The sequence below is a fragment of the Macaca nemestrina genome, chromosome 6 (genome assembly GCF_043159975.1).
Source record: "Macaca nemestrina isolate mMacNem1 chromosome 6, mMacNem.hap1, whole genome shotgun sequence".
Taxonomy (NCBI): Eukaryota; Metazoa; Chordata; class Mammalia; order Primates; family Cercopithecidae; genus Macaca; species Macaca nemestrina.
Window position 1 is genome coordinate 23,419,135 of NC_092130.1, and position 72,089 is coordinate 23,491,223.

Here is a 72,089-nt window from a genome sequence, read left to right on the forward strand (position 1 = left end):
ACTACTCTGAGACTGCCATACCATAAGGAAGCCCAAGTTCCCATGTAGAAAGGTCATATGGAGAGAGAGAGTTGTCATTCCAGCCCCTACCTCTTCTAGCCATTCTATTAATTTGCTAGACATGTGAGTCTAGCTAAAAATGTCATTTTGGATGATCAGTCATGTGAGTGAGAAAGTTATCTTGGACAAATAGTCCAATCTAGTTTTGAGATAGCTGCAGCTCTAGCCACTGTCACCAAGTGAGAGCTACCCAGCTGAACACTGTCATCCCAGGGAATTATGAAAAGTATATTGTTCAGGCACTAGGTTTTGGGGTGGTTTGTGATGCAGTGAAACAGTTCCCCTCTAGGACTGTTCTGCAGTTTTCTTTGTGAAATTTTTCTTCCCTGGAGTTAGATGTGTTTTCTGGACCTCATTACTTTCTCTTTCCTGGTTATTTCTCCTGTTTTGCTACAGATTTCCCTTCCATAACTTCCTAGGAAAGGAAGTATGGTAAGTAAATTTTGAATCTGTGTCCAAAAAGGCCTTTATTATGCTCTTACATTTGAGAAATAGATTGTCTGGGGGTAGGATTCTAGGTTGAAAATAAATTTCTCCTCTGGATTTTCTTTTTTTTTTCGGACACAGGGTCTCTGTCTGTTTCCCAGGCTGGAGTGCAGTGGCACAATCTCAGCTCACTATAACCTCCACCTCCCGGGCTCAGGCAATCCTCCCACCTCAGCCTCTGGAGTAGTTGGGACCACAGGTGCGCATTGCCACACCCGGCCAATTTTTTATATTTTTGGTAGATACAGATTTTCTTTTCTTTTTCTTTTTTTCTTTTTCTTTCTTTTTTTTTTGGATGAAGTCTCATTCTGTCACCCAGGCTGGAGTGCAGTAGCGCGATCTCAGCTCACTGCAACATCTGCCTCCTGGGTTCAAGTGATTCTCCTGCCTCAGCCTCCCAAGTAGCTAGGATTACAGGCGTGTATCACCATACCCAGCTAATTTTTGTATTTTTAGTAGAGACTGGGTTTTGCCATGTTGCCCGGGCTTGTCTTGAACTCCTGACCCAAATGATCTGCCCGTCTCGGTCTCCCAAAGTGCTGGGATTACAGGTGTGAGCCGCCGTGCCCAGCTGATACAGGTTTTTACTATGTTGTCCAGGCTAACCTGGAGCTCCTGGACTCAAGTGATCCACTTACCTTCGCCTCTCAAAGTGCTGAGATTACAGATGTGAGCCACCACACTTGGCCTCCCCTCTGAATTTTGAAGGCATTATTTTCTAGCTTTATTGTTTGGAACACCAATGCCATTCTAATTCCGAATCCATTCAGTGTAATGTGTTGTTCTTTATCTCTAGAGTCTTTTCGTATCTTTTCTTTACGTCTGATGTTCTCATATTACATGATAATGTCTTGCTTTGTGGGGATATTTCTATTCATTGAGTTTAGTATTTGATTGACCCTCTCAATACTGAGAGTCATGTCCTTTAGTTGCGAGAGTCTTTCTTTTATTATTTCTTTAGAAATTTCCTCTCCTCTGTTTTCTTTTTTAATGTTCTGAAACAATCCTAGTCCTTTGACTTTGTAGGTGATTATACTTTCTAACAAATTTTCTTTTTTTTTTTTTTTTTTGAGACGGAGTCTCGCTGTGTCGCCCAGGCTGGAGTGCAGTGGCCAGATCTCAGCTCACTGCAAGCTCTGCCTCCCGGGTTTTTACGCCATTCTCCTGCCTCAGCCTCCCGAGTAGCCGGGACTACAGGCGCCCGCCACCTTGCCCGGCTAGTTTTTTGTATTTTTTAGTAGAGACGGGGTTTCACCGTGTTAGCCAGGATGGTCTCGAACTCCTGACCTCGTGATCCACCCGTCTCAGCCTCCCAAAGTGCTGGGATTACAGGCTTGAGCCACCGCACCCGGCAACAAATTTTCTTAACTTTATTTTTCAAACCTTCCATAAAATTCAGGGGTAGGTATAATATTTTTAATTTCTGAGAGTTCTTTTCTATTCTCTGATTTTTCATTTTTATAATGTCTGTGTTCTTTTTCATGAATGTAAAATCCTTCTGAGAAAATATTAGCTCTTTAAAATTTTTTTGAAGTTCTCTTTAGTGCTCCCTGCTATTTTTGTCTCTTTTTTATGTTAAATGCTTTCCTCAAATGTCTGATGATCCCTGGTTATCTGTTCATATCTGAAAGTGACACTAAAAACTAATTAAAAGTTCTGCATGCATGGCTGAGGCTTATGCACTGATGAACTTATTGAAGGAGGGTTGAGTGGTTTTGTTGGGGAACACTCAAAAATATAAATATCTGAAAATGTTTTATTGGGACCATTTAGTTTATCCAGAGATTAAATCCTCCAGTTTCCTGGGGATAGAATGGGGAAAGGATCCCTTGGTTCTGTGGGCATTCAGTGGGAAGATTCACTCTGAATCCCCCTTATTTTCATCCCTTCCCATGTTAGTCTGGCTTCTCTGGGTCTAGAACCTCACCTGATATTTAGATTTTTCACTGATACCTTCAGTAGAAGCAATGTTGAATGTTTGAGGTTTGTTGGCTGGTTACAATCAATTGAGGATTTTTAAAAATCTAGAATATTTGTGCATTCTTATATTTTCTCTCTGGTACTAAGTAGGAGCTAGCCACAGGTAGGCTTGGTCATATGGACACAGTACCCAAAGGGTCACAGGTCGAAGGACAATGTAGTGATTAACCATAATCTTTGGAATCAGGAAGTTCTGGGCTTCAGTGTCTTCCTAAAACTTAAAAAAAAATAAAATAAATTTTTTATTAAACATTTTTAAAAATAAAATATTAAGATGAGGTTTCACTATGTTGATCAGGCTGGTCTCAAACTTCTGGCCTCAAGCAATCCTCCCATCTTGGCCTCCCTAAGTGCTAGGATTACAGATGTGCACCACTGTGCCTGTCCTCAATTTTCTTTCTCCATTATTAGGGCAAGGAGGCCAGGGGACAGGGTGAGGGAGAACCTAGAATGGGAATGGAGGTAACTTTCGGTCTAACTGTGCTTTGGCCCCACGAGGAATCTACATGTAACACTTGCCAGTGTGGAGAGTCAATTGCATTTTGTGACAGGCTGTACAGCAGTTGGGACATCTGTGGCACGTGCACAGGTTATACAGGCATATTTGCACCAGCACATGCACGGATGCTCGTGCACATATAGGAAATCCACTATACACATGGACAAAGAAGCACAAGTATGTCCACGCCATCCCTCCACACACACACTAGTCACCAGGAGAAAAGGGCTCAGCACATTTCATCATGCATCGCCAACTGGGGGAAGCCATGTAGGACAGGAGAAAGGGAAGATTATGAGGCAAAAAGAGAAATGAAACTAAAGAGTCCCACCCTGTCAGCATTAACTGGGATATAAGAGGTTGGGCTTTGGATAGATAGACAGACTCCAGGGTCCGGTCAACCATCAAAATGTCCAAAGAACCTCTCATTCTCTGGCTGGTGATGGAGTTTTGGTGGCTTTATCTGAGTAAGTGTTCTGAAACCTTCTATGTAGAAGTTATTGGAGGACTTGCTATTGTGTGATGGATTTCCATGCACTGGTTTGGGCCTCAGTAAAGCGGAAGCTCACTTCATTTCTGCATCCCTCCCCTCTCCCTACCAGGCTTCCTTCTGTGGAGGGTCTCTGTCCTGCCTTGTTATGCAGAGGTTTATATCCAGAGACTGGTCTGGGGGTTTTAGGCTGGGGTAATTTGGGCTTGTATTAGAAATGGCAACTGAAGAAGAGACACTGAAATAAGTGGTTAGATAAATTGGGGAAAAGAGATTTCCTCTATGGGTGTTATTCATATAATCAATAAGCCAGGAGAATTTGTTCTGGTGAGAGCTGTGATAATTCTTACCATTCCCTCTGTTTTTAGAAGTGTTTGTTTGCTTTCGTTTTGTTTTGCTGGAGTGAGGCTTTATGGTAAGGTTTCTTTTCTGCACGTTGTTTTTGGGTTTTGGATGATACAAATGTACACACTCAGTTTTGGCCAGTGAAGTTCTTTGCATCCTGGTGGTATAGGGCCACGTGTTCTGGCCTGCACTGCAGCTGCATCTTGGGCACTAACTGTTGACACTGGGAATATGTCTAAATTGCTCTGGCTCTCCCATATTTGAAATGAGAGACCTGGCTTTTTAAATGACCAGTTGTCACAATCTATGCTTCTAGGACAAGATAGTATTGAACGGCCCTTGCAGTTTTACAAAAGTCCATGTTTTTCTTTTTTTAAATGGATACATAATAACTATACATGTTTATGGGCTACATGTATGTTACTTTGATATATACATACAATGTACAATGATCAAATCAGGGTAATTGGGATATTCGTTTCTTGAAACACTTAAATTTCTTTGTGCTGAGAACATTTCAAATGTTCTCTTCCAGTTATTTTGAAATACACGAGAAATTATTAATAACGATAGGCACCCCACTATGCTATCAAACACTAGGACTTATTCCTTCTATTTAATTGTACTTTTTCCCTTTTTCCACATGTTCTAACTATATTTTTGTACCCATTAACCTGCCTTTCTTCATACCCCTTCTCCCCTATCCTTTGTAGACTCCAGTGACTATCATTCTATTCTCCACTTCCATGAGATCAACTTTTTTAGCTCTCATGTATGAGTGGGAACATGCAATATTTATCTTTCTGTGCCTAGCTTATTTCACTTAATATTAATAAACTCTGTTTCCATTCATGTTGTTGCAAAAGACAGAATTTCATTCCTTTTTTGTGGCTGAATATTCTACTGTGTTTATATACCACATTTTCTTTCTTTCTTTTTTTTTTTCTTTCTTTTTTTGAGTCTGAGTCTTGCTCTGTTGCCAGGCTGGAGTGCAGTGGTGCGATCTCAGCTTTACGTCAACCTCCACCTCCCAGGTTCAAGCATCTCCTGCCTCAGCCTCCCGAGTAGCTGAGACTACAGATGCCAGCCACCATGGCTGGCTAATTTTCGTATTTTTAGTAAAGACGGGGTTTCACCATATTGGTCAGGCTGGTCTTGAACTCCTGACCTCAGACGATCACCCGCCTCGGCCTCCCAAAGTGCTGGGATTACAGGCATGAGTAACTGCACCCAGTCATATACCACATTTTCTTTATCCACTGATGGACACTTAGGTCAATTCTTTATCTTGGCTATCGTGAATAGTGCTATAATAGACATGGGAGTGCAAATATCTCTTTAATTGATTTCCTTTCTTTGGGATATATCCCCAGTAGTGGAATTGTTGGATCATATGGTAGTTCTATTTTTGGTTTTTTAAGGAATCACCATACTGTTTCCCATAATGGCTGTAGTAATTTACAGTCCCACCAACAGTGTACGACAGTTCCTCTTTCTTTGTGTCCTCACCAGCAATGGTTGCTTTTTGTCTTTTTGATAGTAGCCATTTTATCAGAAATGAAGTGATATCTCATTGTGGTTTGGATTTGCATTTCCCCAGTGATTAGCGATGTGAAACACTTTTTCTTCTACGTTTTGACTCTTTGTATGTGCAGAAACCTTTCCAACATGGTGCATGAGAAAACACCCACATTTTAGGGAAAACAAACGTATTTCCTCACCTCTCAAACTCGTATTATACTATTCTCTCTGCCTTTCTTTCCTCCATAGTGCCATGCATCCTCAGGTCCCTGCTTAAGTCAGGCTTTTCCTGGCTACCCTGTAGCTTCTGGACTAGTTTAGGTGTTTCTGCTGTGAGTTCTCATCCTCCTTGGAGTTCCTGCATCTGCAAACTTGTCACTCTATAGCAAATGCTCACTCACTTGCCTCTCTTCCCAGGTACTCTGCAGGCCCCATGAGCGGAGGCCAGGTCTGCTTTGTGGCTTGTTATATTCCAGCACCTAGTTACACGCTTGATATATTATAGACACTGAAGAAGCAATCTACAGGCCGGTTGTGGTGGCTCCTGCCTATAATCCTGGCATTTTGGGAGGCCTAGGTGGGTGGATCACCTGAGGTCAGGAATTTGTGACTAGCCTGGCCAACATGGTGAAACCCTGTCTCTACTAAAAATACAAAAATTAACCGGGTGTGTTGACATGTGCCTGTAATCCCAGCTACTCGGGAGGCTGAGGCAGGAGAATCGCTTGAATTTGAGAGGCAGGGGTTGCAGTGAGCCGAGATCGCACCACTGCACTCCAGCCTGGGTGACAGAGTGAGACTCTATCTCAAAAAGAAAAAAAAAAAGGAAGAAAAAAACAATCTACAGAATGAAAGCAGTCCCTGTCACTTCCACACTTTTATTTTGGGTTTGTTATGGGTTTGTTTGGATGTAAGAAAACTACCATTCGCCTTTTCATCAATTTTTTTTTTTTTTTTTTTTTTTTTACTGTCTTTGTCTTATCCTGGAAACTTGAGGTTTGGAGGGTTTTGTTAGGTTGAAAGTTGCAGGGGTCTATGTCTACATGTCCTGCTACTGGCAGGACACTGGTTGAGGGAGATTTTCTAATCCTGCTTGAAGGAGGCAGCACCTGGTGAGCTGTTTTTTTTTTTTAATTTTGTTTTTTCATATGTGCCTTTTCTTTTTTCTTTTGTTTTTCAAAATTTATTTATTTATTTATTTATTTTTTTTTTTGAGACAGAGTCTCACTCCAGTGCCCAAGTTGGAGTGCAGTGGTGCAATCTCGGCTCATGGCAACTTCTGCCTCCCAGGCTCAAGCAATTCTCCTGCCTCAGCCTCCTAAGTAGCTGGGATTACAGGCACCTGCCACCACACCCAGTTAATTTTTTGTATTTTTTTTAGTAGAGACAGGATTTCACCATATTTGGCCAGACTGGTCTTGAACTCCTGAACTCAAGTGATCCACCTGTATCAGTTTCCCAAAGTGCTGGGATTTCAGGTGTGAGCTACCACACTGGGCCTATATGTGCCTTTTCTAAGATAACCAACTTAAAACAGAGTGACTGCTCAGAATCACCAAGGATTGGAGCTGGATGTACTCTTAAAAGATGCCCTTCACTCTGTAGATGGTGATTTTGAGACAGACTAGGGAAGGGCCAGTGTTGTTTAAGCTCACCAGCTAAGGAAGGAACCAAGCTGGCATAAAGACCTAACCACCATTCCAGGTAGCTCCACAGAAGTGAAACTGATTTGATATCAACAATTGCTTTACTCAGGGATACTTTTATAACAGACAGGAACCATTTTTTTGTCTTATTTCTACATTCTAATGTCCTTGGTTACACACATTAATACTTTGTTAATTTCACGTGGCATTTGATACTCCTCTTTATGTGGACCTCAGAACCATTTCTGAGGTGAGTATTATCCCCTTTGCCTTGCGATAATAATGAGGTCAGGATTATCGTGGCTTTCCTCCAACAACACAAAAGCAGTAACTGGCAGAATGGGGTTTACAATGTGAGCTTAATGGCTGTTTTTCCTGCCATACTCAGTGTCTGCTTCCTTTTCTTATGTGAATTTTTAATAAGATGAGTAACACAGAAATACTCCTGGTGAAAAAATTAAAATGTTATAAAGCCGAATGCCCTTTGGACTGCTATCCCCAATTCCAATCCCTTTTCTCTGATCCTGGGGGTAATTGACACACCGAGTTTGGTGTCTATCCCACCAGACACTTTTCTGTGCATTTACTTTCAAATGTCTGAGCCCACAAAAACAAAGAAATTGGTTTATTTATTTATGTTATAAGAAGGGTTTTATATTTTATGTCTTGTTTTGAAATTTGCCCTCTTCATCATTAAATAGCTTGGAGTCTTCATGCCAATTCATTGTAGGTCTATCTCTAATGCTATTAATCTACATAGAATTCCATGGAATAAATATGCCCCAGTTTAGCCATTCCCCATATATACATTGTCCATTTCATTCACATATACATGGAGGCTGCAATAAACATTTGCAAATAAGCATCTTTGTCAACATGTGTTTTTCTAGGGTGGATAACAAACGTGAAATTGCTAAGGCATACTAGGACTCATGTATAGTGAATACTTAACAGAAACCATCAAATTTCCTCACAGTGTGGCTGTACCAATTTATACCCCCATTTCACTCTGGTTTGTCTCAGGAGGCTAAGTCCTTTCCTAAGTCCCTTCCCACAAGTGTCTTGGAACCCTGTTTACTCACACCTTGACCAATATTCAATATTATCAGTGTTCTAAGTTTTTGCCAGTCTAATGGGCAAAATTTATTGGCTGCTCCTATTTCCTTATCTATGAATTGTCTATTATGTCCTCTGCTAGTTTCTCTATTGGATCTTTTCTTTTTTCTTTCTTTCTTTTTCTCTTTTTTTTCTTTTTTTTTTTTTTTTTTTTTTTTTTTGAGATGGAGTCTTGCCCTGTTCCCCAGGCTGGAGTGAAATGGTGTGATCTCGGCTCACTGCAACCTCTGCCTCCCGGGTCCAAACGATTCTCCTGCCTCAGCCTCCTGAGTAGCTGGGATTACAGGTGCCCACCACCACACCCAGCTAATTTTTGTATTTTTAGTAGAGACGGGGTTTCACTATGTTGGCTAGGTTGGTCTTGAACTCCTGACTTCATGATCTGCCCACCTCTGCCTCCCAAAGTGCTGGGATTACAGGTGTGAGCCACCGCGCCCAGCCACATCTTTTCTGATTATCAATTAGGATGCCTCCTTTTATACTAAGGTACTTGGGAAAATAAAATGTTGACTCTCCAGTGGAATACTTCTTATACATGTTTTATTAGTTTACCAAATATTTATAGGAACAAGATCATCTATTTTTTCTTTTTACTTTCTTGAATTTGAGGCAGTCTTGCTTTGTGGCCCAGGCTGGAGTCCAGTGATACGATCATAGCTCACTGCAGCCTCAAAGTCGCGGGTTCAAGCCATCCTCCTGCCTCAGCCTCCTGAGTAGCTGGGACTGTAGGCATGTGTCACCACACTTGGCTAAGTTCATATTTTAGTAGTTATTAATTTTAGGTGCATATGTTCTATGTTGTTAACACAGCTGAGGGTGATGACAATGAACTTCTTATTTTTCTCCTGGATTCATGGGAGGCAAAACGGACTTCCCACTGCATTGACTTTTTTATTTTTATTTTTTCATTTTTTTTTAAGACAGAGTCTCGCTCTGTCACCTAGACTAGAGTGCAATGGTGCAATCTCACCTCACTGCAACCTCTGCCTCCTGAGTTCCAGCGATTCTCCTGCCTCAGCCTCCCGAGTAGCTGGGTTTACAGGCACCCACCATCATATCCAGCTAATTTTTATATTTTTGTAGATATGGGGTTTCACCATGTTGGCCAGGCCAGTCTTGAACTCCTGACCTCAGGTGATCTGCCAGACTCTGCCTCCTAAAGTGCTGGGATTACGGGCATGAGCCACTGTGCCCAACCTCCCACTTCAGTTATAATCTGTGAAACATTTCCACTGTGCAAAGTGAAGAGACTAAATTCGGGGAAGGCTGCAGGCTGGTCTGAACTGGGAATGATCTTTTATCACAAGAAAAACCGGAGGTTGCAGAGAGCCGAGATTGCACCACTATGCTTCAGCCTAGGTGACAGAATGAGACTGTCTTAAAAAAAAAAAAAAAAGCCAGCTGTGAAAAACCCCAGAAGCACATGGTCTTGCTTACCATATGGGTGACTCTTAGGGCTCAGGGCCACCTTCTCCTAGAGAGAGGAATCCCTGGATGTTACTGCCAGCAGAGTCAGGGAGGAGCACAGCACTGCTGGCCGGCCGTGCCTTCTGTAACTTAGCCAACTAAGTCAGCAAAGTTCGTGAATGGAGAATCTCACAGGAAGGTGCCTCAGAGAAAACAATGAGCAGGGACCCAGGTACCCAAGGGGCAGCAGGGTGTGGTCTCAACAATCTGAGATCTACAGGCTGCCTGGCTTTCACTTCAATCGCATTTTAGGGGAAGGAAATGGTTTAGAATAATCTCTGATGCACAATTAAACCAACGGGCTTAACATTTTTAACAGTGAAAATGTTTTGCAGATTATCAGAGGTGAAAGTAATCTTAGAGGAGCTTGTCTAGTGGTTCTCAAACACTGGATGAGTAGTCAACTACATCAGAGTGGCCTGGAGAACTTGATTCAAGTACATATGCACCAGCCTTCGCCTCAGGGATTCAGGCTCAGGTTTGGGCAATAAACTATGTATTTTTTAACAAGCTCCCTAGGTCATGCTAATGAGTAGCAGTGGTTAGGACACAATCATGCTTCATTTTAGAAAGGGAGAAACATTCCATCTCAAATAGCTGATGCAGTAAAACCCTCCAGAATTTTTTTTTATGGCACAGCTGCCATTTTAGATAATTCCTGTGGTTCCTTCTAGCTCTAAAATTAACAAAAAAATACATGATGCAAAGTGAAATAAGCAAGGCATAGAAAGACAAATGCAAGATCTCACTTATGTGCAGAATCTAAAAAAGTTAATCCCATAGATACAATAGAAAGGTGGTTACCAGAGGCTGGGGGGTGGGTGAGTGGGTGATAGGGAAAGGGAAGATATTGATTAAAAGGTACACAGTTTCAGTTAGACTGAAGGACTAAGTTTTAGTGATCTATTGCACTGCATGGTGACCACAGTAATTAATGTGTTGTATATTTCAAAACTGTTAATAAATTTTTAATGTTCTTGCCACAAAAATTTGTTAAGTTGGTAAGGTGATGGATATGTTAATTAGCTTGATTGAATCTTTCTACGATGTATATGTATATTAGAACATCACATTGTACCCTATAAATATACACAATTATTGGCTGGATGCTGTGGCTCACGCCTGTAATCCCAGCACTTTGGGAGGCCAAGGCGGGTGGATCACGAGGTCAGGAGATCGAGACCATCCTGACTAACACGGTGAAACCCCGTCTCTACTAAAAATCAAAAAATCAGCTGGGCGTGGTGGCGGGCACCTGTAGTCTCAGCTACTCGGGAGGCTGAGGCAGGAGAACAGTGTAAACCCGGGAGGCGGAGCTTGCAGTGAGCTGAGATTGTGCCACTGCACTCCAGCCTGGGTGACAGAGCGAGACTCTATCTCAAAAAAAAAAAAAAAATATATATATATATATATAGACACACACACACACACACACACGCACACACAATTATTATTTGTCCATTAAAAATAAATAAATAGTCCATGAACTCCACCTAACTTCATATTATCTAACAGCAAACAAATAGTCCAAAGCAAGTAATTTCCAATTCTAGTTATTTCCACTGAAAGGAGAGAAGGAAATGGAATACAGTTTTACAGCCTATCTTTTTCTCATAGCACTCTCTGGATTAGGAGACCCATTTGAAGCTTTTAAGTCTGATGTCCACAATATCTACTTGTGGAAAACAGCCCACCTGATTATATGAATAAGTGAAATTGAGTTACAAGGTCAGGATTTTTCATGTGAGAGTTTACTGGTTAGTGAATGGAACTCAAATTGGAGTATTTAAATTAGCAAAAAGGTCTTGCCATGGTTAGAGATTGAAGTGGTCACCTGGCACCACTTGGGGGATAGAATCATGTGGAGTTAGGAGCACAGGAGAACAGCAAGACACATCAAAACTTATGCTAAAGAACCACATAAGCCGGGCAACATGGGAAACCCTGTCTGTACAAAAAACACAAAAATTAGCCAGGAATGCTGCCATGCACCTGTGGTCCCAGCTACTCAGAAGGCTGAGGTGGGAGGATGGATTGAGTCTGGGAGGTCGAGGCTGTAGTAAGCCATGATTGCACCACTGCACTCCAGCCTGGGTGATGAAGCAAGATCCTGTATCACAAAAAAAAAAAAAAAAAAAAAAAAAAAAAAAAAGAAAAAGAGAAAAAGAAAAGAAAAGAAACATAGACTATAGGTCTCTTCATCTTCCCGGAAGCATCTATTAGCACAAAAACTGTGTAGTATATTTGAGAGATTTCAGTACTGCACGACCTAATTTTCACATGTTTCCTTTGCAGCACCAGTCACTTCAGAGACTGTTGTGACAGAAGTTTTGGGTCACCGGGTGACTTTGCCCTGTCTGTACTCTTCCTGGTCTCAGAACAGCAACAGCATGTGCTGGGGGAAAGACAAGTGCCCCTACTCTGGTTGCAACGAGGCGCTCATCCGCACTGATGGAACGAGGGTGACCTCAAGAAAGTCAGCAAAATATAGACTTCCGGGGACTATCCAGAGAGGCAATGTCTCCTTGACCATCTTGAACCCCAGGGAAGGTGACAGCGGTGTGTACTGCTGCCGCATAGAGGTGCCTGGCTGGTTCAACGATGTAAAGATAAACGTGCGCCTGAATCTGCAGAGAGGTAAGCACATGAAGGGCCTCATGTCTGCGGAAGGAGAGATTCAGTGGTTAATGGATAATGGGATCAGTGGCTGGTGGTGAAGAGGCTGGAGTTGCTTTCACGGTGAGTGGGAAGATTGAATTTGAAATAAGGTGCCGTGGCATGAAGTAGGCAAGTAAACACAAAAGCCGCCACAGAAATGAGTGGAAGGTGGAAAGGGAACTAGTGAATTACCGGGTCAATTTGAAGAGGCAGCTGCTACGTATCTAGGGGATTACCACCTTGCAGATATTTGGGTCCAGTGTTTTCAGATCTATCAATTTTTATGTGAACTCTGTTGAATTTTGCATGTTGCCAGATTTTAAAATAATAAAAAAACTGCATGAACTAAGTAAAATGTATTCAGGGGTCATCTTCAAGCAGTAAACCAACAGCGTGCCACTTCTGGCTGGGGGGGAAAGGGCGTGAGATTTGGACACAGAGCAGTTTTCAGGAGCTCTTTCTTCTGTTACTATCAGTTGCTTTGGATGAAATTTGGAATATGGTGTGACTTCAAAAATTTGAGCTGCATTGAGCCTATGGTTGAAAAATGCTAACAATAATTACCTTTAGTGCTTGTCCGGAATGGAGCTTCCCAAAGTGAGCTCTGTATTCCACCTGCGTCAGTGTCACCTGGAGGATCCTTGGGCTCTATTCCTAACTGGATGGGCACCTTGGAAGACAGGAGTCTAGACATCTATATTCTTTTTTTTTTTTTTGAGACAGAGTTTTGCTCTTGTCACCCAGGCTGGAGTGCAGTGGCACGATTTCAGCTCACTGCAAACTCTACTTCCTGGTTCAAGCGATTCTCCTGCCTCAGCCTCCTGAGTAGCTGGGATTACAGGCACCTGGCACCACACCCAGCTAATTTTGTATTTTTAGTAGAGATGAAGTTTCACCATGTTGGTCAGGCTGGTCTCGAACTCCTGACCTCAAGTGATCCACCTCCTCGGCCTCCCAAAGTGCTGGGATTACAAGCGTGAGCCACCATGCCCGGCCTATATTCTTAAGTTTTCAGGTGACTCTAACGCACTCTAAAATTTGAGACCAACTGATGTAGATGCTTCTAATTTAAGAACTTACATACATATTATTATGTCTTTCTCTTAAGGCAACATTGTGAGATAAAAGGTATTCCAATTTTGCAGAAGAGAGAAATGAGGTTTATTGAAGTTAGATGACTCCTACTCAAGTCTTCTCTTTTCAAGTTGGGTATAACCAGCTATTATTTTATAAAATACTTGACCTTAATATATTATGAGGTCATTTCCAAGTTCACTTGGAACAAATGGTGTCTTTCTGGTCCATTAGAGTCATGGAAATTTGGCATATTCTAGGGAGGATGAGATTTGTAGCATAAACGGTGGCTAATGAAGCTCAAATCAGATGTTTAGGGAGTAAGTGGTGTCAGTTTGAATGCATCTTTACTGCCTGAAAGAGACTATGTTCTCACTCTAGATTGCATACTTTGAGCTCACTTTTTTTTTTTTTTTGAGACAGAGTCTCGCTCTGTCACCCAGGCTGGAGTGCAGTGGCCGGATCTCAGCTCACTGCAAGCTCCGCCTCCCGGGTTTACGCCATTCTCCTGCCTCAGCCTCCCGAGGAGCTGGGACTACAGGCGCCTGCCACCTCGCCCGGCTATGTTTTTGTATTTTTAGTAGAGACGGGGTTTCACTGTGTTAGCCAGGATGGTCTCGATCTCCTGACCTCGTGATCCGCCTGTCTCGGCCTCCCAAAGTGCTGGGATTACAGGCTTGAGCCACCGCGCCCGGCCTTGAGCTCACTTTTGATGAACTCGTTTACACATTCATGCAATGTTTTTGGAGCACCTACTATATGCAAGACACTGTGATAGTTATCGGATTTGTAGCATAGAACAAAATAAATGTCAGATTTTCCCTCATGGTGCTTAAAGTTTAATGGGATAAATAGACTTTAAACAATAGCAATGAAATAAATGTGCAGTTATGAAATGCAATAAAGGCTGTGGAGGTAAACTATGAGAGCATGTAATAAAAAAGCCTAATAATTATTGGAGAATCTACATGGCCTCCTTGCAGAAGTAACCTTTTAGCTGAGACATGAGAGTGAAGTAGGAGTCAGCCTCGTGAAGAATAAGAATAGGAAGCAGCAGGTACAAAGGTTCGTGCAGCGGGAAAGTTGCTGATGCATTCAAAGAGCTAAAGAAACACCAGTTGGGTGGGAAAAAGTGATAGCAGGGGGTGGAGATATGAGATTGGAAAGAAAGGCAAGATGGGGTCAAATGGAGGCTTACAGCTTGCAGGCCAAGGTGCAGGACTGGGTTCTTTACCTTAAGGGCAAGGAGGACCCAGTAAAAGATTTAGGCAGGGGATGGACATAATTACATTTGACTTTTTTTTTTTTTTTGAGATGGATTGTTACTCTGTTGCCCAGGCTGGAGTGCAGTGGCACTATCTCAGCTCACTGCAACCTCTGCCTCCTGGGTTCAAGTGATTCTCCTGCCTCAGCCTCCTGAGTAGCTGGGATTACAGGTGCACGCCACCACGCCCAGCTAATTTTTGTATTTTCAGTAGAGACAGGATTTCACCATGTTGACTAGGCTGGTCTCAAACTCCTGACCTCAAGTGAGCTGCCTGCCTTGGACTCCCAAAGTGCTGGGATTACAGGTGTGAGCCACCACGCCTGGCCAACATTTTAAATTATTACTGTAGCCAATGTGTGAAGAACAGATTGGAAGGAACGGGTCAGGGTGGGGGCAGGAAACACAATTTTATTGGGGATTACAATGGTCCAGGCCAGTGGACCAGGTGAGGGCAACAGAAATGGATGGGTCCCAGATGTACTTGCATTATATTCTTTTTCCTCCATCTCCTCTTGGTGCCAGACATGTCTGTTGTTGGTTACAGCCTCGACAACCACACGCAGAACAAGAACAACGAGCCCCCCCACCACACCACACGTGACAACAACCAGAGCTGCACTTCCAACAACAGTCATGACCACACCAGATCTCACAACCGAAACACCACTTCAGACGACAACCACTGCCGTCTTCACAACAGCAAACACGTGCCCTTCACCAACCCCAAGCACCCTTCCAGAGGCAGCCACAGGTCTTCTGACTCCTGAGCCTTCTAAGGAAGGGCCCATCCTCACTGCAGGTACGCAGATGTATCTTGGGTTTCTTAGAACAGAGCTGTCTCACTGAATGAGGCAGCCCAGTGACTTGCTCTCTCTCAGTGTGTGTACATGCGTATATTAGTTTGCTAGGCCTATCAAACAAACACTGCAGACTGGATGGCTTAAACAACAGAAATTTATTTTCCCACTGCTCTGGGTTCTACAAGTCCGGGGTCAAGGTGTCAGCAGGGTTGGTTTCTTCTAAGTCCTCTCTCCTTGGCTTGCAGGTGGCTGTCTTCCTTCTGTCTGTCCTTCTGTGTCCTAATCTCTTGTAAGAATACCAGTCGTATTGGTTTAGGGTCCATTTTTATGACCTCATTTTACCTTAACTATCTCTTTGAAGGCGCTATCTCACTATACATTTGCATCCGAGGTACTGAGGGTTAGCACTTCAACATATGAATTTTGAGGGGACACAATTTACTCCTTAACAGTAGGCGTGTGTGTGTGTGTGTGCGTGTGTGTGTGTGTGTGCATGTGTGTAAGGAGGCGTTTTCACCAAACTGTTCCTTTTCTTTTTTCATGGTTTCTCTTTTCTTCTGCCTTTTCCTTTGTGTTTTTGAAAAGTCAGCATTTTGGGTTCTCCAGTTGATCTCTAAGGAGTCTTGCAAGAGACGTTTATTGAAGAACCAGGAAAGGTCACTCCTGGTCAGACTCCAGTTCCATTCTTTCAGGGGTTAAGTCTCTGCCTGAGCATTAGATATTGGTTGAGGAAAGACCTCCAGACGCTTTAAAATATCCCCTGATGGTGAGCTAGTTCTCGCCTTGTTTCTTTTTTTTTTCCCCTGGAATTCTTGACCCTGCAACTTGTACCTCTCACTGAGTGACTTGCTCCATTGCTCAGGGGGGCTTGTCAGGGCTGTCACTGTGTGTCAGACTCTGATTCTTCAGTAAGAATTAGGAAAGCAATCATGAGATAGCTTGAAGGCTTTCTTAGACATTTCAGCTGCCTCAAGAAGTCTTGGATAATTCAAATAGCTTTACAAAATTGAATTGGCTAATTCTATTATACTCTGAATAGTCACCTAAAATCCATGAACCCTGAACCAATCAATTCTTGTATGTATTTTTTTATTCCTTTGGGCTTTAAAATAAATAACTACTGTAAAACACAACATTTGTAGTTTCTATTCCTTGATTCTAAAAATTACTTGCAATCCTTGAAGAAAACTTGAAATATATAAAGAAGCACCAAGACAGCCATAAAAATACCCTGGAACATGGTGATGCGAGCCTGTAATCCCAACTACTTGGGAGGTTGAGGCAGGAGGATCCTTTGAGCCCAAGAGGTCAATTCTAGCCCGGACAACATAGTGAGACTGTCTTTAAAAAATTAGATAAATTAGAAAAAAAAAAGTGGCCGGATGCAGGGGCTCATGCCTGTAACCCCAGCACTTTGGGAGACCAAGGCAGGTGGATCACTTAAGGTCAGGGGTTCAAACCATCCCAGTCAACATGGTGAAACCCCATCCCTTACTAAAAATACAAAATTAGCCAGGTGTGGTGGCGGGTACCTGTAATCCCAGCTACTTGGGAGGCTGAAGTAGGAGAATCGCTTGAATCTCAGAGGTGGAGACTGCAGTGAGCCAAGATTGTGCCACTGCACTCCAGCCTGGGTGACAGAGCAAGATTTTGTTTCAAAAAATTAATTAATTAATTAAAAAATTAAAAAAGATACTCTCAAATCCCACCACCCACCACAAACACAGTAACACTGTTATTTTTTAGCTGCCTTTTATCCAACCTTTTTCTCTTCCAGAATCAGAACCTGTCCTCCCCAGTGACTCCTGGAGTAGCGCCAAGTCTCCTGCAGACACTGTCCTGCTGACATCCAGAGGTGTGCAGACACTCACCCTCTCTGTCCTCCCTCACCCCTTGGACTGAGGAGTAGGAAATTACTAAAAGTCTTACTGAATCAGATGACTGACAACTTCTTTGGGTCTTTTGTGCCATAAAATCCCCCTGCGGCAAATTGGCCTCAGGGCAGCCTTTGTAGTTTGTTCCTTCTTGTGGCTAAGACAGACAGACAGAGAGAGAGAGAGAGAGAGAAAAGAAGGAGGAGGAGGAGGAAGAGGAAGAGGAGGAAGAGGAGGAGGAGGAAGAGGAGGAGGAGGAAGAGGAGGAGGAGGAAGAGGAGGAGGAGGAGAGGAGGAGGAGGAGGGAGGGAAAAGGAAGGCCCTTCTTGATTGGTGCAGTTCTCCGCAGTAGCTCATGGTACATCTCTAGGATGTTTGCTTTTAGACTCTAGGCTAAGTAGCACTTAGATGTCTCATTCTAATTTCCCACATCTCTAGGATGTTTGCTTTTCGACTCTAGGCTAAGTAGCACTTAGATGTCTCATTCTAATTTCATGCACACAAATCTTCTTTGTTGAGACTGCTGAGGGGTTTACTCATTCAAAGCATTGGCTTTTTAGAGTGGAGGGAGAATCAGTCACTCTTTCATTATTTATCTTGTCATCTACCCATCAGAACTTCTTTAAGTAGTTACTGGGGCCTGGGACGGGGTATACCCTGAGATAAGACATGATTGGCATCCTTGGGGGTGCTAAAGAGGACCACTTGGGGTTGATTCCCCAGTTCTATTACTTTTTCCTGGGATCCCTGGCCTCAGTTTATTCCTAGGTTTGTTGTAGAGTTGTGTAACTTCATGCATGTAAGGACTTAGAAGAGTGCCTGGCACATTTGTAAGCACTCACATGGGAGGTGTTACCGTAATGGAGCTAATATTCTAGCAAAGGAAACCACACATCTGTAAGGTAAGTAAATCAGTGTTTGTCATAGTACAACACAGGGATATGATAGAGTGATTTCTGTGGGCGCTCTTGCTTCACTTTGCCTAAGTACAAATCCTGCCTTTTCCCTGCTTGTGTGATTTTAGCTAATCTACGTAATCTCTCTGGGTCTTAGCTTCCTCATTGGTAGAATGGGAATAACACCTATCCTGTGGCTCTTTCCAAGGATTAAATGGCAGAATCCATGTAGGTCACTTAGGACATTGTCTAGCACATCCTTTTTTTTTTTTTTTTTCAATGACAGAAGTCAGTATAGGGACAGTTGAGTACCAAAAGCAGGAAGACAAGCATTTACTTAAGTCTGTTTTCTGTTTTCCTTTGTTTTTCCAAAGAGTCCAAAGTTTGGGATCTCCCACCAACATCCCACGTGTCGATGTGGAAAACGAGTGATTCAGTGTCTTCTCCTCAGCCTGGAGGTAAGGGGGCTGTGATTTTTTATTTTATTTTATTTTACTTCATTAATTTCTCTTTCTTTCTTTGTTTCCTTTTTTTTTTTTTTTTTTTTTTTTTTGTAGAGAGGAGGTCTCACCATGTTGCCAGGCTGGTCTCAAACCTCTTGGCCTCAAGTGATCCTCCTGCCTTGGCCTCCCAAAGTGCTAGAGCCACCTGCCTGGCCTGGGGCTGTGTCTTATGAGTGGCTTGTCTTTGGATGTGGAAACAATCTGTCATCTGTCTGGTTGTCTTGGGATTCAACTATTCTGGCTCCTTTGTGGCCACGTACCACATCCTCTTGCCACCTGGGGTGAAAGCAAAACATGCTGCAAGCATCAGTTCTGGCCTCTCCTCTCCTCCGCTCATCTCCGAAGCCCCTCTGTTGAAATCTTCTTTCTTCCTTAGCAACTGCGGACCTGACACCAGGAATGATAGTAGGAAAACCACCTATTCATTTTTCAAATTTTTATTTTAAATTACACAAATATCACACTAATGCATTTTTGTTAGGGGTGCATAAAAACAGATAGAAATAAAATTCTCTTTCACTCCTTGTCCTCAATCCCAGATGCCTGCCATGAGATAATAACTGTTATTAGTTGAAGATGACCATTCTAGGTCTTTCTTCCATTTCCTTATGTGTCTACATAGATGTAGAAATGTATAGTTCAGTTTTGTGCATGTTTTTAAACAGTGTTATCATACTATATGCAGCATTCTGCATTTTGTTTTATTCACTTATTGTTATATATTGGTCCACTTTCTTCTTTAATCTATGTAGGTATGTATCATTATGTCAAATTGCTGTGTAGTATTTCATATTATGAGTACTCACAGTATTTATTTTCTATTGAGGGGCATTTAGATTGTTTCAATGTTTCCTTTTTATAAACAGTGCGGCAGTGAACATCCTAGGACGTGCGTGCCTCCCTAACCATTCATGCAAGTGTTTCTGTAGTTAGGATGGGGATCAAAAAGTAAAAATTACTGGTTAAAAGAAATGTGCACCTTTAAATCTAATAGCTTGTAGAAAAATGTTCTCAGAAAAGGCTGTGCCAATTTATTTTTCCACCCATAGAGTATCTGCTTTCCCATATCCTCCCTACACTTGATATGACCATTTGTGTAACTTTTTCAATCTTATGAGAAGAAAATGTCATCTTGTTGTTTTTTTTTTTTTGAGACAGAGCCTCACTCTGTAGCCCAAGTTAGAGTGCAGTGGCATGATCTCCGCTCATTGCAACCTCCGCCTCCTGGGCTCAAGCGATTCTCGTGCCTCAGCCTCCCGAGTAGCTGGGACTACAGGTGCATGCCACCATGCCTGACTAATTTTTTGTATTTTAGTAGAGATGGGGTTTCACCACGTTGCCCTGGGTGGTCTTGAACTTCTAAGCTCAGGCGATCCACCTGCCTCGGCCTCCCAAAGTGCTGGGGTTACAGGCATGAGCCACCTTGCCCGGCCCATCTTGTTCATTTCTTATCCTGATTAATGGAGAGTTTGAGTTCCTTTCTATATTTCTATTAGCCAGGAAACAGGTATCCTTTAATTCTGTGAAGGAAACAATGTAACATCACTCTCAAAAGTTCAGAAGAGTTCAGGCATGGTGACTCACGCCTGTAATCCCAGCTCTTTGGGAGGCTGAGGCAGGCGGATCATGAGGTCAGGAGATCGAGACCATCCTATCTAACAGGGTGAAACCCCGTCTCCACTAAAAAAAAAAAAAAAAAAAAAAAAAAGCCGGACGTGATGGCGGGCACCTGCAGTCCCAGCTACTCTACTCGGGAGGCTGAGGCAGGAGAATGGCGTGAACCTGGGAGGCGGAGCTTGCAGTGAGCCGAGATAGCGCCACTACACACCAGCCTGGGTGACAGAGTGACACTCTGTCTAAAAAAAAAGAAAAAGCTCAGAAGACAGAATTGGAGGAAATAGACAAGAGTGAATGGAAGGGGACAGGTTTTGAAGTAAGACTGTAACTCAGGATGAAATGCCAGGGGGACCTGACATTAAGACGCTTTGGCCTGCACTAACTCATACAGTGGGAAAACAGAAAATCTGGACTAGGAGTTGATAATTTAAGGGAAATGGGGTGCCAAAGATCCAAACCCTCTTTGTTTATGGGATGGGGTAAGGATAGGGGACTATTTTCTGACAAAGAAAGAGAAGGCAGTGACTAGAAAGGTGATGGAAAGTAGGGAGAGCATTCTAACACCATCATCCTTTATTCCATTTAAATCTTGAACTATTTTACATTGAATTACAAGGGAACAAGAGGTCGTGTGATTTTTACCTTCCATAAGCTTCTTGATAGTTTTCATTTCTCTCCTCCTTGACCAAATGCCAGAAGAGAGAACCCTTGCTGCTGGCCTGAAGAGGAGGTTGGTGTGAGAAGGCCAGTCAGTCTCCATGGAACATTTAGTCATTAGGGATGAAAAGCAGGGTTTATTGAGCACGTATTATGTGCTAGGTCAGTGTCAAGTTGTCTTCCTGGGCCACTTCATTTAATCCCTCTTTAGCAAATGCTCATATTTTTGTTTTATCTAAATCTCCCAAGGTCACTCAGCTCTCAGGTGTCCAGTCCGGGATGTCTAGCTCTGATTCTACACTCTTTAGATATCATTTTATTTTATCTGGCTTTCTAATCTGAAATTAAAAGTCATATTCTTTTAACCACTATTCATTTATTTTAAATCACACAAACATTACACTCTTGCTTTTTTGTTAGGGGTATATAAAAACAGATAGAAATAAAATTCTTTCACTCCTTACTTCCTCTCTTCCCACTGTTCTTTTGGTAATGAAACATTCATAGTGATAATTATGGTTAACATCCCCCGAGGACTTATCTATGCATTAGGTACTGTGATCAGCGTTTTTGCATTAATTTTCTTATTTGAATCTCACAACAACCTCCTAGGCAATTATAGATATTATCCTCATTTTATAGGTAAAGAAATGGAGGGTCAGATACTTTATTAGGGAAGCTAACACCTACCATTGTAGGTCTGCCATTGTTTTAACACCATACACGTTACATGTATTATCTCTTTTGATTGTCCACAAATTCCTAAGAAATGGGTACCAGTATCACCTCCATTTTAGAGCCCTTGAAGATTAAAAACTTGCCCAGTAAATGGCCGACCTGGATCTAACCCATGTCTTTTCAACTCTAAATCACTCTAGCACCATGCTGCTCTGCTTCCTCCTGGTCTCCCCTCTGGTGCCTCTTACAGAATAAGACTACATCTTCATTCACGTGAAAACCCTTTCAACCCACTTCAGAGGGCCTGCAGGCTTCTATGGGTTTTTCTTTCTCTGGCTAACAGTCCTCAATTCCCTCTCCATTTTTTCATGTAATTTTCGGATGGCAAAACTTCCGTGGTTGCGGGCTGATTTAAATCCTTAACGAGGGTCTTGTCAATCATTGTTCTCTAAAATTAGCATGACCCAGGGTAGCAATTTCTTGCCTCCACTTTAAGGCTGCCTAGAATGCAGCTCAGAGATGTAGAGTGACTTGTCTTAAGATCACACAGCTGAACAGCGGGAGAGCTGGGAGTCATACCCAGTTTTTAGAGATTTTAAACTGTGCCTATGGATTCCTGGATGGGGGATATCTGTAGATGAGCTTCTTGCGGGAAGGGCATGACCCTCCTGAAATTATATGCATAATTGTATGTATGTATGCACACATATTTTTTCTGGGGCAAAGTCCAGGACTTTCATTCAATTCTCTAAATACTCTACAAAGCCCTAAATGGCTAGGAACTATAATTCAGTAAAAAATACAAGCACAAACAGACAAAACAACAGTAACAACTCACGTGAAAATATGACATAGGTCCCACTCCCCGCAAATCTGTTAGAGTAATACAAACTCACACCTCGATACCTAGGAACTCTGATCATACTTTTTTGCCTATGGGATTAATTTTCTTTTTTTTTTTTTTTTTTTTTTTGAGGCAGAGTCTCACCTCTGTCACCCAGGCTGGAGTGCAGTGGCCATCCACTACCACCTCTGGCTAATTTGTGTGTGTGTGTATTTTTAGTAGAGATGGGGTTTCACCGTATTGACCAGACTATACATGAACTCCTGACCTTGTGATCCACCCACCTCAGCCTCCCAAAGTGCTGGGATTACAGGTGTGAGCCACTGCGCCCAGCTGGGATTCATTTTATTTCTTGCTTGGTAGCAGGAATGTGTGAAATGGCCCCCAGTTGCTCCCAAAAGGCCCCATCTCTACTGGGTAGGGACTCCGAAGCCAGGACATAAAAAGCCACACACCGGCCGGGCGTGGTGGCTCACGCCAGTAATCCCAGCACTTTGGGAGGCCGAGGTGGGCGGATCACAAGGTCAGGAGATCAAGACCATGGTGAAACCCCGTCTCTACTAAAAATAGAAAAAATTAGCCAGGCGCAGGGGCGGGCGCCTGTAGTCCCAGCTACTCGGGAGGCTGAGGCAGGAGAATGGCGTGAACCCGGGAGGCGGAGCTTGCAGTGAGCCGAGATTGCGCCACTGCACTCCAGCCTGGGCGACAGAGCGAGACTCCGTCTCAAAAAAAAAAAAAAAAAAAAAAAAAAAGCCACACACCTATGCCATTTCCTAAATAAAATCAGGTGGCCTGGGATTAAGTTCCCTACTGATTGTATCTCAGGCTTATGTTCACTGCCTCTATAACATCTCAAATTCCTATCCTTTCTTTTTTGTACTTTCTTCTCATAGCCTGTTGGGTAGCATTAGGTGGGAGTTGAAAGAGTTGAGTCAGGGAGCCCAAAGGCTCCTGATTATATCCTACCTCTGCCATTTTGTGAGATTTTTGTTTTTCTTGTAGAATCTCAGGTGAGTTATTTCTTCTATCCTTTTCTGAATCTCAGTTTCCTCAAAATGTAAAATGGGGATAACAGTAGTGCTTATTGTGTAGGGCTGTTAAGTGACAATATGCATGAGAAAAATGCCTAGTACATAATTATTGGCTTGTAAATAATAGTCATTAGGAGGGACTTCTATTTTTTTCTTTTCTTTACATCTCTGCTGCTATTCCAGATCACAAACCTTCATTTTCAGGCAGTCCAGCAGGGTAACAAGAGGCCACCTCTGCCAGCTCCCAACTGACTGGCTGTTTCTGATAAGTACATAGATACTTTTTGGTTTTACGATTTTTTTAACTACTAATCACACTAGGGAAACAGCTGAGGAGTAACAAAATCACAAACCCTGAGAAGTTACAAAAGCTTTTACAATCTCATAGTTGTAATTCTCAGTATTAGAACAGATCTGAGATTCTGAAAGCTTTTCACTGAGCTCTGTTTAGATGGTTCTGTAGAACTCTCAATTACTGGTTTTATTCCTGTGGGTGAACATCTTTAATTTTCAACTGCCTCTCAGTTGTTTTGTTCTCACATTGCTCAATCTATTGAGGCTCCAGTCTATAATTTAGGCTTGAGAATCAAGTTACAGCTGAAAAAGAGCTGCGGTCCAGTTTGCCATCCAAATGCTTCCAGGTTTGTGTTATTTATTTTACAGAGCAACTCCATGTACATACCTTCTAGCTCAATGCTCTCCTCCAATTTTTAGGTGGCTGGTCTGCAGATATCAACCAAAGAAGACCTACTTAGTGTGGCAAATTCTAACGTCCACTCTCTGGATGCCAGATACAGGGCTCAGAGATGTAGAATGATTTACCCAAGGTCACACAGCTAGACAGAGGGAGAACTGGGACTCACACTCACATTTCAGGGATTTTAAACTTGTGTCTACGAACTTCTGGGGGATGTGGGGGGTGGGGGGCGGGGCGGAAGTCTTGTCTGTGGAATACTAGGAAACTAAGAAGATGGGAAATTGAGACCTAGAGAAGGCCAAGGAATTGAGAGAAGCCTTGTAGTGAGTTAGGAAGAGAGCTAAGGCAAGAGGCCAGTGGTCCTGATCCCGTATAGAACTGGTCTTTGCTCCCAGACTGGCAGTTACTGTTTCTCAGCAGAGCTTTCTTGAAGGCAGGGTTCCTTACTTACTCCTAAAATATGAGGTTTCACTTTTTCTTGTGCCCCAAATGAATCATTATATCTATAATCAGCAGGAAGTCAAAACTGTAGGGCAAATTCAAATTGAAAGCACCAAAAAACACATGAGGACTTTGCTGTCAATATTCAAATTGGGAAAAATGAAGATTGCTCTGACAATAACAACATTTTTCTTTCCTTGTGATACTTAACGGTAGTTATTTCTTGGTTCCGGGGACAAGAATATGGGGGAGTGGGTTAGGGATGAGTTGAGAAACAGTTTTTTTCTATTACTATATATTTTTATTTTGCAAAGCCAGTCAAAGCTTTGAGGTCCAAAACAAGCTGGCCTTTCCATGGAAGCATGTTCAGAGGGAAATGTGGCTGGACATGGAATTTTAAATCTGTACCGTGTAACTCTGGCATTTGGTTTGGATATATGACAATAGGTAATATATTTGCCTGCTACTTCATGTGGCATAGGGTATGTAAAAATGAGTAAGTCATGGCCTTCGTCTTTAAAGTGATCACACTTCAGTGGGATGGACAGGCTTGTGCATAACAAACCATCCTTTAGTGAGCTCTGCTTTGAGATAGAGGTAAGAAAAGGTTCACTGGGGCCCAAGATGGAAGAGGTGAAAATGAAAATGAGGGCCAGGGTCAGGGCTGATTTTACATTGACCTTTGAATTGGTTCTTCAAGGAGAAAATGCTATTAAGGAGGGAAGAGCCAACAGGATGGAAGAACAGCATGAGCAAAGACAGGCAAATGTAATACAAGCATGATGTCTTTGGTGATTATTTAACAGTCTGGTTTAATCCAAAAATAGGGATAGGAAGCTGGTAATGGTCTAGGTTCTTGAGGGACTTGTATGATCGACTAAAGAATTTATCTTTTATTTCAGAGTCATGAGGAATCGTTCACGTTTTTTGAGTAGGGAGTGACATTTTCAGTTGTTTTAGGAAAAATTGCTCTGGCAAGGATATGGAAGATGGATTAGATGGGAGCAAGGCTGGAGGCTCCTACAATACTTCAGGTGAAGCACGAGTGTCTAGATTAGAATGATAGCAGCAGTAACAATAGAGAGGGGACAGGGTAACAGCCATTTAGCAATTAGGAGTCAGAGGACTTGGTGGCCCGAGTGGAGAATGAAGGATGGCTAATTCTCTGCAGCTGGGAGAATGGGTCAATGTGTGGGTTAACTGGTAAAGGAGCTCCGTGAGGAAGAGTTAAGTTTGTGTGTGAGATCTTGAGTTTGAAATGCCTCTGAGAAGTGTCTAACAGGCAGTTGGAAGTGTGGGTCTGGGCTGACTCATGGATTCCTGGGTGGGTGTCTTTGCTAATTGGCACTTATATCTGATCAAAATAATTACTACAATGATTCACATTATAAGTGCTAAATAAAGACTTGCCAGTATACCAATACTTTCATGCATATTCTCTCAAAAGGGATAGTACAAGACTAAGGATATAATTTGGGAGGTCATTGCTCATAAATGGCACTTATTGAGTACTTATTATATGCCAAGGCTTGGCTCAATGTGTCCAGTGCATTGTCTCATTGTGAGCAATTGTCTGAATCTGCGAGGAAGATTCTATTATAAGGTCCACGATAAATGAGAAAAACTAAGGTTTGAAGAGGTTTAAAAATTGGCCAGAATTTGAATCCCAGGTCTCTTTGGTGCTTGAACCTGAGCTCTTACACATTTTATTATCTTGCCCCATTAGCAGAGGAGGGATAATGGAACTTCCTGTATAATCACCTAAAGATATTGTGTGAGATGAAGAGAGAAATGAAGAGGTGCAAAGGAAGACTCTCTCCCCACAAAGAAGCAGTACGCTGGGGGAGCTTGTGGTGGAGGAAGGAAAGCCAGCTAAGGAGCTACTCCTAAGTCAGCTAAGGAGCTAGACAAGGAGATACCAAAAGTAGAATGGGATGCATAAGCGCACAAGGGCAGAGGAAGCTGGGCTGTCAAAGCCTAGGGAGGGTGTAGTTAAAGATTCGGAAATTCTAGGAGGAGGCTTTTAGAGAGGTGACTGCGTACTGCAGCAGGGTCACCATGAAGTGGACAGAGAGTGTGAGCTCTGTGGGTGGACTTCATGAAATCCCGAAATGAGCAATTGCTGGAGGATGAATGTTTGATGTTCTTTCAAGAAATTTAGAGGGAAGGCAGGGTAGAGAAGGAAGGAGCTGTTGAATGAGCAAGGTGTATTCTGGCATGGCATAGGAGGATGCAGTCAAATGTGGCAGAGGTAGGTTGATCTAGACCTGGAGATAAGAGAGAAGAGGGTGAGGAGAGAATAAATGAAGGTGTGAGAACAATCAGATCTCATGTTGACCTCAAGGAGGTAGGAGAAGATTGGGGAACCAGGACCTTGAACTTGGAGGTCATCTAATCCATGAATACCAGACCTGATCATGCATTGGAATCACAGGGAACTCAGTAAAAATATAGGTCTCCTTAGTGTACCCAAGACTTGCAGATGAGAACCTCTGGCAGTGGGGTCAAGAAATCGTATGTTTAACAAACCTCAGATGAGTCTTTTGAAGCCACAGCCCTGGTCCCAAGAAGGCAGTTAGGAATTACTAGTATAGTACACTCTCCTTATTTTACAAATAAGGAAATTGAGGCATAGAGACATTTAAAAAGTTTAAAGAGGAGTGAGCACTCATCCTTAGGTAGGAGTCTCTTCTGGCTCCCAAATTAGAGCTCATTGCCCTACGTTGCACTATTTTAATAAAGTAAAGATAAAATTGAGCCCTGTCAGAACCTGACACTTTTCTGAGCCTTTCGCTGATCAAGGGCATGGAAAAGTTGTAGGAGGAACTGCCATTCTCAGTGCAAGTTCAGCAGAAGGAACAGAGAAAGGCAGAGGAATGAAGCAAAGGACATTTGTACTCATCAATGCCATTGTTAGGGAGAAATAAATTGGATGCACTTGATTTCAAAGTCAACATCTTTCATGAGGTATTAACAGATTTGTTTTATCCCTCATGCCCAGTGCTGTTCACAGGCTTGAATCAGTTGGTAACCCGGCTGGGGGATAAAGGAAAAGGACAAAAGTGGATTCTTATTATTTTTTCTCACAATAGCATTTTAGTCTACCAACTGTACAATTTTTTTATTAATAACACTGGAATTGAACCCATGTAATTCTAGCATCTAATAGCTCACCTTCAGAAATGTCAACCAAATAAGATCAAATAAAATTGCCAAGTTTTAAAAGAGGTATATCCATGTAAGAGAAACAAAGAGTGAAAAAGAAATAAGGGGTGAGCTGTTGAAACACAACACAAAGCCAGCCCCAAGATAGGTCCTCATTGACGGCTAAACTGAGCTGGGTGGACCCCCTCTGTAGGTCAAAACGTCTCTCGGACGCAGAGCCAGAGAGGGGTTTCTAGGCACTGGAGAGGTCTCTGGTTTCACAGCGGGTAGAATAAATCAGTAAACCTCAGTGAGTTCTGCAGTGTGGTCTCTCTGTTTTCTGCCCTGTAAACAAGTCAACAAATAAAGGTACAAATGCCCTTTGGCAAGATCTACCATCTGTAATTGGGGACTGTTGAACCCTGTGATACTCAACAGTACAATGGAGGGGAAAAGAAGTGGAACCTGGAATCAGATGTCATTGCACTACCATTCACTGGCTCTCATTATTACTAATGCAGCCTTGGGCAAGACATGGACCCCTCAGAGCTTTCATTCCTCCTCTTTCTTTCTTTCTTTCTTTTTTTTTTTTTTTTTTGAGACAGAGTCTTGCTCTGTCGCCCAGGCTGGAGTGCAGTTGCATGATCTCGGCTCACTGCAAGCTCCGCCTCCTGGGTTCACGCCATTCTCCTGCCTCAGCCTCCTGAGTAGCTGGGACTACAGGCGCCTGCCACCACGCCCGGCTAGTTTTTTGTATTTTTGGTAGAGATGGGGTTTCACCGTGTTAGCCAGGATCTCCTGACCTCGTGAGCCGCCTCAGCCTCCCAAAGTGCTGGGATTACAGGCGTGAGCCTGGCCTTTCCTCCTCTTTCAATAAGTCTGCCCAAGTTTGCTTAGCTCATAGACTCATATTAAAGCTCCAATAAGATAATGTATGTGAAAGTGCTTTGTGCACTTTCAGATGCTTACGTTGTACTCGCAATAATAATCATCGATAATAATGATTATTATAATCTCTTTTCCAAAAACTGTACCCATCCAGGTGGCGGAGGACTGGGGTTTCATTTCTTTTCTTTCTTTCTTTTTTTCTTTTTTTGAGATGGAGTCTCACTCTCTCACCCAGGCTGGAGGGCAATGGCGCCATCTCAGCTCACTGAAACCTCTGCCTCCTGTGTTCAAGTGATTCCCCTGCCTCAGCCTCCTGAGTAGCTGGGATTACAGGCACACACCATCATGCCCGGCTAATGCTTTTTTCTTTTTCTTTTTTTGTATATTTGTAGAGACAGGGTTTCACCATGTGGCCAGGCTGGTTTTGAACTTTTGACCTCAGGTGATCTGACCACCTCGGCCTCCCAAAGTGCTGGGATTATAGGCATGAACCACTGTTCCCATTGTATTCAGTCTCCAGCACTCATCTTGCCACGTTTTCCAAAGTCCGTAGAGCCCAGAGGATAAGAGCTTGGGCTTCGAAGGTAGATGATCCTGGCTCCGAGATTTGCTCTGTCCCTTCCTACTATGCAACTTGAGCAAGTTGCCTCACTTCTCTAGGCCACAAGTTTCCCACTGTGAGATGAGGACAATAATGGTAACTACTGCCGAGCATCTTCTGAGAATCAACTAAGAACACGAGAAGTACTTCACATTGCACTTGGCATGCAGTAAGTGCTCAGTATATAGTAGCCATTTATTATTATTGTTGTTGTTATCAATAATTCTGAGACTTTTAGGTCAAATGCAGATCTTCCTACCTCCCTCAATCAAGATTTATTTACTTTTGTTTTCGAGATAGGGTCTCGTTCTGCAGCTCAGGCTGGAGTGCAGTGGTGCGATCATGGCTCATTGCAGCCTTGATCTCTTGGGCTCAAGGGATCCTCCTGCCACAGCCTCCTGAGTAGCTGGAACTACAGGCATGTGCCACCACGCCCAGCTAATTTTTTTTATTTTGTAGAGGTGGTGTCTCCCTATGTTGCCCAGGCTGGTCTTGAACTCCTGCGTTCAAGCGATCTGGCCACCTAGGCCTCCCAAAGCGCTGGATTACAAGCATGAGCTACTGCACTTGGCCTCAGTGAAGATTTATTGATCAGCTAGTGTGGGCAAAGCACAGTGCTAGACATTGCCCTCCAGAGGAGAGTCCAGTGATGAAGGATTAGGAATGAGGTCTTATCTGTGCTCTACTGAGACCCTCGGCTATTGTCACACGAGAACAGAAGACTAAGGAGGTGACTCTAGGCTCTCACAGGGTTGACAAGATTTTGTTGCTAGGGTGTCTCAAGAGCAGTGGAAGGTTGAGGCCAAGGTTCAGAACCAAGGTGCCTCTGGAACAATGGTGTTCTAGAATCTCTGGTTTTCTTCTATCTACCTAATCTGCGTGAAATATGACAGTATCTCACCATTTCTTCCTCTTTCTGAAACACATTGGGTGCGAACACAACTTGCTCTCTGTTCTCTTTCATAATTACCAACATGGACCCCACCCAATTCTTCCCTTTGACCTAAGGAACGCCTGGATGTATGTAATGCTCTGTTGATTTATTCATTTAAGTGTATATATTCATTTAAGTGTATAAAAACATGTAGAGGCCTTCAGAATTTAAAGCAAGTATGCGAATTCAATAAATGTGTGCTTCCACTTTCAACAGGGGTTTTGAAATTCTAGATCTGTGTTAGTGCTGCTGAGAAAGGTCAGAAAATATGAATTCTGAGTAGAGGTCAGCAAAATAGGTAGTCCCTTCCTTTGTTATTTATGTAAAATCTTGTGCAAATGAACATTTCTCTCTAGATTTCAGCTTCCCTCTTGACAAATTAAAAAAAAAAGAAATTGGAGGAGACAATTTCAAATCCTTCCCAACTCTTAAACATTCAGATTGTGATTTTTGGATTCTTTTGCTGTCTTTTGGATATATTAAGACCATATAGCCCATGATCCACAGGGGGCAGCGTAAGCCCGAGGCTACCCATGAAAGAAAAGAAACTGTTCTCTGAAGGCTTGCACTTGTCACTTCTAAAATTCCAGGATTGCGTTAAAATTGTATCTTTGAGTTGACTTATTTCAGAACTAATTTTGTTTTAAACATAGGACAGATGAGTCCCAGCATCTATGAATTCAATGATGAGTCAACATATGTGATATCTGTTTTAAAATGCACCCACTGAGAAGACAGAGTGCTCTTCTTTTCAGTTGATTTCTGGCTTGAAGCTCACTCATTAGAGAATTTGTGTTTTCAAGTAGGATTATAATCTGCTTTTTTTCTTTTCTGTCAGACTCGTTAAAAACATTTTTTTTTTTTGAGTCATTCAGAGTTGGTTTCAAATATCCTTTAATTGTTTGTGTCACCTTGGGCAATCAATGTAACTTCTTTTAGCCTCAGTTTACCATCTGTAAAATGGGTTTATGAGCATTAAATGTGATAATTTGGCCAGGAGTGGTAGCTCACGCTTGTAATCTCAGCACGTTGGGAAAACGAGGTGGGAGGATCACTTGAGTCCAGGAGTTTGAGACCAGCCTGGACAACATAGCAAAACTCCATCTCTACCAAAAAAACCAAAACCAAAACCAAAAACAACAACAACAAAAAAACCACTAGCTAGGTGTGGTGGCATACACCTGTAGTCCCAGCTATTTGGGAAGCAGAGGTGAGGTGGGAGCATACCCTGAGCCTGGGAGGTTGAGGCTGCAGTGAGCCCTGATTGAACACTGCACTCAAGCCTAGGCAACAGAGCAAGACCCTGTCTCAAGTTTTTTAAAAAATGATGATTTATATGAAGTGCTTATAACTGTACATGACACATAGTAAGCACTCAATAAATGTATTCAAAGAGAAAGTCTCTGCTAATTTTAAAGCAAGTTTCTATGAATAGGATGGGAATGGGGATATTAAAAGTGGATTCTTAAAATATCTTCTTGTCTAAAAGTGTAATGCCACTTCAGAACTGCACATAGCACAGTTCTAATTGAGTGACAGAGCAGGTTCTGGTGTACCACGGTAAGCACAGCCATGTTGAAAAGGAAGTCTATCATCACCCTAAGTTCTGAAGGCTCTTACAATTAAATTTAATTCCTTGAAACCATGGGGGTTGTTTTTGCACCAGTAGACCAGTAGGGATCTGCAAACTTTTTCTGTAAAGGGCCAGAAAGGGCCGGGCGCGGTGGCTCACACCTGTAATCCCAGCACTTTGGGAGGCCAAGGTGGGCGGATCACAGCTCCTCAAGGTCAGGGGTTCAAGACTAGCCTGGCCAACATGATGAAATCCTATCTCTACTAAAAATACAAAAATTAGCCAGGCCTGTAATCCCAGCTACTCGGGAGACTGAGGCAGGATAATCGCTTGAACCTGGAGTGCCACTGTAGTGCCAACAGATAAAGAGATTACCACTGTTACAGGTTGGACTATATCCTTTTACTTTTCAGATTTTTTTTTGGAGGGGGGAGGGGACAAGATCTCGCTCTGTTGCCCAAGCTGTAGTATAGTGGCCCAATCATAGCTCACTGCAGCCTAGAATGCCTGGCTAATCTGTTAAAACAATTTTTTGTAGAAAGAGCATCTTGCTATGTTTCCCAGGCTCGCCTCAAAGTTGTGGCCTCAAATGATCCTTCCACCTTGGCCTCCCAAAGTGCTAGAATTACAGGCATGATCCTTGCCCAGTCTTTTTAATTTTCCTCATAACAATAGATTATTGTTTTTCATAAAAACTTTCAATTTTTTCTTTTCACAATCATTCTATGTTCTTTTAAACTCACTTTAATTTTCATTAAACAGTTTCATTCAAGAAATCTTTCCCACAAAGCTGCTATATACCATTCATATATTCGATAGAATACTGTGAAATGGCTGATATTTAAACCATTTTCTTTTCTTTCTTTTTTTTTTTTTTTTTGAGACAGAGTCTCACTCAGTTGCCCAGGCTGGAGTGCAGTGGCACGATATTGGCTCACTGCAACCTTTGCCTCTCAGGCTCAAGCCATTCTCCTGCCTCAACCTCCGGAGTAGCTGGGATTACAGGCACCCGCCACCACACTCAACTAATTTTTGCATTTTTAGTAGAGACAGGGTTTCACCATGTTGGCCAGGCGGGTCGTGAACTGACCTCAGGTGATCCATCTTCCTTGGCCTCCCAAAGTGCTGGGATTACAGGTTTGAGCCACTGCACCCGGCCCTTAAACCATTTTCTTTAAAGCTTGTTTTCAAATAATTTTAGGCTCACGAGAACTTGCAAAAATAGTACAGTGAGGTTCTCCTGTATTCCTCCAGTGTCCCCCAGTGATCACATCTTACATAACGATAGCACATTGTCCAAACCAGGAAACTGACGCTGGCACAATACAATTAACTAGTGTATTAATCCTAGCAGGCCTTTGTTGGGTTTTATATGTACTTACTGTTAAAAATTCTTTGGACATAAAAAAACAAGCAGTATATATCTATTGGGCAGTTTGCTTTCCATGTCAGTACTTTTAGATCTGGAGGGTGTCCCTTTTTAATAGCATCATTCTAACCGTTTTTTGGCTGTGGGTTACTGGGTTTCTAACACCTGTCTTCAAGGTTTCACATAGAAGGTCGCTTTGACGCTGCTTCGGGGAAATGACACACACCCCAAGAATTTGCTCTTGCCTCAAGCATCGTGGAGTTTCCAGTGATTAACACATGATACAAAGAAAATTTACCATTAAAAAATCACATTTGAGAAAATTTAGAAATTAGACAAAATTAAAATGGTACTGGGAAGAATAATTATAATTCTCTTGGTATTTCTACTTGAAAGCAGATGTATTCAGTCTTTATGTTTCTTTTTAGTTTTCTTTGGGGAATGAGTATACAAATATTTAAAAATACACAATTGTATTTCTGTATGTATTTTAAGTATTTGCATACTCATTTCCTATACTAAGTGTAGTTTTATATCCTTTTAAAAGAGTATTGTGTAATGATAATTTTTCTCAGTAAAATTCTTTATAAAAAGATATCCAGAATTAGAAAGGTTAAAAAGGACATAGGAGATCAGTTGGTGAAATATTAATATTTCCAGATGAATAAACTATGGCTCAGAGAAGGAAAGTATCTTAGCCAAGTTCACACAGCCAGAAAAGTTGAGATAAATACTTAGTGATGGCAGAGAGTCCCAGGATGCCACAGTGAAGACGGTTGAGGTGCAAGCACTTGGCAATACTCCAAGATCTAAAGTTAAATGTTACAGGAATTTCATTTTACCAAAGTGCCCATGCCTACCAAGAACACAAGAGACCAAAATACAAGCTAGAAAGCCAATATACTAACAGTTAGAATTCTATCTGCCAAGAGACCTAACCTGTAATCCTCCTGAAAACACATTTTCATCCTGTAGAAAAATCTAATATTAACCAGAAGGTTTGGTGAATCCATGTACCTAGGAAAAGTGGAGTTAATGTTAAGATTGTTTTGTTATTGCTTAAATTTTAATTAATTTAAGATACATCATACACACACATGGAAAAAGTACAAAGCATACAAAAAATGTTAACGTGAAAAGTCAATCTTCCTTTCATCTCTTGTGCCTGTCCCAGAGCCACTGTTCTTTTGGAAGGTCTTAGGGACCACTGTCTCTGTGTTAGTTTCTTGTTGCTGCTGTAACAAATGACCTCACAGTTACTGGCTTAACGCACAAATTTATTATCTCACAGTTGTGAGGGTAGAAGCTCTAAAATCAAGGTGTTGGCAGGGCTATATTCATACTGGATTTGTTAGGGGATAATTTGTTTCTTTGCTTTTTCTAGTTCCTAGAGGCATTCCTTGGCTTGTGACCCCTTCCTTCATCTTGAAAGTCAGCAGCATAGCATCTTCAAATATCTCTGTGAGCTCTTCTTCCTTTATCACACATCCTCTGACTTCTCTAATGTTCTTGCCGCCTCCTCATAAGGACCCTTGTAATTACATTAGACCCACCAGATAATCCAGGATAATCTTCTCATTGCAAGATCCTTAACTTAATGACATTGCAAAATCTCTTTTGCCATGTAAGAGAACATATTCACAGTTTCTGAAGATTAGGATATGGACATATTTGGGTGTCATTATTTTGCTGACCACAGTCTCCAAACTACATTTGAGAGACGAATGACTCCTTCTTCTCTAGACCAGACTAATAATGTGTTCTGATGAAAAATAATGTATTCTTATTATTAAGATGCTTATTTATATTTGTTTACCAATTTGTTCTGTACACTATGAAATATATCCTTCTGGAAAATGTTTAAAAGATAAAATATACATAAATGTAAATAGAAGATGTCATTTTCCCCACAGCCAGTGGATTGCCTACTACACTCATGGTAAGTACAAAGCCCTCTTTAGAGAATACTGTCCTAAACTATCCTTTTGCTACATTCAGTGCAAATCACTGTCCTGAACATTCCTTTCTTCTGTCAGTAGGACATGCTATTTACATGGTACAAGGCACTTGAGCTCCAGCATAATTAGGTTGTTAACAGTATAGGTATTTATGTCAGTCAGACAGTTCAAATACCAGCTCTACAGCTACCACCTGTCCAACCGCCATCACATTGCTCAACCCCATGGGCCTTGGTTTATTCACTGGCAATATGGCATAATGTCTGCCTCATAGGGTTGCTTGTGAGGATTAAATATTCAGTGTGAGGCCGGGTGCAGTGGTTCACGCCTGTTATCCCAGCACTTTGGAGGCCCAGACGTGCGGATCATTTGAGGCCAGGAGTTTGAGACTGGTCTGGCCAACATAGCAAGACCCCATCTCTACTAAAAATACAAGAAATTGGCGGTGCACACCTGTAATCCCAGCTACTTGGGAGGCTGAGGCATGAGAATCGCTTGAACCTGGGAGGTGGAGGTTGCAGCGAGCCAAGATCGCGCCACTGCACTCCAGCCTGGGCGACTGAGCGAGACTCTGTCTCCACAATAAATAAATAAATAAATAAATAAATAAATAAATAAAGTTCAATGGAATTTTAATAATAATATGATATTAGAGTTATACTCTTTGTAGTTTAATACTAGGATCTTTCATTGGATTTAGTCTTCTTACCTGTGCTCAGCACCCACTTCCTGACTTTTTTTTAGGTTAGTTACCCCATTTAAGGTTGCTTTCAATCTTTGTGTGTTGATTCTTTTGAATTTATTTCCTGGGGCTTCTGTAACACCAAGTACCACAAACTTAAAACAACAGAACTTTTTATTCTCTCTCGGTTCTGGAGGGCAGAAGTCTGAAATCAAGAGGTTGGCACGGCCATGCTCTTCTTGGAGGCTCTAAAGGAGAACCCTTCCTTGCCTCTTCCTAGCTTCTGGTACTCCGGGGATTCCCTGGCTTATGACAGCATCACTCCAACCTCTCCCGTCTTCACATGACCTTCTCTGTGTGTGTCTCTCTGTGACCCCTTCTCTTGAGGACACCAATCATTGGATTTAGGGCCTACCCTAAATGTAGAATGATTTCCTCTCAAGAGCTTAACTAATTACATCTGCAAAGACACTATTTCTAAACAATGTCACAGTCTGAGTTCCTGGGTGGATGTGATTTGGTGGGGAGAGGGAGTAGTGATACTATGCTACTCATTATACTTCCGTCTTGCAGAATTGCTTTACTACCAAGTTCTGGGAGGCTCCTGCCTTTGTCTCAGTGCACACGTGTCAGAGCTCAAGGACTTGAGAATCTAAGGGCTGGGGGAACACAGACAACCTGGAAATCAGTAGTGTTGCCGTTTCTAACCCCCATCCCCTCGCCACTGGCATGGCTACTTTTCACAAGGAAGAAAAAGCACCATCAACTTGTCCTCAGTGTTACCATTCTGTGTATGACACTGTAGCCCTTGGAGTGCTTCCCATTTGGGCTTTTAGCATCTTCAGAAGAAGAAGAAGAAGGAAAAAAGTGCTGTTTGGTATCATGCAGCAGCATTTGTGTTTGCAAAATGTCTCTCCCATTGGACGATTCCAATTTAAAATACAGATTAGCTCTGATAAAACTGACCCAGGCTGGCTTTTCCCTTTGATGGTTTCAATTTCAGGCTTATTCATCACAAATGATTGTAATACAACAGGATTTTGACAGAACAGGGGTAGGAGTTTTGAATTCTTACCTGCAATTTTCAGCTGTAGGGGATAATTGTAGAGAGAAAAACAACAACAATAACTTAGTTCTAGGATATGAAAACAGGCTGAATTTCTCCTTTGTTCCTAGGCATTTAACAAGTCACTTTCCTGATGAACAGATCAGCTCTCTGATACCAAATTCTGAGCCTTACAAAATCTCCCACATTTATCCTTTTGCCTTAAGTACAAAGGAAGCTCTGGGGAAACAATGATCAATTTCATTAATTATTAGCTTAGGTATTTATTATATCCAGGACCTCTCCCTGTGTGTTTTATTGAAGTTCTGTTTCTATTTTAAGATTTTATTGTACATATGACTTTACATCCCTCCTGGATGTTTTCCTCCTGGCCCCGGCTTCTGATACTGCTCTTACTTTCTGATCTCTCTGACCATTTCTTCTCTTTTTTTTTCTCCTCCACCTCCTCTGCTTACTTTTTAATGCTGATGTTTTCCAGGATCCCTGCTCTTCTGTTTGAACATGCAGCCCATGGATTTCTTTCTTTTTTCTTTTCTTTTTTTTTTTTTTTAAGATGGAGCCTCTCTCTGTTGCCAGGCTGGAGTGCAGTGGGGCAGTCTCGGCTCACTGCAATCTCCCCCTCCTGGGTTCAAGTGATTCTCCTGCTTCAGCCTCCCGATTATCTGGGACTACAGGCACACGCCACCACGCCCCGCTACTTTTTGTATTTTTAGTAGAGACGGGGTTTCACCATGTTGGCCAGGGTGATCTCGATCTCTTGACTTCTTGATCCCCTCACCTCAGCCTCCCAAAGTGCTGGGATTACAGGCGTGAGCCACTGTGCCCAGGCCGGATTTCTTATATACTCTGAGGAGGTCAACTGCTCCCTGGATATTGATGACTCCCAAATCAATATTTCCAGCTGCACCCTTTTCCTGAGTTTGATTTAGATTCAAATACATCAGAGGCTTGTTAGGCGACTTCTGCTTGCATGTGCCCCACAGTCACTCAGTGACTGTAAATGTGAACTCATCACCTTTCTCCCCTAGACTTACCCTTCTCTACTCCTGCCCCTGTTCCCAGTCTTAGTGGACAGCTCAGGCCATGGCCAGGTGTCTCAAGTAGGCACTGGTGAGGTAACAAAGACTTTTCTCTCTTTCTCACTCCCACATTCAACATCCATATCCTGTTGTTCTCCCTTCTAAGCATTTCTGAAATCTCTCTCTCTCTTCAGTTTTTTTTTTTTTTTTTTTGAGACGGAGTCTCTGCCGCCCGGGCTGGAGTGCAGTGGCCGGATCTCAGCTCACTGCAAACTCCGCCTCCCGGGTTCACGCCATTCTCCTGCCTCAGCCTCCCAAGTAGTTGGGACTACAGGCGCCCGCCACCTCGCCCGGCTAGTTTTTTTTGTATTTTTTAGTAGAGACGGGGTTTCACCGTGTTAGCCAGGATGGTCTCGATCTCCTGACCTCGTGATCTGCCCGTCTCGGCCTCCCAAAGTGCTGGGATTACAGGCTTGAGCCACCGCGCCCGGCTTCTCTCTTCAGTTTTACTAGCTCAGAATTTCAGACCTGGAATTAGATGATAACTGTCATCTTGGCTGTTCCCTTATCCTCCTAACTGGACCATATCATGCTTAAACATTTCTGTGGCTTTCCATTGCCTACGGAATCCAATGGAGACTCACCATCAGGAAACAAAGGCCCTCCCTGATTGGCTCTTGCTCACCTGTCCCATGTCCTGCAGCTACCACCCCTCATTTCACCTCTTCATGGCCGCTTGCCGTCTGACGTGGGCGCCACGCTCTTTCTTGTTTCCACAGCTTTGCTGATGCTGTTCTGTCCACCTGAAACACCGTTGCCAGCATTCTTTGCCTGGCTAATTCTTACACGACCTTAACTCAGAAGTGTTATTCAACAAACATTTATTGAGCACCAAGTATATGCCAGGTGGTATCAGAGTCCCATTGGTGAACAAGCAGACAGGGACTCTGTCCTCATGAACCTTTATTCTAATAAAACTTTCAATGAACTGCAATGTTGAGCTGAATGCCTCTCCCTCTACCTGCCCTTCCAGCAGCCTGTGTGTACTCCATCACTACCTTTGGCCTGTTAGGCTGAAATCATCTTTCGGTCTCTCTTCTCTAATGGACTGTAAATTTCTTGAGGGTAGGGGCCTTGCCGCAGTCTCACAGTATTCTTAGTGCCTGGAACAGTGCTTAGCATTTGGTAGATTCTCAGTATTGTTCCCTTGTAACTCAACTATAGATTATGAAAACATGACTCCACCTCTCAGCATAAACTCCCATTCTCAAGGAAGTTTTCCTCAACCCTCCAGAACAAGTCTGGCAACCTCATGATATGTCCCTATAACAACTCATACTGTTTTCTTTCCCCCAGAATTTTGCACTTGTAACTAATTATGTTTTCAACTATTTACATTACATTTTTACATTAGGTTTTCTGCACTAAGTTGTAAATTCTGTGAGGTCCAAGGTATAGCTATCACACTGCATGGCCTATAGTAGGTGCTCAGTAAATATTTGTTATAGAAAACTGACACATTTTCTTGCTGGATAAAAATCTTGAGTGAATTGCTGAGGCCTACAGAAAAATTAGAGCCAATCGCCTGCTGGCCCAATGCCTGACTCTACCCATCTGTAAAATGGAGATGTTCCTGGGGGATAATGTTGTATAGCAGATAAACTTTACATTAAAACCATATCAAAACAAATATGCATAAATAGATTATACAAAAAACACGGGATTAAATAATTAAACATAGCAGCTGCAGTTCTAGATGGGCTCTTAATTACCTATTTCAGGATGTGATGCTTTATTCCCCCACCAGACATATAACCATTTTCTTCTCTTTTCCTTCCCAGCATCCGATACTGCAGTTCCTGAGCAAAACAAAACAACAAAAACAGGACAGGTAAACAATCTGTGAAGTATTTGAAGTATATCACTTAAATCGTAAAAATCCACAGCAGTGGCCAGGCACAGTGGCTCATGCCTATAATCCCAGCACTTTGGGAGGCCAAGGTAGGCGGATCACTCTCTGCCAGAAATTCGAGATCACCCTGACCGGCATGGCAAAACCCCATCTCTATCAAAAATGCAAAAATTAGCCGGGCTTGGTGGCACATGCCTGTAGTCCCAGCTACCCAGAAGGCTGAGGCATGAGAATTGCTTGAACCCAGGAGGCAGAGGTTGCAGTGAGCCGAGATGGCGCCATTGCACTCCAGCCTGGTGACAGAGGGAGACTCTGTCTCTTAAAACAAAACAATAAACAAACAAACAAACAAAAAATCCACAGAGTTTTGCAGAGGTGAACTAGGAAAAGCAGGATATTGATAACTAGAAAAATTCATTGCAACGATTATGAAACAGCCCAAGAATTTATAGACTTGTACTCTTGGCAGAAATAACCTTGATTGTTACTTCTGTATGTGCCAATGCTTTGAAAAGCAAAAACAAAAACCAAAAAACATGCAAGATCATTGTGTGTTCCTTCTGTGTGACCCAGAATTCATGACATACTGCAGAATCAACACCTGCCATCAATATTTCTCTTATTTTCTGAGGGTACTATTTTTATTATTACAAAAGTGATTCAAGCCATTTTAAGTGAAAGCTTTCAGGCAGTACAGAAGTCTGTAAAGGATAAATAAAGTTTCTCCATCCCCTCTTTCTTCTTCCCCATCTCTCTGTCAGACACTGTCTGTTGTCCTGTCCTGGTTGCTGTGCCCACTGTCTCTGGGATTCTGTGTGTTAGAGAATGTAACAGGAAGAGAGGGAGAGAGCATAGCTTGGTCAATGGAGATGGCATAGCCCCAGCAAGATGCCTCAATGCCTGCCTACAGAGCAGCACCTCTCAATTTTTTTGATATCAGGGTCCCTTTATGCTCCTTTTTTTTTTTTTGAGACAAAGTCTCAGTCTTTTGCCCAAGCTAGAGTGCAGTGGTGCCATCTTGACTCAGTGCACCCTCTGCCTCCTGGGTTCAAGTGACTGTCCTGCCTCAGCCTCCTGAGTAGCTGGGATTACAGGCACATGCCACCATGCCCAGTTAATTTTTTGTATTTTTAATAGAGATGGGGTTTCAACACGTTGGCTGGTCTTGAGTTCCTAGCCTCAAGTGATCCACCCGCCTTGGCCTCCCAAAGTGCCAGGATTACAGGTGTGAGCCAACACGCCTGGACTATACTCTTTTTTTTTTTTTTAACTTGGATTTTAATCATGTATGTGAATAGCAACATGAGTACAGGGAGTTCCAAGGCTTGTGCCTTATCTCTAAGTGAAAGGATTTCAGATTCATTTGCTTGTAGGATGGCATCACCCAAGATAACAGAGGCCTAGTATAGTTTTTCCTGAAGAAGAATGCCAGTTTAATATATTCGATATTGACTTTTCTGCCATTTTTCTGTAAAATTACTGATTGACCATATGAAGTTTCTGTTGCTTACCTATAACTGATTAAAATGTGTAGAGCATGGAATTTTCTACTTATTTTCGGATGAATTCCTCACATTTCCTGGCTTTAGAAAGTTCTCCTTCCAAAAATCTTCCCCAGCTATGTATCCTTGTAAACCCCGTTCATATAATCTCTCCTTTCTGACTTGTACAAACTCGATGGCTTGTTGTGGATAATGGATAGAGGCTGCTAATCCCATGAAACCAGATAGAAATACCTGCTTCTTTATTTTTGAACCTCTAGCCAAAAGAAGTCCAACAAGGCCAGCAAAACCAATCACACCTAGTCGTGGAAAAAATCCAGCAGGTGCATTTTGGAGATATTCATAGCTGTCTCACCCCCATTGAACCAAACTCTCCATCTTGGGCTTCGTTTAGGAGTACCTTTCCTGACACCAACTTGTATATAGCTCATGATAATGTCAAAGCTGAGAGATGCTTTCCTAAGCTGGCTCCTTGACTCCTCCGCATGTTTAGGTTGGCCCTCGAGAATTTAGTAGAGTAAAAGCTCATAAACCTTCATGGGATTTTGGGGAGGGGAGTCCTTTCTCGGTGCCACATAGACTTTGAAGGTGAGTAGGCTCAGGCTGGCCAGCCCCATGGACCTCTAAATCACCTTGAACATGTTACTGGCAGTGAGGACTCTCACAGGGTCTTTTTATACTCTTGAAACTCAGTTTCTAGCCTGGGCAACATTAAAAAAAAAAAAATAGCCGGGTAAGGTATCAAGTACTTGTAATCCCAGCTACTTTGGGAGGCTGAGGTGGGAGGATCACTTGAGTCCAGGAGGTTGAGGCTACAGTGAGTCTTGTTTGTGCCACTGCACTATAGCCTAGGCAACAGAGAGAGGCCCTGTCTGTAAATAAATAAATAAATAAATAAATAAATAAATAAATAAATGCCTGGGTCTTGTGACACACTCCTGTAATCCCACATTGGGAAGCTGAGGCAGGAGGATTGCTTGAGCCCAGGAGTTCAAGACCAGCCTGGGCAAAATAGTGAGACTCTGTCTCTACAAAATATTTAAAAAATAAAAATAAAAAAATGCCAGGCATTGTGATGCATGCCTATAGTCCCAGCTACTCAGGAGGCTGAGGTGGGAGGATTGCTTGAACCCAGGAATTCAAGATTGCAGTGAGCTGTAATCATTGCCACTGCACTCTAGCCTGGGCAAGAGCGAGACTTTGTCTCTACAAAAGAAAAAAAATCAGTTTCTTAAAACTGAGACTTCATTTTGTTTTTTATTCTCTAGACTGCTCAGCAGAAAAAACTGAGACATTTCTACAATTAAAAAAAATGTTTTAGGCCAGGTGCAGTGGCTCACGCCTGTAATTCCAGCACTTTGGGAGGCTGAGTAGTCAGATTACTTGAGGTCAGGAGTTCGAGACCAGCCTAGCCAACATGGTGGAAACCCATCTCTACTAGAAACACAAAAATCATCCGGGCTTGGATGTGTGTGCCTGTAACCCCAGCTACGTGGGAGGTTGAGGCAGGAGAATTGCTTGAACTCGGGAGGCAGAGGTTGCAATGAGCTGAGATCGCACCACTGCACTCCAGCCTGGCTAACAGACTGAGATTCTGTCTCAAAAAAAAAAAAAAAAAAAAGAAAAAAAATTTAATCCCAGCACTTTGGAAGGCCATGGTAGGAGCTTGAGCCCAGCCTGGGCAATATAGCGAGATATCATCTCATTTTTAAAATTAAAAAAAAAAAAGTTTAAACTTTTCCTTTAGATTCAGGGGTACATGTGCAAGTTTGTCATACAGGTGTCTGTATTTTAAACATTTTTAAAAATCAATTTATTTAAAAATAACAGCAAACCCGCTTTGTGCTAACATAGTATGTTTTATGTCAACTAACTCTATTTTGAAAAAACATGAGTGAGAAAAACGAATGAGAAAATTAGTGGGAAAAATGGCATTGTTTTACGTTTTTTGCAAGTCTCATTAATATCTGGCTTAATAGGAGACAGAGGGTTTCTCATATCTGTTTCCACATTCTGTATAAGTGAGAGCAATGACGCCACACATCACATAGCCTCTGGGAAAGTATACTGTACATCTCATGACAGAATGATAGTGAAAATGGCAAAAAATGTCCCATGGAAATCATTTTGATCTCATGGGCTTCCCATCTAGACTTTGAGAACCACTGCTGTAGAAAATGTGAAATTAAGTTTCATTTTCTCTTTAATCCTGTTTTCTCTAGTAGCCTAAGTCAGCCATGAAAAGAGTGGCACAGGGCTAGGGAGAGCTCAAAGGATTTGAGCAGTGGCCAGGAAAGAGATTTGACTGTGGAAAACATAGCTCACAACAGTTATTTTTTATCCTCAGACCCCTAAGCCCCACAGTTCCTTATGTCTGATGTCTAACACTTTGGAAAATTTTGGGATATGGATCACGTGTTTTAGGTTTTCAGAGATTTTTGGCAAAAGGTGGTGAAATGTAGTGAAAATGTAGTGAAACTGCTGGTGGTTATAAGGTACTATTAGGCCAGGATGTCATCCTGTGAGAGTGATGTGTAGCAGTGACTGGGCCCATCTCCTTGCTTGTGTCCCATCAGATGGATGGAATGCCCATGCCCATGAAGAATGAAATGCCCATCTCCCAACTACTGATGATCCTCGCCCCCTCCTTGGGATTTGTGCTCTTGGCATTGCTCATGGCGTTTCTCCTGAGAGGTAAGGAGGGAGGGCCAGGTGATGGAGCACTTCAGAACCCTGGCGACTGCAGGAGGATCTGGAGTTGTCTCCACTTCCTTCCCCTTTATCCCTCCCCAAAGAGACTCAGTTCTGTCATTGTTCCCGTCCCGGTCAGGGATGTAACAGGTAAGCTCATTCTCCACAAGTTGCTAATGGCTCTGTGTATTAACCTCCTGGTAGAGTTCACATTTTGAAAAAGGGAAAAAAGCGGAAGAAGAGCACCGTCATTTATTGGACATTTTTGTGCCAGTCCTGATGGTATACTTTTGACGTGCCTAATTCATTTTATCCCTATTACTGCCTTAAGAGGAAAGTACTATTCTTTGTTCACTTTCTTCACTTCCTTTGTTCTTTGATTGAGAAAACCCTAGCTTGTCGCTTCTTTTGGCTAGGATTGTTGCAGGACAAAGACCATGAACAGTCCTCCTTCTCCTTCTCCTTCTCCTTCTTCTTTTTTTTTTTTTTTTTTTTTTTTTTGAGACGGAGAGTCACTCTGTTGCCCAGGCTGGAGTGCAGTGGTGCAATCTCAGCTCACTGCAACCTCTGCCTCCTGGGTTCAAGTAATTCTCCTGCCTCAGCCTCCCGAGTAGCTGAGACTACAGGTTTGTGCCATCACGGGGGCTAATTTTAGTATTTTTAGTAGAGAGGGGGTTTCGCCATGTGGGCTAGGCTGGTCTCAAACTCCTGGCCTCAGGTGATCCACCCACTTTGGCCTGCCAAATCTCTGGGATTACAGGCACGAGCCACCACTCCTGGCCTGATTCTGATTTTCTTGCGTGTTCCCTGAAAGCAAGCTTTCTTAACCTAGAGGCCACAGATGGACTTCAAGGGTAATGTGAATCCTTTGAAATCACGTGCAAAAGTGTTTATGTGTTCATCCCTGCATTTTTCAGGGGACAAGGTCTATAGTTTTTATTAAATTTGCAAGCTGCTCCATGACCTTGCACCTCCATCCCACCCCCACCCTACCCCTAGAAGTTTTAGAACACTACAAAAATGAGCCATGAAACAGAGCTTACGGTTTTCATACAAATTATAGGCACATGGCACCTGGTACCGTTGTAAAATGCGGATAAATTGTTCTGTACTCATTAACAAAAGCTGTGTCAGGGCAGTATGGCAGGAGATGAGACTAGTAACCATCTCAGCTGATTTGAATAATAGTGAAACTTGTATATTTCAACACCTGCCCCAGGTGCAAAAAGAAATTTGAAATTTACTGGAATCCTGCTGTTAGTCTTCCTACAAAGGCATGGTTACAGTTTCGGAAAATTCTGAGTATGTCTCATAAAGAAGTATTTTAAAACCCAAGTGAGTACTTGAATTCTGGATAGACAGATGACTCAAAATGAAATAGCTTAACACCATTGCCCAGAATGTTGGAACAACTGTGTAATTGATGAGCACTGACTGTGGTCTAAAATAGCAAGTGTTTGACCTGGGAAAGGGAATGGCTTTTTCTGCCACAGCCAGCCACTGGTTCTCACCTTTGGCCTATGTCTGCTCTTTGGGAGGCAGTACTGGAATTCCCCCAGCATTTTGCGTATTCTATGCACTGCAGCCCCTCGGCTCACACTGTGGCCTTATCTTTTCAGGGAAACTCATGGAAACCAATTGTTTGCAGAAACACACAAGGTAATTGATCTTGCATGAATGGGTGTTGTAATGATTGTACAAGCTGTTACAAATGATTAGCTACTACTCAGTGGTTTAATGACTTGAGCTTGTGCTCCGATTAAACAGAGTTGGAAAAATGTGACATTAGAAGTGAAAAACTTGTGCAGATTTAGCTCACATTAACCTGTGTCTTGGTTAACACTGTGTCTGAACAAAATGCCAGTACCAAGGCAGGTGGGATTAATAGAAGTATAGCATGCAAAAGAAAGAAGGTGCTATGGCCCTCTACTCTGTTTGAAATTTTTTGTTCACCTATGGGTAAATTAGTTTAAGAGGCCATTGTTAAACTGGAGTTTATTGAGGAGAGTTGGCAATATGGAAAGTGAAAAAAGCATGTAGAATATTATTCTTGGGAGTTGGTTCCTCTGCCCCATTAGACCATGGGAGCAGCTTCTTTTGGGGCCTTTTTAAAAATGGTATTTGAAAATTCTCTAGTAAGGGATTTTAGCTATCTGCCCATATTCTTTAGCTTTTGGAAAAGAAATGTAAAAACTTGATGTAAATTATTAATGAAGGCCTTGCCTTCATTAATTAATTGCATTAATACCACAATATGTATTAACAAGTAGGAAAATTGATGCCCAGCAAGGTGACCTTTCAAGGTCATACTTGGAGACACCTTTTGGTAAATAAATGTATTGAAATCATGATTTTATATTTTGCTAAGAATTTTTTTTATCTCCTTATTATAATGGGTTGGCAGAAACTCTTTTTCCCCTGCAGCCTCAGTTTTCCCATCTATAAAATGTGGAGCTTAGACTGAATGAACTGTAAGCCCTTTGAACTTTAAGGGGAACTGCATTGTAACTTAGCAGCATCTGTCTTTTGTTTTGTTTTCTAGTCTTGTGTTTCCCATTATCAGCCCCTCTTTTCTGTTTACAGGCTAGACTGCATTGGAGATAGTAAAAATGTCCTCAATGACATGCGGCATGGAAGGGAAGATGAAGATGGACTTTTTACCCTCTAACAATGCAGTAGCATGTTAGATTGAGGATGGCGGCATGACAATCAACTGTCAAAATAAGTCTTAGGAGGTTTCTTTGTTTCATAAAAAGGATTCACTTATTCCACGTCTTGCTTTAGTTTCATGAATGAAAGGTACTTTAGAGACCACACTTTCTCTGTCCGTGCTCTAATCATCTCTGTAGAATCACTGCTAAGTGATCTTGCACACTACACTTGAACACTTTCAGTGAGGGTGAACTCCTTACCACACCCAAGGGAGTCCATTCAATCTCAGAGCGGTTCTGAGATTAAGAAATACTTAAAGCAAAATCTGTCTCCGGATGACATTAGCCTATAGGTCCTAGTTGAGCTCCTCGTGCCTATACAGAACATCTCTTCTTTATTAACTGCTGGATCAGTGTTGTGTGAACTAACAGGACAAAAAAATCTATAGGCTCCATCAGTCAATAAGACTGCCTTTTTTTTTTTTCTCCCTTAAAGGTAATGTCAAGAGAGTAGAAATCCAAAAGATGGTTACCTTTGGAGAAACATGTGCTTATTCCATTAACATTGCTATTGCTCTAAGCATGCTGGGAAGTACTGGAGAGCTGTTAACTCTTCAGGTGTTGGAAGGAAAATCTCATGTTTCTCCAAATTTCCTTGCTTCTGGGATACAATTTCTGGCTCTTTTATTACCCTAATTGCCTTCATCTCGTATGTATTTGTATCTCTCCTTTTATGCCTAGCTTTAAGAGTTCATTGTCTCGCTGCAGGTATGATATGAGCAGCACAGAGCCTATGGTTCATTAACATTGCAGGAAATGACACGGAATCACACCATAGCTGTGACTCACTTCTTTATTTTTTTTTTTCTTGAGACGGAGTCTCACTCTATTGCCTAGGCTGGAGTGCAATGGACAATCTCGGCTCACTGAAACCTCCACCTCCCGCGTTCAAGCGGTTCTCCTGCCTCAGCCTCCTGAGTAGTTGGGCCTACAGGTGCGTGCCACCATGCCCAGCTAATTTTTGTATTTTTAGTAGAGATGGAGTTTCACTGTATTGGTCAGGTGGGTCTCCAGCTCCTGACCTCAGGTAACCTGCCCGCCTTGGCCTCCCAAATTGCTGGGATTACAGGCTTGAGCCACTGCACTTGGCCAACATTGACTCACTTGTAAAACTCCTAAATTTTCTATAATTTTATTTTCACATTTGAGTGTCTTTAAAGATGACTATAGTGTCACATGCTAATTCTTGCCTGGGGAATTTAATTTTGGAAACAGGAAAGAGTCCGTGGGAGTAAAATGTGGTGAATGACAGGGATATTCACCCGGGGCAGTGCTTGGATGCGAAAGCAAGGCAATCCAAATAAGTTTCTCTAAATATAATTCATGGAAATATGCTCCTCAGTAACAACAGGTTTATTTTAAAACTTTAATAACTACTAACACGAGGAGCCCTGGGAGAGAGATTAAAGCAAACAGTTGTTGAATGAATGAATAAAAAACATGTGTGCCTCAGTGAGAGGGGCTTCTGGCTGGGTAGAAGTGTGGAAAGTAAACCAGATCTGAAAGACATTTCTGTGAAGGACTTCCCAGCATGTTTAGAGCAATAGCAACATTAATGGAATAAGTACGTGGTTCTCTGAAGGTAGCCATCTTTTGGATTTCAACTCTCTTGACATTACATTTTTTTTTTTTCTTTTTTTTGAGACGGAGTCTCGCTCTGTCGCCCAGGCTGGAGTGCAGTGGCCGGATCTCAGCTCACTGCAAGCTCCGCCTCCCGGGTTCACGCCATTCTCCTGCCTCAGCCTCCCAAGTAGCTGGGACTACACCTCGCCCAGCTAGTTTTGTGTATTTTTTTAGTAGAGACGGGGTTTCACCGGGTTAGCCAGGATGGTCTAGATCTTCTGACCTCGTGATCCGCCCGTCTCGGCCTCCCAAAGTGCTGGGATTACAGGCTTGAGCCACCGCGCGCGGCTGACATTACATTTAAGAGAGAAAAAAGTCAGTCTTTTTACTTGACTGGTGAAGCCTATAGATGTTTTTGTCCTATTAGTTCACACAACACTGATCCAGCAGTTAGTAAAAATCCCCCTCACCTGGGCACTTGGAAAAACTGGCCCAGGGCAGCCTGACTTCTGACTTGTTCAGTTACAGTTGGGCAGAATGATTGGCCCCAATGATGAAAATAATGAGCAACAGATTGACAGCTGTTTCTTTTCTTTTCTTTCTTTTTTTTTTTTTTTTTTTGAGATGGAGTTTTGTTCTTCTTGCCCAGGCTAGAGTGCAATGGCACGATCTTGGCTCACTGCAACCTCTGCCTGGTGGGTTCAAACGATGCTCCTGCCTCAACCTCCCAAGCAGCTGGGATTACAGGTGCCCACCACCACACCTGGCTGATTTTTTGTATTTTTAGTAGAGATGGGGTTTCGCCATGTTGGCCAGGCTGGTCTCAAACTCCTGACCTTAGGTGATCTGCCTGCCTCGGCTTCCCAAAGTGCTGGGATTACAGGTATGAACCTCCATGGCTGGCCTTTTTTTGTTGTTGTTTTTGTTTGGGTCAACGTGGCTTTGATGTTAGCTTAAGGTACTTGAAATGACTTTGTCTAGTGTGCTAAACTCAAACATTTATTTAAAAATGTGGGGGAAGTGGGTCTAGAGTCAGGTTCAGGGCCTGAATTTCCCCATCTGGAAAATAGAGTGGGTCTAGATGGCTTTGTGTATATAGTCAGGTTATAATATCTTATGAGTTAATGATACACCCAACCCTAACTTAGCTCATGCTCCCTATCCACCTTCCAAAACCACCACCATTATCAATGTCACTACCAACTTGGGTCTAACTAGAAAAAGAAGACAGCAGATACTTCCTCAACACAACATTTAAACTCAATGAATATTATTTTTCTGTTTTGCAAAGGGCTATTTTCAATCGATTCCCAAATATAATTCTGAAACTCCTTGTAAGGACTAAGAAACATTGACATGAACAAATCATAGTATTTTAGAGCTGGTAATGGCCTCTAGGAGCCTCTGTCCTAGTAGTTCTCGATGTTAGCTGAACAATCAACTGGGGAGATTTTTCAATGCCAATTCCTGAGTCCTACCCTTTAAGAGATTCTTTTTGTAATTGGTCCAGAGTATGACTTGGGCATCTGAATTTTTGAAAAATGTCCCAAAGTGGTTCTAATGTGGAACCAAGGTCTAAAAACACTGGTCTAGCCTGGTGGCTCTCAAACTATGCACTTCAGACCAGCAGCCTCAGCATCACTGGTACTTGATAGAAACGCAAATTCATGTCCTTCACCCCATACCTCCAGAATCAGAAACGGGGGGTAGAGCTCAGCAAACTGTGTTTTCACAAACCATCCAGATGATTCTGATGTGCATTAGAGTTTGAGAGGTGTTGCACTGTAGTAATTTCTAACAGATGGATTGAGAGTTCAAGAAAAGAATCTCTCTTTACCAGGGCTGTGTGGTGGTGGGCTTGGCCAGACAGAGGGTCAGGAGCTTCCAGCACTGGGGGCAAAGGTCCTGCTGCTTCACCTCCTTTAAGCTGACATCACTTTCTGCCTGCATTCCTGCAGTATCTTCCTAATTATAATCTCCGACTTTACTCATTTTCCTCTCTGTTCTCCATGCTTTGGCAGAGATACCCTCTTTCAATACAGGTATGGGATTCCTGTCTCCTGACTTCTAGCCCTTTTCATCCTTGGCCTCTAGACCTACCTAGAAGCAGTACACTTAGCTCTGCCTGGGGCAGGGGTGGCAAACTCTGATGACTTCAGAGGCCAGGCAGCTGATACAGTTGAGGGAGTCAATGGGAGATGACGTGGCCCATGATAAATTGGAGTGTGTGTATGTCTACTTAAGGGCATTAACATTTAAAATTAGTTAAAATAATTTCCTGGGCAAGCGAAGCATGGCTGTGGGCTAAAACAAGGTAGCCAGTTTGAGATTGGGGGTAAGGGTGGATTTTAGTAAAACATGAATTAAAATAAATATGTAATTCTTATACTGAGACTCCTTGATCAGAGAAGGCTGTGGACGTAGTTGTTCCTCTCATGCCCTCTTTGTGTAATCAGGATGAATTGTTAGCATCTATAAATAACTTTTTGGTATCTATTGTATGTGGGGCCCAGGAGAGAGAACTGCTTCTTTTAAGGAGCTTCACATCTGAAGGAGACAAAACACACATGGGAATTGCAATAGAATAGGCCGGGTGCGGTGGCTCACACCTGTAATCCCAGCACTTTGGGAGGCCGAGGTGGCACATCACTTGAGGCCAGGAGTTTGAGACCAGCCTGGCCAACATGGTGAAACCCTGTCTCTACCCAAAATATAAAAATTAGCTAACCCTGGTGGCGGGTGCCTGTAATTCGAGCTACTCGGGAGGCTGAGGCTGGAGAATCGGTTGAACCTGGGAGGAGGAGGTTGCAGGGAGCCGAGATCGCGCCATTGCACTCCAGCCTGAGAAATGGATTAAGACTCTGTCTGTCTCAAAAACAAACAACAACAAAAAAAGGTAATGCAATCGAATGGCATCAATGTTGTTTTTCCATTTCCATGAGGAAGGAATTTGATGCAGTATGTGGTTCTTACAGCTAATGATTATATGGTGGATCCACGATCAAACCTCACAATTTAAAGCAGGGGTTTCCAATCTGTTGGCTTCCCTGGGTCACACTGGAAGAAAAAGAATTATCTTGGGCCACACATAAAATACACTAACACTAATTATAACTAATGAGCTAAAAAAATCGCAAAAAAGTCTCATAATGTTTAAGAAAGTTTACCAATTTGTGTCGGGCCGCATTCAAAGCCATCCTGGGCTGCATGCAAGCTCAATTTAAAGCAACGGAATTCCTTACCATGGCCTTTCTAGGCTAAATAAAAGAGACACTATCAATTTGTAATGAGCACCTACTATATTCTAACTCTGTTAACTGTTTCAACGCAATTATCTCATTGACTCCTGACAGCAGCTCAACAAAGCAAGTATATTATTTTGGCTTTGGAGCTAAGAAAACAGAATCAGACGCAGGTGAAGGAACTTGCTCAAGGTCACGTCGTCCAATCTCCTGTAGCAGAGCCGGGTTTTGAACCAGGCTTGAAGGACTCCACACTCTAACCACTACCCTGTACTTCACGGTGAGGGCTCCAATTCCAGACTGCATGCATATGGCTCTGTAACACTGACCTGCATTGGACTCAAATGGATTTCAGTGTCCTCAGATCCACAGCAACCTGAGTATATCAATGGCTTTCCAATTCCAACCCCATTATAGCTCAATCTTCCCTTGTCCCCATATTATTTACTCAGAATCTGATTTGCATTTGCAGAGGAAGCTATAAAGGGAGAACCTGGGAGGAACCTTAATGAAGCCAGGTGGGACACATTTAAATGGGAATGTGTTGAACTAACTCATGAAGAGCCGAAGCCAGCTGTCAGCAGGCTTAATGAAAGGTTAACAGGAATTCAGCAATGGGTGGCTGGGGAGACTCTTTGTCTCTCTAAAGAAAACACGAAGTTGAGAAGTGGGCTGCCTGAGTGGAGGTGAGAGCAGAAGGAGGAAGCCACTCAAAACCAAAAGACTGGGTCTGGAAATAGAGCTTCATTTAGATTTGTAAATATGTTACAACCTTAAAAAAAAAAAAAGCACTGCGAGTTCTCAGCTCTGTGAGCATCAAAGAACAGTGAAGGGAAGTGTTCCCGAACAAGATGAATGCTAATGCTATCCAGAGGGAGTTTGGGGAGCACTGGAAATGGCTGCTCACAAAACAGAAGGTGGATTTGCTGCTTGTGCTGAGAAGGTGCTGTTGTGCAGTTATATGCATTATCCGTATTGTATGTGAAATAATGGGGTGGGAGCACAGGAAAGACCTGCACACATCTGTCAGTTTCACTCCCATTTTCAGCCAAGGAAACTGAGGCTCAGAAAGGGGGCATGAGTTGCCCAGTCCCCACAATAAACCAGTGCTAGAGCAAAGCACTAACTTGTGTTTTCTAAACTTGTCTCTGTGGCTAAGATTCTGGGGTTTTCACAGAATCTGCCCTGTTATTGCCCGTCTGGAGTCATGTAATTAAGTTCTTGTTGGTATGGCCATGCATTTCAGCGTTTCTTTTCCATGAGCCATCTCTCTTAGCACACCCCTGGCTTTATAGTGGGCTGCTGCCCCCAGGAAGAGGAATCCGAATGCAAAAAGCACACAGCTTGGCTGCTCTGTTGCTATCCTAGCAGCACCATAACTATGGTGACCAACTTGTCTCAGTTTGCTCTGGGCTTTTCTGGTTTTAAAACTCAAAGTCCCACATGCCAGGAACCCTCAGTCCTGGGCAAACTAGTGTAATCACCCAATAGGTTCCTCTTGTGCCCTTTGCACAGACAAAACCAGTTCACTGAGACCACGGCATTGCAGTAGAGAAAGAGTTTAATGGACATGACGCCAGCCACATGGAAAATAGAGTTATTATTCAAATCAATCTCCCCAAAGACTTGAAGGTTAGGGTTTTTTATGGACAGCTTGGAGAGCAGGAGGCTAGGGAAAGGGTGCTGCTGATGAGCTGGGGATGAAATCATAGGGGTGTGGGAAAATTTCTTTGTGTGCTGAGTCCACCTCTGGGTGGGGCCACAGGACCAGGTGGATCATGAGTCACAAGTCTGGGTGGGATCAGTCTGAAAAAATATTTCAAAAATCCAATCTTAGGTTCTACAATAGTGATATTACCTATATGAGCAACTGAGGAAGTCACAAATCTTGTGATCTCTGGCCATGTAACTCCTGAGCAGTAAGGGACTATAGAAACTATGGGGTCAAAATATGTCAACTATACAAAATGGGGTCAACTGTGTCAGATTCTCTCGCCGTTAGAATTTTGCAAAGATGGCTTCATTGGGATGGTTGGTCAACCTAAGTCCATAAACTAGAGATCAAAAACAACCATCCTCTCGGTTCTCTCACAGCCCCTGCTCTTGACTTTATTGCAGTGATCACTTTTCCTGTGACTTCGCAGTTGGACCCAAATGGAATTTGGTTTGTTCAGATCCGTTGTTAGAGTAGACTACTACTAGATCTACATTATATATCTGGACCCTTGCTATTCAAAGTGTGGGATTCAGGCCAGCAGTTCTGTCATCACTTGGGAACATGTTAGAAATGCAGAATCTCAGGCCCCACCCTAGACCCTCCGAATCAAAATTCACCTTGTAAAATCTAGGATCTCTAGGTCACTCATGTGCACATTAAAGTTTGAGAAGTCCTGGTCTAAAGCATTGATTTTCAAATTCAGCTGTACAGTGGAATCGCATGGGGAAACTTAAAAAATACTTATGCCTGATCCATAGATCAAAACATCACCTTGTACCCCATAAATACACACAATTATTGTCAACTAAAAATAAATTTAGGCAAAGTGCGATGGCCCACGCCTGTAATCCCAGCACTTTGGGAGGCTGAGGCAGGCAGATCACCTGAGGTCAGGAGTTCAAGACCAGCCTGGCCAACATGGTGAAACCCCGTCTCTACTAAACATACAAAGATTAGCTGCGCGTGGTGGTAGGCATCTGGAATCCCAGGTACTTGGGAGGATGTGGAGGTTGCAGTGAGCCGGGATCACGCCATTGCACTGCAGCCTAGGTGACAAGAGCGAAACTCCATCTCAAAAAATAAAATAATAAAATAAATAAATAAATAATTTTTTTTAAATACTGATGCCTGGCTTCCATCTGAGGTCCTGATTTGATTCACAATGAGGAAACATGGGTATCAGTTTTTAAAGCACTTCAGGTGATTTGAATATACAGCAATGTTTGCAAACTTCAGCCCTAAAGAGGCGGTAGCTTTGCACCAGAAAGTAATGTTTCTAATTAATCAGAACAAAGCTTGGCCTAAGTTTATGTGGTTCTACTACCCCCACGTGATTTTGCATACAGAAATCATCAATATTGCTCAAGAAGATCTGAGGCATAAAGATAATGACCAGTTACTATGGAAGAGGCCCATTAAAGTAATTACAAACCAAGATATAATATTTAGTCTATGGAAAGTGATAATAAGAAAAGACAAAAGATAATCAGAAGGAATGTCCTAGGGTCAGGGTGGCACTATGAATCTCTTCAGAAGACATCGGAAAGATGGCTTGACACCAAGATTGTAAGAGAAATGTGGGAGATTGGTTAAGTGGTAATCTTCGTTGCACAATAAGGAACTTGGTAAAAAGGCAACTATGTTTTCTTTTGTACGTAGATATAATGGGAGATCTTCTGTAGGGAACAAGCAGTCATTCATTGTCTCAGTAAGACTGTATTCTTTTACAAGTAAGAGAATACAAAAAATAATGATTTAATTACCAAAGACTTTGAATCATCTCTCGTAACTGGAGTTGGGACTTAGGACTGTTGTAGGGTTGGTTCAGCAGCTTCATGAAAATGAGGTATTAGTCAGGTCTCTGTGTCTTCATTGGTGCTTCCCTCATGGTTGCAGGATGGCTGCCACAGCTCTGATATGCCCTCCCACAAAAGCATCCCAAGTAGAAAGAAAGAGCCCTGGTAACATAGCAAGATCCCATCTCTACAAAAAAATTAAAAAATAAAATTAGCTTTGGGTGATGGCGTGTGTCTGCTCACTTAGCTACTCAGGAGGCTAAGGCAGAAGGATTCCTTGAGCCCAGGATTTCAAGGCTGCATTGAGCTGATTGCACCACTGCACTCCAGCCTGGGAAATAGAGCAAGATCCTGTCAAGAAGAAAAAAAATAAGCCAAGTAGGAAGAAAGGAAGTAGGTGAAGTAGGTGGCAAATGGGACTTTTCCTCTAATATGATGCTTTATCAAAAAGGGACATCTTTCACAGACATTACTAGAAGACTTTCCTATGTTTGATTGTCCAAACTGGGTCACATACCCAGACTTTGGCAAAGGGGAATGCAATTGCTAAGATGATTGATACTAATCAATCATTATTCATTCTCTAGGCTATGCATATTGACTAGCATCTGTTAGCATGGGTGAAACTGGAAATGGCTGTGGGGTGGATAGTCTTGATTTCTGCTGTAGTTACTCATCCACCAGAAGGTTACTGGTTGTCTCCTACGTGCCAAAAGGCCCAGTGGGGAGCTGGGGCATTGTGAGGGACAAGAGGGTCCCAGTCCCTGATCCTAGGCAGCTTACAGTCTACAAAGCCATTTCTATCTTTATTGTCTATTTCATGATTCCAAATATTTGGATCGTATCTTATGTGTCTGAGAAACAAAAAGAGTGAAGGGATAATATGCTTAGAAATTCTGTGTATATATAGATATGTTCTTGAACTTGTGGACCTGTACCTTTGCTGTAAGGGTCACCAGTCAATGGAGGAAGGGGCTGAAACATTGAGACCTAGGTGGTGAAGGCAAATTAGAGCGAGAATTCTTAGCTATGGCAGAACTTTCTTAGCTTGGCAGAAGATAGCTGGCTTTATCACAGATGTGAGAGTAATAGAAATAAATCTCACCTTATATTTCTATGCTGCTTCATAGTTTTCTAGGCATTTTCAAACATTGGTGCTCTGTGTCATAGGGACAGTGTATCCCCATTTCATAGAGGAGCAAAATGGAGGCACAGAGAAGCAAAGTGATTGTGCTCCCACCGTGGTTAGTGAGACAGGATTAGAGTCAAGTGTCCTGATTCCTCCTCAAATCAACGAATCCATGCCATCTTCATGAGATGCTCACCATGTGCCCCTGGCTTTGTGCTTGGAATTCGTAACAGGGCCAATCATCATCACTAATATTATTAGAGCACGTGCAGTAAGCCAGACACTGCCCTAAGCACTTTAAATACGCTTTTAAATTTAATCATGACAATCACCCTTTGAGGTAGTTGTCAGTTTTATCTGTTTGAGAGATGAGAAACGGAAGCTCAGTCAGATAAAGAGGTTAGTCGGCTGGGATTCTAACTAAGAAGAACCTCCACGGTCCAGGGCCTTAACCCATGCGCCCTGGCCCTTCCAGGTATATAAAAGCACTTTTTTGATCTCTTAATGATTACATACATGTGGAAGGTGGAAAGAACTATTCAGCTGTGACTTTTAGGTTGTCCCCATTTTCCCTCTAATCACCGTAGTAAGATGATGCTGGAGCGGCTACGTTGCCTGGGGTATATACCCTGGGGTTGCTTGCAGCGAACCAGGAAAATTTACAACACAGAGACACACTGGGAGTTTACGAGCAGAGGTTTAATAGGTAGAGGAGAAGAGAAAGAGAAACAGCTTCCTCTATACAGGAAGGGGTCTCCTAGTGGAAAAGACTCGCTGGTGGTGAATGTGCGGAAGTTTATAGTCCGGTTTGAGGAGGCGGTGTCTGATTTACATAGGGCTCATAGATTGGTTTGATGAGGTATGACGTTTACATGGCGCACGAGGAAGGCTGGTCGCCCCACCCTAATCTTCTTATGCAAATGGACTTTCCATTTGATTGTGACCATCTTGTCTGCTTCTTACTGTACATGTGGCTGGCAGAGAAGGGACGATGGAGCCGCCATCTTGAACATGTCTAGTCCCTGGTTCTGCCGGCATTCACCCGTGCAAGCTCCCAGCTTGCAGGCTGCTCTTTGGTAGAAAATGATTTGGGACTGCTCTTCATTAAAAAGAAAAGCCTCACTGAGGAGTTCCATACCCTTGCTATCTGCCTGAGTGATTTCTTCTTAACACCTGTATCAACGTGTTCTCCATCCCTAGCCTCTCTTAATGCCACCAATATGGAGATGGGTGGGGAGTGAAGAGCATGGAGCTAGAAAGTTCTTTGGATCTGGGTCTTACATTGTTTGTTTCTTTTGAGACAGGGTCTCACTCTGTCACCCAGGCTGGAGTGCAGTGGCGTGATCCTCCCAGGCTCAAGTGATCCTCCCACCTCAGCCTCCTGAGTAGCTGGGACTACAGGCACAAGCCACCATGCCTGGCTAATTTTTGTGTTTCTTTTTTTTTATTTTGGTAAAGATAGAGTTTTGCCATGTTGCCCAGGCTGGTCTCGAACTTCTGGCCTCAAGTGATTCTCTGGCCTCAGCCTCCCAAAGAGCTGGGATTACAGGCATGAGCCAACCACACCTGGCTGGGTCTCACCTTCTTGAAGAGACTCAAATTTAGACCCAGATCTCCGAATGAGGTCATATATTAAAGCACAGAGATTAAATGATCAGGTTCAAACATAATTATACTAGAAATGTTGCCACCTCTCATTTTTTAAAGAATACACGAAAAGACTTAAAAAAGAGAGAGAAAGAAAGAAAAAAGGAAGTGGCCTGGGTTCCCCTCTCCTTTAGAGAAGCCTGGTCTCACCATCCTCCTCCCTCGCCTTGCCCTTGTTCCACCTCTTATATCCATTCTCCACCTTGTTTATCCTGTTCCCTCTGTTCTAGTTCTTTCTTTCCCCTTCTCTCCTCCCTCTGAGATGAGGTTGGTGTCTTATCTCCCTTCAGCAGCTCCACCAACACAGTGCTATCATTTTTTCCCTCCAGATTCAGAACGTCTCTGCATCATTTTAATCTGTTCCCATGAGCTTTGATTTTCAATCTCCCAAACTGAATCTCAGACCCTTCTTCCCTGAGATGAAGAAAAGGCCTGAACGACATTACAAATGCTGACAATACCTTTTGCTCAGGGATCAAGATGATTAGAAAAGACAGCACAGGCTTGCTTCACCATAATGTCCTGGGTATCCCGGGGTAAATAAAGTTTCTTAATTAGCCAAGGCCTTATCATCAGCGGATGATGCTGTGACCTCCACCACCCTTTGTTACCTATTGTTGAAAAACGTTGCCACCTGTCGGCAAATGGAAAGGGCACAGGTCTGGGAGTCACATTGGCCTAGAACATGAAGCTGCTATAGCCCAGCTGGGTGGCCCAGGACAAGTTGCTCAGTTTCTCTCAGTCTCAGTTTTGTAATCTATAAATTGAGAAAACTAATGGTAGCCTCCTCATAGCATTAAATGTGTTAATGTCAGTAAAACAGTCAGCACAGCACTTGGCACAGACAGGTGCCCCATGATTAGCAGGTGCTGCTGCTGCTGCTCTTCACTCTCTGGGCCCAGCAAGTTTAGAGTTATAAGTGTGTGTTTATGGATATTTGCTGGCAGGACCTGCACAGTTTCCCAGTGAGGATGCATTTGGTATACTTGCAAAACCAGAATGTCAAACCTGGGGGTTCCTGCTCTGTTTCAAAAGCTGAGTGTGTGTCTCCTGGCCTGCAGTTCTCATCCTTTAAAGAGCATAAGAATGATCCAGGGACATGCTAAAATGCACATATCTGGGCCCGACCCTCAGAGATGCTGATTCTGTGATGCTGGACGGGGCCCTGTAACTCCACCTTGCCCACTGGGATTCTGAAGCAGGTGGACAAAGGATCATGCTCTGAGAGTGTGGTTCAGAGGCTCACATTCAAACAGGGCTGATATCAGCCATCTCAATTCCTAGCCACTTTGGTCTTGCCATGCTTTTCTGAACTCTCACTCAGCTTTATTTATCTTTGTCTTTCGACCCTGTGCATAGGTCTTATTTTATTCTCTTTCTCAGTCCACTGCAGTTAACCCCAGGACAGTGCCCATTTTTTCTCTAGTTCTAGTACCCTCAGCCATTGCTCCTGTTTCACAGCTGAGTTTCTTGAACACTCCTACCTGACTGAGGCCTCTCTGTTTCCATTGCTTGGCAGTATCTGGCCTGCACTCTTTTTTTTTCTTTTACTGTGTGTGTGTGTGTGTGTGTGTGTGTGTGTGTGTGTGTGTGTGTATGTGAGATGGGGTCTCACTGTGTCACCCAGGCTGGATTGCAGTGGTGCAATTTTGGCTCACTGCAGCCAGCCTCTGCCTCCAGGGTTCAGGTGATTCTCCTGCCTCAGCCTCTTGAGTAGCTGGGATTACAGGCACCCTCCACCACACCTGGCTAATTTTTGTATTTTTAGTAGAGACAGGAGTTTCATCCTGTTGGCCAGTCAGGTCTTGAACTCCTCGCCTCATGCAATCCACCTGCCTCGGCCTCCCAGAGTGCTGGGATTACAGGCATGAGCCACTGCGCCCGGCCTCACTGTTTTCAAATATTTTTTGAATGAATGAAGGTAGATCTATTTCTCTTCCCATGTGTTCGTCTGTTTTACAACACCTCTGACAAATAGGTAGCCAGGTTTTCTTGAATCCCTCCAGGGACTAGAAACTCACTGTCTCCTGTTTAATTTTTATGTGGCTCTAACTGGTAAAAAAACATATTTTCATAAGTAAGGAAAAATATGCCTCTCCGTGGCTTCTGCCTCATGATCCCTCTTCCCATCTAGAATAAAACAGAAGGCTTTTGTTCTCTCTTTCACATGACAGCCCTTCAGACCCTTGAAGACAATGGTCATGCTTCTCTCTGCCTCCACGTACTCTTTCTTCTGGTTCCTAACAACACTTTTACTTTCGTCTTAGTCTTTGTCTGAATGTGCTCTGCTTTATCACTGTTCCCTCTTAAGATGGGGTTACTAATAAGAAAATGAATAAACCAATTTCAAAAGGGGCCTACAATTTGAATAGAAATTTCTCCGGCCAGATAATATGAATGGCTGTTAAGGACATGAGATGCTCAACATCAATAGTCACTTGGGAAAATACAAACCAAAACCACAATGAGATACCACTTCACACCCACTAGGATGGCTGTAATAATTTAAAAAAAGACAATAACAAGTGCTAAGAAGGATGTGGAGAAATTGGAACCTTCATGCGTTGTTGGTGAGCATGTAAAATGGTGCTGCCGCTTTGGATAATAGTTGGCAGTTTCACTAAATATTAGACGTAGTTACTATATGATACAGCAAAGACTTGTAGATAAATGCTCATAATAGTATTACTTATAATAGCCCCAAAGTAGAAACAACCCAAATACTTATAAACTGATAAACAAAATGTGGAACGTACAATGGAATTCTATTTGGCAATGAAAATATACGGGCCAGGTGCGGTGGCTGACACCTGTAATCCCAGCACTTTGGGAGGCTGAGGTGGGCAGATGACCTGAGGTCAGGAGTTTGACACCAGCCTGACCAACATGGTGAAACCCCCGTCTCTACTAAAAATACAAAAATTAGCTGGGCGTGGTGGCAGGTACCTGTAATCCCAGCTACTTGGGAGGCTGAGGCAGGAGAATCGCTGGAACCCAGGCAGCAGAGGTTGCAGTGAGCCAAGATTGCACCACTGCACTATAGCCTGGGTGACCGAGTGAGACTCTGTCTCAAAAAAAAAAAAAAAAACCACACAAAAAAACAGAAGTACTGATTCATGCAACATGGATAAACCTCAAAAACATTATGATAAAGAAGCCAGATACAAAAGACTGCATATTGTATGATTTCACTTACGTAAAATTTCTAGAATAGGTGAATCTGTAGAGACGTAGAGATTAGTGCTTATGGCCAGGCAAGACGACTCACTCCTGTAATCCCAGTAGTTAGGGAGGCTGAGGGAAGAGGATCGTTTGAGCCCAAGAGATCAAGGCTGCAGTGAGCTATGATCATGCCCACTGCACTCCGTCCTAGGCGACAGAGTGAAACCCTATCTCAAAAAAAAAAAAAAAAAAAAAGAAAAGAAAAAATGTTCGGTTACGTGTGGCTGAGGATGCAAAAATGAGGAGTGACCCTAACGGGTGCTAGATTTCTTTTAGGGGCGATGAAAATCTTCTAAAATTAAATTATAGCTATAGTAGCATACCTCTGTAAATATGTTAAAAACCATTGAATTGTACACTTAAGACAGGTGAATTTATGGTATTTAATTTATATTTTAATAAGGCTCTTAAAAGTGATGTTGCTTGTTTTAATTTTTTTTTTTTCAATTGAGATGGGGCATTGCTATGTTGCCCAGGCTGGTCTCAAATTCCTGGACTCGAGTGATCCCCCTACCTCGGTATCCCACAGTGCTGGGATTATAGGCATGAATCATCAAGCCTGGCCAAGTGTTGCTTGAAATGAATGCAGGGATCTGGCCACCATAGAAGAGAATAAAGCCATCACATTATTCTACAATGCAACCTAAGACCACATCATTTTTAAAACATCAGTATCTCACCTAGTTACTTCATACTGAATTTGTGGTGAGTAAAGTTTCCCTGGCAGCTGGGCATGGTGGTTCACACCTGTAATCTCAGCACTTTAGGAGGCCGAGGCAGGAGAATAGCTTGAGCCCCAGGGTTTAAGACCAACTTGGGCAACTTAGTGAGACCTCGTCTCTACTGAAGGAAAAAAAAAAAATTAGCAGGGCACGATGGTGAACATTGGTAGTCTCAGCTGTTTGGGAAGCTAAGGTGGGAGGGTCACTTGAGTCCAGGAAGCAGAGGTTGCAGTGAGCCAAGGTCATGCCACTGCACTCCAGACCTTGTCTCCAAAAAAAAAAAAAAAAAGAAAAAGAAAAAGAAAAAGAAAGTTTCTCTGGCCTATGTTGTTATAAGTATGAACACTACCTAAGTGTTCAGGGTGATTCTCCTGCCTCAGCCTCCCTAGTAGCTGGGATTCTGGCATGGTCTGGAGGAAGAAGACTTTTGTGGATGATGTGTATGTGAGAGAGAGAGAGAGAGAGAGAGAGAGAGAGAGAGAGAGAAAGAGAGAGAGAGAGAGAGTGTGTGTGTGTGTGTGTGTGTTATAGGCAGAAAGGGAAAATGAAAAGGCAAAGGTGATGCTCCAGCCAAATAGGAGACACCTTTATTTATTTATTATTATTTTTTTGAGACAGAGCCTTGCTTTGTTGCCCAGGCTAGAGTGCAGTGGTGTGATCTCAGCAGCCTCCACCTTCTGGTTTCAAGCGATTCTCCTGCCTCAGCCTCCTGAATACTTGGGACTACAGGTATGCACCACCACGTCTGGCTAATTTTTCTTTTGTATTTTTAGTAGAGACAGGGTTTTGCCATGTTGGCCAGGCTGGTCTTGAACTCCTGACCTCAAGTGATCTGCCTGCCTCGGCCTCCCAAAGTGCTGGGATTACAGTCCTGAGCCACCGTGCCTAGCCAGGAGACAGCTTTCAATTGCAAAACTCCTTACTGTGACAAAAGAAAAATTTTAAATCATTTTTGTATTAGTTATTTTATTATATAAAAGTTGTACATACAATTTAAATATTTTATCTCTTTCCCTTCCTCCTGCCATCTGCAGTCTCCTTCTCTGGGAAAACCACCATTGCCTGTTTTGGGCATGTGTTTGTGTGTTCTTCCTAAATGCTTTATTCATGAACAAGCAACATATATATATTGATATATTCTATTATACAGAAAGGATTATACCCTACAGATTGCTTGACATCTTATTCTTTTCTACTTTGTAATAGAGCTTGGATATCGTTTTCTATCAGCACATAAAAATATACTTCATTCTTTTTTTATTGTTGAAGAATGTGCCATTATATAGATTATTATGATGTAACTAGGTTCCTGTTGGTAAGTAGTTACAAGAAGACCAGTACTCTGCTGTTATAGACTACACTGCAATAACAGTCTCACATGTTCATCTTTGTGCAATAAGAGCAAAACTGGATGGTAAATTGAAATAAGTGCAATTGCTGGCTCGAACGGTACTTTAAGGTCTTGGTAGTTCGTTCATTGAAAATATCTTCGAAGCTTCCAAAGTACTATCCTGATTTATACTTCTATTAATTTTATTATGAAATGCCTGTTTTCCTCATAAACAACACACAATTAGATGTGCTTTTCAGTTTGACAATCTTTACCTTTTAATGGAACAATTTATTTATATTTAAGTGAATTACTGATAAAATTTAGGTTTAAATCTACGATGTTATTTTGTGTTATTTGTGCTACTTTGGATTGATTTTTTAAAAAATTTCCTATTATTTTTCTCCATTAGGTTGAAAATTATACACTGTATTTCTATTTGTTAGTGTTTGCTCTACAACTGATAACATACATCTTTATCTTATCAAAGTCTAATGTCAATCAACACCATTAACTTCCTGGACCATTGAGGACCTTAAAATATTTTCTTTTCACTTAATCCTCTCTTGATATATGCTATTGTCTTGCATTTTAAGTATACGTAAATTTATTAATTCAACATGATATTATTGTTGTGGTTTTATATAGTCAACATTTACTTTGTTTTTACCACTTTCTGTGATCTTTATTCCTTTCTGAATATCTGACTTTCCATCTGATATTCTTTTTCTTTTTCTTCTCCCTAAAATAAAGTCTTTAGTATTTCTTTTTTTTTGAGACAGCATCTTGCGCTGTCATCTAGGCTGGAGTGCAGTGGCATGATCTTGGTTCACTTTAACTGCTGCCTCCCAGACTCAAGCAATCCTCCCACCTCAGCCTCCTGAGTAGCTGGGACTACAAGCGTGCACCTGTTCACCACCATGCCCAGCTGATTTTTAATTTTTTTGTAGAAATGGGGTCTCCCTATATTGCCCAGGCTGGTCTTGAAATCCTAGGCTCAAGTCATCCTCCCACCTTGGCTTCCCAAAGTACTAGGAGTGCAGGTATGAGCCATTGCACCCATGCTAGCATTTTCTTTATGCAAATTAATTTGTAGTCATCTCTGATAGTTTTGTTTATCTTAAAATGTCTTTATTTGACTTTCATTCTAGAAAGAATATTTTCCCTGGGTTTAGAATCCTAGTTTGGCAGTTAATTTCTTTCAGACTTTTGATGATAACACAGTACTCTTCTGGTTTGATTATCTCTGGAGAGAAGACAACGTCAGTCTAACCCTTGCTCTCTTGAAGTTAATTCATCTTTTTATTTTGGACTGTTTAAACACTTTTTCCTGTCATTGATTTTCTGCAATTTTATATGTATTTGGTTGCTTTTAAAGTCTGCTCCATCATTTTTATAGTTCCCAGCTCCCTGTCAACATTTTTAAATTTTTCATAGAATTTGCCATTTTAACCATTTTAGTGCATGATGCAATGGCACTAATTATATTCATAATATTGCACAACCGTCATCACTACCTATGTTCAAAACATTTTTATCACCCCAAACAGAAACTCTGTAAGCATTAAACAATAACTCTCCATTCCTCTCTTTCTTTCAGGTCCTGGCAACCATCCTTCTACTTTCTGTCTCTATGGATTTGCCTATTCTAGCTATTTTATGTAAGTGGAGTCATGCAATGTTTGTCCTTTTGTATATGACTTATTTCACACAACAAAATGATTTCAAGGTTCATCTCTATTTTAGCATGTATAAGAATTTTATCCCTTTTTAATAACATTCCTGAATAATATTCCATTGTGTATATGTACCACATTTTGTTTATTCGTCCCTCTGTCGATAGATACTTTGGTTGTTTTCACCCTTTGGCCATTGTGAATAATAGTGCAATACACTGGCATACAAGTGTCTGTTTGAGTCTGTGTTTTGAATTTTTTTGGATATATACATAAGAATGGAACCATGGGGTCATATGGCAATTCTATGCTTAGCTTTTTGAGGAACCACCATACTGTTTTTCATAGTGGCTGCACCATTTTACTGTCTCACCGGCAATGTATGAATGTTCCAATTTTTCTACATACTTGCCAACACTTGGTATTTTTCCTTTTTTTTTTTTTTTTTTTTTTTTTTTTTTTTACAGACACTGTTGCTCTATTGCCCAGGCTGGAGTGCAGTGGCATGATCTCAGCTCATTGCAACCTCTGCCTCCCAAGTTCAAGCAATTCTTCTACCTCAGCACCCCGAGTAGCTGGGATTACAGACGTCTGCCACCACGCCTGGCTAGTTTTTATATCTTTGGAAGAGATGAGGTTTCACCATGTTGGCCAGGCTGGTCTTGAACTCCTGGCTTCAAATGATCCACCTGCCTTGGCCTCCCAAAGTGCTGGGATTACGGGTGTGATCCATCGCACCCAGGACAGTATTTTCCTTTAAAAAAAAAAAATCATAGTCCTTCTAATAGGTGTGAAGTGGTATCTCATGGCTTTGATTTGCATTTGTCAAATGAGTAATGATGTTCACCATCTTTTTGTATCCTTATTGGCCATTCGTATATCTTCTTTGGAGAAGGATCTATTCACATCCCTTTTCCATTTTATTTTGTGTATTTATTTTTTCCTGCCTCCCTCCAACTGCTTGCCCAATTTTTAAATCAGGTTGTTTATCTGTTTGCTGTTGAGTTGCAGGAGTTCTCCATGTATTCTAAATCTTAATCTCCTATCAGATACATTATTTGCAAATAATTTTTCCCATTCTGTAGGTTATCTTTTCACTTTCTTGATAATGTCCTTCAATGCACAAAGGACATTATCAAGAAATGTTAATTGTCATTGCTCATGCCCTCATTATCCTATCAAAGAATTCACTGCCAAATCCAAGGTCATGAAGATTTACCCAATGTTTCCTTTTAAGAGTGCTTTGGTTTAGTCTTAAATTTAGATCCTTGATTCATTTTGAGGTTTTAAAAATATGTTGACCAGGCATGGGGGCTCATGCCTGTAATCCCAGCACTTTGGGAGGCCAAGGTGGGCAGATCACCTGAGGTCAGGAGTTCAAGACCAGCCTTGCCAACATGGTGGAACCCGGTCTCTATTAAAAATACAGAAATTAGCCAGGCATGCCTGTAATCCCAGCTACTCCGGAGGCTGAGGCAGGAGAATTGCTTGAACCCGAGAGGCAGAGGTTGCAGTGAGCCAAGGTTGCACCACTGAACTCCAGCCTGGGTGACAGAGCGAGATTTGTCTCAAAAAATTTTTTAAAAAATTACACACACACACACACACACACACACACACACAAGTAGGAGTCCAACTGCCTTCGTTTGCAGGTAGAAATCCACATGTTCCAGCACCATTTGTAACCTGGTTCTAGGTCATGTAAGTAATTCATGAAACTTAAAGCCTTGAACTTGGATTAAGATGTGGGGCAATAAGATGCCTGACAGAAGCAAATGCAAGTTTTTCGAAGAACACATTATTCCAAGCCTCAAATTATTCCTGTAAAAAAATTTCCCTCCACTAAATGGACTTGGACCCCAAAGTTAGCTTTATTTATTTGAAGATACTAAGGATACTTGTCTGGTAATTTCACCATTTGAGGTCATTGTCTTTGCCGACTCTTACTCGTGTGTCTTAATTTCTTGTGTGCCTGGTCTTTGATTGTATGGAGCTTATTGCAATGGAAATCTTTTTGTAGGAATAATTTGAGGCTGATAATAATGTGATCTTCTGCAGAAACTTACATTTGCTTCTATCAGGCACCTTTTTGTGTCACACCTTAATTCAAGTTCAAGGCTTTAAGTTCAATTAATTACTTAGATGACCTGGAACCAGGTTACAAGCCCATCTGAGAATAGAGTTACTACTGGTTCACCCTCACTCTAAGGGTGTGGACTTTTTTGTCTTAGCTTATAATGAGTAGTGGTTTATCAAGGTCCCTAACTTTGGTGAGTCCTCTGCCTGGACACTTTTCTCTAGCTACATGAGGCAGCCAGAACCTCAGCTCAATTTTGCTGATATTCATTCCAGATTGGAGAATGATTCCAAGACAAAAGCAACTTTGAGCTCACGTGGATTAGCACATTCTTCAGTTTGAATTTTATTCATTTTGAATTTATTAACTTTTTGATATTTAAAAAATATTTTCATATATTTTGTTCATCTTTTGTGTGTCTAATGTAGGATGGTTGGTCCAAATTACCAAATCAGCATTACCAGAACTGATTCTCCTTGATAATGTTTATTTCCCCAATAGCCTTGCCAATGCTTATCATTATCACATTTATTATTATTATATTATTATTTTCTTCAAGATGAAGATAAAAATAATACAAACTAACATTATATTTCATTTCCACATAAAGACTCTGATGTCAGGCTAGGCACAGCAGCTCATGCCTGTAATCCCAACACTTTGGGAGGCTGAGGAGGGTGGATTGCTTGAGCCCAGGAGTTGACAACCGGCCTGGGCAACATGGTGAAGCCTCATCTCTACAGAATATACAAAAATTAGCTGGGTGCAGTGGCATGTGCCTGTAGGAGGCTGAGGTGGGAGGATCTCTTGAGCCCAGGAGGCAGAGGTGGCAGTAAATTGAGATTGTGCCACTGCAGTTCAGCCTGGGTGACAGAGTGAGACCCTGTTTCCAAATAAAATTAAATAAATAAAAATTTAAAAAATAATTTAAAAAATCAACTCTGGTGTCTACCCAATAGGATGCATTGATTTATTTTCAGTCCAAAAAGTCTACCGCCTTGTATGCAATATATTTAACTGGGAGGACAGTAGACTGAGTTAGATCTGATGTCTATCTACAAAGAGTTGAAGGACTGTCATCAGGAAGAGGAAGTAGCCTTGTTCAATGTGATTCCAGAAGATAAATTTAGGACTGGGAATTGAAATACCAGAAAATAATTTCTATTTCACTAAAATACATTACTAGAATAATTTACAGTGGTGAATGTTGTTGTGAAGAGGAGGATTTTGATAATAACATAGGATTCACTTGTTCAATTTTTCCATTTGGCTTTTGTTTTGAGACAGAGTCTGGCTCTGTCACCCAGGCTGGAGTGCAGTGGCGTAATCGTGGCTTGCTGTAACCTCCATCTCCTGGGTTCAAGTAATTCTCCTGCCTCAACCTCCAGAGTAGCTGGGATGACAGGCATGCACCACCAAGCCCGGCTAATTTTTGTATTTTTAGTGGAGATGGGGTTTTACCGTGTTGGCCAGGCTGGTCCTGAACTCCTGACTTCAAGTGATCCACCCGCCTCAGCCTCCCAAAGTGCTGGGATAACAAGACTGAGCCCCATGCTTGTTCATTTGGATTTCTTTGATATCTCCTTTCTGACCTTTTATTATTCGTAGTTCCCTTGAAACTGACTTATCCCCATCCATCTGACAGCTGAGTCTGGCAAGTCAGAGCATTGTATAATGCACCATAACCCTGACAATAGTGACTGGGTACTGTAAGACCCAAGTTAGGCCGATTAGGACCAAAAGATACAATCCTAAGACTTTTGTTTGAGTTATTTATGATGCTGATCTTTTCCTGCTGACCCTGAAGAAGAGAATGGGAAGCTACAGCTGCCGTTTTGCTATCACACAGAGAAAGCCTATTTGAGAAGTGGAGCTCACATATGGGAATGCAAACCAGACCCTGGTGATGTTGGCTGAGTCTTGATCATGCCAAGACTGAAATTATGATCCTAGAAGATTCATGGTCTGTGATATGAGGAAATACATTTCCATTATGGTTAATCCAGTTTGGACTGGGTTTTCTGCCATTTGAAGTGACAAGAGTTTTAACTAAAATGGGTAGTGAACACTGCATTCACAGTTTCCACACAGAGGAGATGACCAGCCTTCACAGTAGGGATGGAAGGGATGCCCAGATTATGTGAAAGGTTGGCTTTGAAGACTTCCAACTCTAAATTCTTGGCTCCTCCAAAACTTGATTTTGCTTGTGTTCTGCCCAGTGGACTTGGTAACTTCAAAGAGACGCTAAGAACACTGGATTGGCCATCACTTAGGGCCAAGCGATATAGGCTCTTGTTGCCCAGGCTGGAGTGCAATGGAGCAATCTCGGCTCACTGCAAACTCTGCTTCCTGGGTTCAAGCGATTCTCCTGCCTCAGCTTCCCGAGTAGCTGGGATTATAGGCATGTACCACCATGCCTGGCTAATTTAATATTTTTAATAGAGACGGGTTTTCTCCATGTTGGTCAGGCTGGTCTCAAACTCCTGACTTCAGGCTATCCACCTGCCTCAGCTTCCCAAAGTGTTGGGATTACAGGCATGAGCCGCCTTGCCCGACCGATGTAGTGGTTAATACACGTCCAAGTCTGGGATGCATATTAAATGAAGGAATCTATAATGTTTAATTCTGGAATAAATGATTTTTTAGAGAGCTGGATTATTCACTTTGTACTAAATTATCTTTTTTTTTTTTTTTTTTTTTTTTTTTTTAGCCAAAACAAGGCTTCTTGATGGGATTTGCATTATAACCTTGGCTGAGTAATGAGTTTATTTGCTGGGGTGAATAATTAATTAGACCTTTTTATCTTCGGCCCAGGAGATGAAGGAAAACTGTTTAATTTTAAAGATGTCATATCCAGGCCAGGCACAGTGGCTCACACCTGTAAACCCAGCACTTTGGGAGGCTGAGGCAGGTGGATCACTTGCGGCCAGGAGTTTGAGACCAGTCTGGCCATCATAGCAAAAACCTTGTCTTTACTAAACATATAAAAATTAACCAGGCATGGTGGCACATGTCTGTAATCCCAGCTACTCATGAGGCTGAAGCATGAGAATCGCTTGAACCCGGGAGGCGGAGGTTGCAGTGAGCTGAGATCATGCTGCTGCATTCTAGCCTGGGCGATAGCATGTCTCAAAAAAAAAAAAAAAAAAAAAAAAGAAAGATGTTCACATTCAGACATACATGCACAAAAAAAGTTTTGAGTACTATACTTTAACTCTATCATTTAATCATCCCATTAATATTTATGGAAATCAGATCTGAGTTATATCACAGTGTTGGGTCATTTTTAGGCCAATATAAGTAACATTACCCATCTGTGGATTTAAATATTTTCTCTCCTTTTGTTGTTATAATTATATATGTTTTAGGTCCAGATGTTTAATTTATTTTGAAAAATGAGAAAATTTCAAATCAACTGGAATAGTAAGTGCTTAACAATGATGACTTACATTTGTGTGATGTGCTTAATTTTGCAAAACGTTTTCACCTTAATTTCCTCAATGTATAATAGTTAATTATTACTTAGTGCGTAGCAAGTACTTTGCTAAGAACATTATATGGATATTATTTAATTCTCACAAAACCCTGCAAACTAGCTACTGATATTATCCCCATTTTATAGATGAAGGAGCTGAAGTGTTGCGAGGGTAACTGGCCTTCCCAGAGCCACACAGAGACTCACAGAGCCGAGTTTAAACACAGGTGCTCTGGCCTGGAGTCTCAGCTTTGAACCCATATCCTAAACAAATCCTATGGTTAGTGAAAATTTAACATGTCCACTTGCATGGGAATGCAGAATTCTACCAGTAATTTTATGTATTGCATTTTTACTTCTGTTTATTAGAGGAGGGAAATAAGATAAAGAGATTTAAAATGACATGACAAGGGGTCACATTGCTTTATATTAGGTTACAATTCCTGTCATCACCAAGAAAAATCAAAGTACTAACTATCTCCAGATTAGACAGTGCTTTCATTGAGAAAGGAAGCCTTTCCTTTGACTCCCTTCACAATACTTTACACAGTTATAATGGAAATACAGTTTAAACGCTAAGTGCAAGTATAAAAAAATTAAAGTATTTCATTTCCTCTAAATCGGACCTTAAACCTACAGAAGGGCTGTAAGAAAAGTAGCCTTCAGTGATTTTTGAAGGCTTCCCTCCCCTTTCCAGGGGTCACATCCAAGTTTTGGAGATGTAAGTTGTGGCCAGAAAATGGTGGAAAGACTCTTTCGTTTTCAATCCATCATGGCCTCTTCATTACCATGCCGCAGGTGGGGTAGGTGGGGTCTCTTGGAGAGAAATGTTTCAGTTGCTTTTTTTTGCCAAGCTTGGGTGGAATCTCCAATGACTACAGTCCGGCCTCCCTAGTTTCCCCTGAGAGCCATTCTCCTATCCAACATCATTCACATCTCTTAATTACCACACTTGCAAAGGTTTCCAGTACCCTGTGGATCACCCTCATCTCCTTCCATTCTTGGGGCATCGGTTCTTTGTTCTCTTGCTTCAAAGGCATTGCTGTCTCTCCTTGCCATCCCTCAAGTTTGCCAAGGTGTAGAAGATCCTGGGAAACCAAAGTAAAGTATGCTAGTGTTGGGAGCACAGCATAGCTCTTGATTTTGCAACACCTCCCCTGAGGTATGGGAGCACAAAGGTCTCAGTAATTGGTCTAGGTGGCATGGTATGATGAACAGGAAGAACAAAACATTAACTAGTATCTCTGTAAATCATCCTGCCACATAATAGTTTCAGTTCCTTTTCAAAGAAGAGAATGAGCAAAACACTCATGATTGAGTTCTGCTCTTTTCTATCCCTGAAATACTGATTTCAAGTCCAGGTGCTACTCTTTAAAAGTGATGTGAATCTACTAAAGAGAGTTTAAACAATGATGGAAGAACTGGGATGCTTAACAGGAGAACAATAACTGGAGAACAATAACTGGATGGCTCCTCTGAAGAAGAGGGGTGTGCTGAGGCTTTGTGAGGAAGAACCAGTCCCAGTGAGTAGACGGGACCAGAGGGAAGATTTGTGGTTCATAAACTAAACAAACTTTCCAGAGAGCAAGTGGAATAGTACTGGTTGCCTCTATGGGGTGGTCAAATGGATACTGAAAGATAATGTGTCAGGGTAATGTAAAGGGGATAATTAAATAAAATTTGGGGTACTTGATCTTTAAGGAGAACTTTTTAACCCTAGGATTCTATGTAAAGAATAATCAGCTGTGTTATAGCCCCTGTGGGTTGTGGAAAACTAAGATGATTAACAATGCGAC

The 72,089-nt window shown here is 42.1% G+C and overlaps 1 protein-coding gene, 1 long non-coding RNA gene and 1 pseudogene across 2 annotated transcripts in view; 1 reads left to right on the forward strand and 2 right to left on the reverse strand.

Moving 5' to 3' along the window:
* LOC105482379 (uncharacterized) overlaps window positions 1-1,259 on the reverse strand; it is a 12,595-nt gene extending 11,336 nt beyond the window's left edge. Inside the window, exon 1 of the long non-coding RNA XR_011624214.1 lies at window positions 1,185-1,259. This is a non-coding gene — a long non-coding RNA (uncharacterized lncRNA). The remainder of the gene's footprint in view (window positions 1-1,184) is intronic.
* A 2,150-nt stretch (window positions 1,260-3,409) lies between these two features.
* Window positions 3,410-46,752, forward strand: LOC139363724 (T cell immunoglobulin and mucin domain containing 4). Its single transcript, XM_071098157.1, has 9 exons — window positions 3,410-3,492; window positions 11,906-12,247; window positions 15,154-15,408; window positions 17,187-17,264; window positions 18,554-18,637; window positions 39,723-39,772; window positions 43,872-43,989; window positions 45,606-45,645; window positions 46,570-46,752. Exons 1-9 carry the CDS (start codon window positions 3,435-3,437, stop codon window positions 46,652-46,654), a joined length of 1,110 nt encoding a protein of 369 aa, XP_070954258.1. The 5' UTR covers window positions 3,410-3,434; the 3' UTR covers window positions 46,655-46,752.
* On the reverse strand, window positions 41,341-41,936 carry LOC105482380 (MICOS complex subunit MIC26 pseudogene; annotated as a pseudogene).
* Window positions 46,753-72,089: the final 25,337 nt, after the last annotated feature.

Excerpts from the sequence above, each read along its gene's own strand:
- LOC139363724 (XM_071098157.1), top strand. The coding sequence starts at position 3,435 with ATGTCCAAAGAACCTCTCATTCTCTGGCTGGTGATGGAGTTTTGGTGG. Across the intron at positions 15,409-17,186 it reads AGGGCCCATCCTCACTGCAG|AATCAGAACCTGTCCTCCCC; the intron begins GTACGCAGATGT and ends TTTCTCTTCCAG. Across the intron at positions 45,646-46,569 it reads TGTTTGCAGAAACACACAAG|GCTAGACTGCATTGGAGATA; the intron begins GTAATTGATCTT and ends TTCTGTTTACAG.